Source organism: Capra hircus, chromosome 19 (assembly GCF_001704415.2).
Source record: "Capra hircus breed San Clemente chromosome 19, ASM170441v1, whole genome shotgun sequence".
NCBI lineage: Eukaryota > Metazoa > Chordata > Mammalia > Artiodactyla > Bovidae > Capra > Capra hircus.
In genome coordinates this window covers 17,876,134-17,948,222 of record NC_030826.1, presented here as the reverse complement: position 1 = coordinate 17,948,222, position 72,089 = coordinate 17,876,134, and the positions used below count along the sequence as shown (strand labels likewise).

The following is a 72,089-nucleotide window of genomic DNA, read 5'->3' as shown; positions in this document are numbered from 1 at the left end:
TCAGTCATAATTATATATTTATCAGTCATATTTATCAGGCTTCCCTGGTGGCTCAGCTGGTAAAGAATCTGCCTGCTATGAGGAAGACCTAGTTCGATCCCTGGGTTGGGAAGATACCCTGGAGAAGGGAACTGCTACCCACTCCAGTAATCTGGCCTGGAGAATTCCATGGACTATATAGTCCATGGTATCACAAAGAGTTGGACATGACTGAGCAACTTTCACTCACTAATATATATGTCCCTGGAGAAGAGAATGGCTACCCACTTCAGTATTCTTGCCTGGAGAATTCCATAGACAGAGGAACTATATCCCCTCCCTCTAGAGCCTCCCTCCGACTTACTCCACCCCAGTCCTCAATGGGAAACCTTTATAATGAACATTTTAAAATCAGTCTTCATATCATGCCTTTTTGATCCAAAATGGCATTTCCCAGTTTGATACCCCAACAAATTGCTTTCAACAAAGAGAATGTGGTATTTGACCAAGCATGGCTTTGAGCTCAGACAGATCTGAGCTTGAATCCTGGCCCTGTGACTACTATTCTATACTCTGGGCAGGCCTTTCATCAGGAAAGGGAGACTCATATCCTTATTTCTCAGCTTTGCTTTAATAAAACATTTTTAAATTGATTTTTAAGGCTTCCAAAACTGCTAGTGGCTTTCCTGATGCCTCAGAGGTAAAGGATATGCCCGCCAGTGCCGGAGACTTGCAGGAGACACGGGTTCCATCCTTGGATCGGGAAGATCCCTTGGAGTAGGAAATGGCTAATTTCTCCAGTATTCTTGCCTGGGAAACCCCATGAACAGAGGATCCTGGCGAGCTACATCCAGTCCGCCACCACCAAGTCGCATCAGTTGTGTCCGACTCTGTGCGACCCCATAGATGGCCGCCCACCAGGCTCCCCCATCCCTGGGATTCTCCAGGCAGGAACACTGGAGTGGGTTGCCATCTCCTTCTCCAATGCAACGGCTAGCAATTTCTAAAAAATCACATTCAAAGGACAAAAAGTGGCCATAGCTTAGGAAGCCCAAAATAATTTCTGGGGAAGTCCCAAAAATGAGTTCTAAAAACCGCCTTGATAGCAATTGCCCTTCTAGATATACAGGCCAAAGAATTGAAAGTAGAGATTCAAACATGTATTTGTACACCCATGTACTCATACAGCAGCATTATTCACAATAGCTGGAAGGTAGAAACAACCCCAAAGTTCACTGACAGATGAATGGATAAAGAAAAGGTGGCATATTCATGCTATGGAATATTATTCAGGCTTTGAAAAAAAAAAAGGAAATTCCAATACACACTGTAACACAGGTGAGCCTTGAAGACATCATGCTAACTGAAATAAGCCAGATACAAAAGGATACATACTGTTTGATTCCACTTCTATGAAGTACCTGGAATAGTCAAGTTCATAAGGACCAAAAGTAGAATGGAGGTTACCAAGGGCTGGAGGGAGGAGGGAATGGGGAGTTAGTATTTAATGAGTACTGAGCTTCAGTTTGGATGATGAAAAAGTTTTGGAAATGGATGGTGGTGATGGTTGCGCGATAGTGCGAATGTACTTAATGTCACTGAATTGAACACTTAAAAATGTTTCAATGGTAAATTTTATGTTTTGTAGATTTTACCACAATAAAAAAAGAATTTTTAAAACCATGTTAAACTTCCCTGGTGGAACAGTGGATAGGAACCTGTTTGCTCATGCAGAAGACACGGGTTCAATCCCTGGTCTGGGAAGATTTCACTTGCCGCAGAGCAACTAAGCCCATGTACCGCAACTACTGAGCCTACCAGCCGCAACTGCTGGAGCCCACACACCCTAGAGTCTGTGCTCTGCAGCAAGAGAAGTCACCACAATGAGAAGCCCACGCACCACACGGCAGGGTAGCCCTCGCTCCCTGCGACTAAAGAAAGCCCGAGCACAGCAACAAAGACCCAGCACAGCTAAAAATAAACGAATTTTAAAATAATGAAATAAAATAACTACAACCCACCCCCAAAAAAACCTCTTTTGTTGATGCAGTGTTACTACTTACAGGAAGCAAAGCTAAGCTGCCCGCAGGAGTTTCTCACATAGAAAAGCAACACACGCTTTCTGCAATTCATTGTCTTTTTCATCACTTTTAATTATAAACATAAGAAAACCACATCACAGAAATATTTGAAAGTAAAGAAAAAATTCATAATCCCCTTTCTTTTCTTCTTTACAGGAATTTTTTTTTTAGACCTGGTTGTAATCATAGTGTTTGGACAAGTCCCAAAAGTGACTTCCGGAAATCGCCTTGGCCCAGAGCAAGATAATCACTATGATTTCTCTTGGGACACTTAGCCGTGCTTCCACCAGAGTAGGAAGCATCCATTCTCTGGTGGATGTGGAGGGCTGAGAGGTGGTGAGAGAGGGGAAGGAGAGTAGGAAGAGAGAAGGCTGATGGCCCTCTATGACCCCTTTACACTGGCACCAGGTCATTGGCACACATGTGCGTGTATGGGTACAAGAACACGCATGCACGTGGGTTCTCTCCAGGATGAGGGTCTATAACATCACCCAAGGCTCTGTTTTGGGTTAAAATCCAAAAGGAATGTTGAGGTAGCCCCAGACCCTGAATACAAGGACAATCTAGCTGATGGCTGAGACCCTCTGCAAGGAGCCCAGGACAGCATACCCTGGGGAAAATGAAGTGGAACTATGGCCTCCTATTCGGTTTGATTCACACCGGGACAGCAGAATATTAGTCTAGGACTGGACACGCCCAGGTTCAAGTCTCAGTTCAGTTCAGTTCAGTCACTCAGTCATGTCCGACTCTTTGAGACCCAGTGAATCGCAGCACGCCAGGCCTCCCTGTCCATCACCAACTCCCAGAGTTCACTCAGACTCACGTGCATCGAGTCGGTGATGCCATCCAGCCATCTCATCCTCTGTCGTCCCCTTCTCCCCCTGCCCCCAGTCCCTCCCAGCATCAGAGTCTTTTCCCATGAGTCAACTCTTCGCATGAGGTGGCCAAAGTACTGGAGTTTCAGCTTTAGCATCATTCCTTCCAAAGAAATCCCAGGGCTGATCTCCTTCAGAATGGACTGGTTGGATCTCCTTGCATTCCAAGGGACTCTCAAGAGTCTCCTCCAACACCGCAGTTCAAAAGCATCAATTCTTCGGCACTCAGCCTTCTTCACAGTCCAACTCTCACATCCATACATGACCACAGGAAAAACCATAGCCTTGACTAGACGGACCTTTGTTGGCAAAGTAATGTCTCTGCTTTTGAATATGCTATCTAGGTTGGTCATAACTTTTCTTCAAACGAGTAAGCGTCTTTTAATTTCATGGCTGCAGTCACCATCTGCAGTGATTTTGGAGCCCCAAAAAATAAAGTCTGACTCTGTTTCCACTGTTTCCCCATCTATTTCCCATGAAGTGATGGGACTGGATGTCATGATCTTCGTTTTCTGAATGTTGAGCTTTAAGCCAACTTTTTCACTCTCCTCTTCCACTTTCAAGAGGCTTTTTAGTTCCTCTTCACTTTCTGCCATAAGGGTGGTGTCATATATCTGTCATATAACCTACATATCTGAGGTTATTGATATTTCTCCCGGCAATCTTGATTCCGGCTTGTGTTTCTTCCAGTCCAGCGTTTCTCATGATGTACTCTGCATAAAAGTTAAATTAGCAGAGTGACAATATACAGCCTTGATGTACTCCTTTTCCTATTTGGAACCAGTCTGTTGTTCCATGTCCAGTTCTAACTGTTGCTTCCTGACCTGCATACAGATTTCTCAAGAGGCAGATCATGTGGTCTGGTATTCCCATCTCTTTCAGAATTTTCCATAGTTTATTGTGATCCACACAGTCAAAGCCTTTGGCATAGTCAATAAAGCAGAAATAGATGTTTTTCTGGAACTCTCTTGCTTTTTCCATGATCCAGCTGATGTTGGCAATTTGATCTCTGGTTCCTCTGCCTTTTCTAAATCCAGCTTGAACATCAGGAAGTTCACGGTTCACGTATTGCTGAAGCCTGGCTTGGAGAATTTTGAGCATTACTTTACTAGCATGTGAGATGAGTGCAATTGTGTGGTAGTTTGAGCATTCTTTGGCATTGCCTTTCTTTGGGATTGGAATGAAAACTGACCTTTTCCAGTCCTGTGGCCGCTGCTGAGTTTTCCAAGTTTGCTGGCATATTGAGTGCAGCACTTTCACAGCATCATCTTTCAGGATTTGAAATAGCTCAACTGGAATTCCATCACCTCCCCTAGCTTTGTTCGTAGTGATGCTTTCTAAGGCCCACTTGACTTCACATTCCAGGATGTCTGGCTCTCGGTGAGAGATCACACCATCGTGATTATCTGGGTCCTGAAGATCTTTTTTGTACAGTTCTTCTGTGTATTCTTGCCACCTCTTCTTAATATCTTCTGTCTCAGTACAGCCTTAAGGATGTGATTTGCTTTCATCCGAGCCTCAGTTTCCTTAGCTTTAAAATAGGAGTCATATTTCCTACCTCCTGATGGTATTATGAGGCCTGAAAGAGAAACCATGCAAAGTGCTTGGGAGGGAGCCCTTGCTAAGTGGAGGCTGTATCAGATACAGCCCTCCTAAAGCCCCAGAAGCAACTTCACTGACCCAACAAACAACTGAAAACGTTTCCACTAGGGACATTGTTGTGAACTCAAGTGAAGAACTCACCAAAATTATTTTAACATCGTAAAGAAACACTGGAAAAACATAATAAAAGGTTTACTTAAGTATTTTCAGAAATACATGGAACACTTAGGAAATTTAATTATATTCAGATCTTAACAAATTTCAAACATTTGGCTTCCTGTCACTTTTTCTAATGGTATAATTAAATTTGAAATCAATTACAAAACTGGGGGGAAATGTGTCTGGAAATTAAGGAGCACATTTTCAAAAGTCATGGGTTAAATAATAAATCAGTGGAAGGACCTCCCTGGTGGTCCAGTGGCTAAGACTCTACACTCCCAATGCAGCAGACTCAGGTTCAATCCCTGGTCAGGGAAACTAGATCCCACATTCCACAACTAAGAGTTCTCAGGACGCAACTAAAGACCCAGTACAGCCAAGTAGATAAATAATTTTTTAAATAAAATAAACCAAGAATTTTAAAAATACTTAGAACTCTACAATAACAATAGTACTACATGTTAAAACTTTTTTTTTAACCTAAAGCATTATGGTGGTAGTAGAAATGTACAGTGGCACCCCACTCCAGTCCTCTTGCCTGGAAAATCCCATGGATGGAGGAGCCTGGTGGGCTGCAGTCCATGGAGTCGCTGGGAGTCGGATACAACTGAATGTCTTCACTTTGACTTTTCGCTTTCATGCACTGGAGAGGGAAATAGCAACCCACTTGGTGTTCTTGCCTGGAGAATCCCAGGGACAGGGGAGCCTTGTGGGCTGCTGTCTATAGGGTCGCACAGAGTTGGACACGACTGAAGTGACTTAACAGCAGCAGCAGCAGCAGAAATGTACACTTTTATGTTTTTATTGCATAATAAGTTTTTTTAAAAAGATTGAAAAACTAATAGTAGAACAAACCCAAAGAAAGTTGTAAGAAAGGGAATAATACAAATAAGAACACAGAATGATGAAAAATAAACATATACAGAAGAATCAACAAAACAAAAATTATGCTGTTTTAGAAGATTAATAACACTAACAAACCTCTGGCAACATGAATCAAGAGAAAAATAACAGAAGGCATAATATTAGGAAAGAAAAATAGTGTATAACTGCAGGTGCCACATAGATTGAAACGATGGAGAATATTATGCACAATTTTATGCTAATAAGTTTGAAAACTTAAAAGCACATGGACAAATTCCTAGAAAAATGAGCTGACTCAAGAAGAAATTTAAAATCTGATTAACCCTATGACCATTGAAGAAATCATATCAGTAGATTCAAATCTCACCACAAGAAAAACATCAGGTCCAGATGGTTTTACTACTATCATTCAAGGGTCAAATAACTCCAATATATAAACTCCAATAATAATCCTTTAAATTATAGTATATGAAGAAACACTTCCCGATTTTTTTTTTTTCTTGGTGTTATAATTCATACCAGGGTTTCCCTGGTGGCTCAGTGTTAGTGAATCCACCTACCAGTGCAGGAGACACAGGTTCGATCCCTGACCCGGGAAGATCCCACATGCCGAGGAGCAACTAAGCCCTATGTCCCAACTGTTGAGCCCGTGCTCTAGAGCCAGGGGAGCCACAAACTGCTAAAGCCTGCACACGCTGGAGCCTGTGCTCCACAGCAAGAGGAGCCACCGCAATGACAGGCTCGTGCCCCGCAACTAGAGAGTAGTCCCACTCACTGCAGCTAAGTAAAGCCTGTGCAGCATCGAAGACCCAGCACAGCGAAAACTAAATAAAAATTATAGCAAAATTAATACCCAAACTGATACGAACACTGCACAAAACGTACAAGACAATTTCACAGGTGAACACAGACACAAAACTCTTCTTTAAAAGTTAGCAAGCTAGTTCCAGCAATGTATAAAACAAGCTTGACCAAGTTTGTTTTTGTGGGACTCCAAGACTATTTAATGTTAAAAGGCCAGTTCATATAATTCAAAGATTTAAAGGAAAAAAATATGATCATCTCAGTAAATGGAAAGTTTTGATAAGTTTAAATATTCACTCATGATTTTAAAAATATATTTAAAGACCTTAGAAAGCTAGTAGAATTTCCTCAACCTCCTAAAGTATATTTATGGAAAATTGACAACAAAAATCCTATTTACTGACTATTTACACTGAATGTTTTCTCTTTGAAGCCAAAAAGAGAATACCTGCTAATATCTGAATTCAACATTACATTGGAGTAAGAGAAGAGAACTAAAAGTATAAGGACTGGAAAAAATGAATCAAACATTTATTATTCTTACATATTGTTGCTATGTGGAAAACACAAACATCTATAGAGAAATTATTAGTTGTAGTAAAAGTTTAGCAATGTGGCTGAATAAAAGTTAATATACAGAAGTCAGTGACTTTCTACAGGCAGTAACAAATGAAAAGGTAATTAGTAACAAAATAATCATGCCAAAAATATTAGCTGAAATGAATAAATGCAACAAAAGCTATGTAAATGTTTTACTGAGAAAATAATGACATGTTTGGAAAACATTAAAGAGCTAAATAACAGGGGGTTGTGGATACTTTTTCATTTTAATTTATTTTTCTTCGAAATGTTCAAAATCAATTATTGGGAAACATATATTAAAACAATTTTAATTTTTAAATATTTTATTATATTCACTGAAACATCTCTGGCCAACCTACAGAGCATCCAGACAGAAACAATTCTAGTTAAATTCAGTCACATTTACTGTTTTGCTAATTTCAATAATAATAATTACATCTTTGTCCATGTATTTTTTATACATATGTATGCATATCTACTTTTTGACCTTGCCATTCAGTTCAGTTCAGTTCAGTCGCTCAGTCATATCCGACTTTGCGACCCCATGAATCGCAGCACGCCAGGCCTCCCTGTTCATCACCATCTCCTGGAGTTCACCCAGACTCACGTCCATTGAGTCCGTGATGCCATCCAGCCATCTCATCCTCGGTCGTCCCCTTCTCCTCCTGCCCCTAATCCCTCCCAGCATCAGAGTCTTTTCCAATGAGTCAACTCTTCGCATGAGGTGAGGATGCATTTGTCAGGGTAGGAGGAGGACGGAATACATTTAGCACTTTGTTAGCCTGATTCACAACTTTTCAATATTTGGACAGAGGGTATTTGGGCCTCCTTTTTTCTTCGTGTCATGGAATCCTCTAACTTTAGGGGCAGGCCTGAAGGCATTGCAGAGGGCCTGGCTGTGGGCAAGGAACACATTTCTGGCTTCTATAGACTCCCTCAGCAGGCGCCAACCCAGGTGAGTCAGGACATCTGAACTTGGAAACATCAATCAAGCCCCAGGAAGTTGGTTCCTGGGAAGAAGCTATTGCACCTTCAGGGCAAACCTACTCAAGCTGCCAAGAAGGAAACTTAAGCATTTCAAAGCTTCCCAGTCTGGGGCCACGTTGAGTCAGGGCTGGAAGATGGGCATGTGTTGTAAGAAGTTCTTGACAGGAAGCTGGGGATCACAAGAGGAGAAAGAAAAGCCATTGCGCCTTTCTGTCTGTGCATGAGCAAAGCTGCAATTTATTCAACAAACATTTCCAGAGTGCTAGTCACGGTCCCCACCATCAAAATAGCTAACATTTATTAAACACTTATGTCCCGGGACCTGGGACAAATGGTATTTTACATAAAATCGTGCACAATACATGTCATATAGGATAGTCAGTTGAACTAGATATAATACTATTATTTTCTCAATTTTATGGCTGAGGAAACAGAGGCTGGAGCTTAAACGACTCATCCAGGGTCATAGAATTTGGACGTGACAGAGCCAGGATTTGAATCTAGAGAAACTTGGATGTGTGTCTGGGTCTACATATTGGGCCATGAGCCAGTGAAGAAACTATAGAAATGAGTCATGGTCTCAGTTCAGTTCAGTTCAGTCGCTCAGTTGTGTCCGACTCTTTGCGACCCCATGAATCGCAGCATGCCAGGCCTCCCTGTCCATCACCAACTCCCAGAGTTCACTCAGACTCATGTCCATCGAGTCGGTGATGCCATCCAGCCATCTCATCCTCTGTCGTCCCCTTCTCCTCCTGCCCCCAATCCCTCCCAGCATCAGAGTCTTTTCCAATGAATCAACTCTTCCCATGAGGTGGCCAAAGTACTGAAGCTTCAGCTTCAGCATCATTCCTTCCAAAGAAATCCCAGGGCTGATCTCCTTCAGAATGGACTGGTTGGATCTCCTTGCAGTCCAAGGGACTCTCAAGAGTCTCCTCCAACACCACAGTTCAAACGCATCAATTCTTCAGCACTCAGCCTTCTTCACAGTCCAGCTCTCACATCCATACATGACCACTGGCAAAACCATAGCCTTGACTAGACGGACCTTAGTCGGCAAAGTAATGTCTCTGCTTTTGAACATGCTGTCTAGGATAGTCATAACTTTTCTTCCAAGGAGTAAGCGTCTTTTAATTTCATGGCTGCAGTCACCATCTGCAGTGATTTTGGAGCCCCCCAAAAAAGTCTGACACTGTTTCCACTGTTTCCCCATCTATTTCCCATGAAGTGATGGGAGCAGATGCTATGATCTTCGTTTTCTGAATGTTGAGCTTTAAGCCAACTTTTTCACTCTCCTCTTCCACTTTCATCAAGAGGCTTTTTAGTTCCTCTTCACTTTCTGCCATAAGGGTGGTGTCATCTGCATATCTGAGGTTATTGATATTTCTCCCGGCAATCTTGATTCCAGCTTGTGCTTCTTCCAGCCCAGCGTTTCTCATGATGTACTCTGCATAGAAGTTAAATAAGCAGGGTGACAATATACAGCCTTGACGTACTCCTTTTCCTATTTGGAACCAGTCCGTTGTTCCATGTCCAGTTCTAACTGTTGCTTCCTGACCTGCATACAGGTTTCTCAAGATACAGATGTGGCAGTCAAATGTGCACACAGAAGTGTTCTGATAACCCAACTTGGATAAAACTAGATGATCAGGAGGGACGTCTAGGAACTTCCCTCATGGCAGTGGTTAAGGGCCTGTCTGCCAGTGCAAGGGACGCAGGTTTGATCCCTGGTCCAGGAAGATCCCACATGTCACTGAGTAACTAACCTGTGCACCAGAACTACTGAGCCCACACTCTAGAGCCCACTAGAGCCCATGAGCAGCAACTAATGAAGTCTAACAGCTCTAGGGCTCACGCTCCACAACAAGAGAAGCCATCACAACAAGAGGCCCCCAGACCAAAATGAAGAGTAGGCCCCACTTGCCCACACCCAGCAACAAAGACCCAGCACAGCCAAAAATAAAAAATAAATTAAATTTAAAAAGGACATCTAAATGAAGCAAAGTTAATGAACTGGGAGTGACAGAACATGCTAGAAGTACAGTGAGGGACAGATCAGATTCTAGGGGGAAAAAAAAAACCAACACAAAAACAGCATGAATAAGTAGCAACCAGGTTAGCTTAATATTGGATTGTGGGTAGGGCTTGCAGTTGTTTAGCTAGCCAAGGGAAACTATTTAAGATAAAGACCAGGAATAATAAGAAGGTACTATCAGGAATGAGACATAATCTTGAAAAATGAGTTATGAACACTACATAGCAATAAAGAAATGCTTGTAAGGATAAGTGAAAAGACCAGAGTTTTAAAATTCACATGTACACAAGAATTCAAATCTCTCTTTAAAGCCCCCCCCCAAAATATACCCAAACAAACTAAGTGAATTAGCCTATCCCAAATCCTATTTTTAGTTCATTAATGCTATGAAATGAACTGTGTACCCACCCCACCACTGGACTTCCCTGATGGCTCAGCAGGTAAAGAATCTACCTGCAATGCAGGAAGTACAGGAGATGCAGGTTTGACCCCTGGGTTGGGAAGATCCTCTGGAGGAGGGCATGGCAACCCACTCCGGTATTCTTGCCTGGAGAACCCCATGGAAAGAGAAGCCTGGGGGACTACAGTCCAAAGGGTCACAAAGGATCAGACACAACTTAGCAACTAAGCACAAACAAAAACAAATGCCTACCTAAGATTTGTAGGTTGAAGCCCTAACCCCCAGTGTAGCTATATTTGGAGACAGGGCCTTTAAGGAGGTAAATACAATTAAGGTTAGATAAAGTTAGAAGGGTGGGGCCCTGATCCGATAGGACTGCTGAGCTTGCAAGAAGAGGAAAAACACCAGAGTCCTCTCTGTGCACGCAAAGTAAAGGCCATGTGCGCACAGAGCAGGAAATCACCATCTACAGATTAAGGAGAGAGACCGCACCAGAAACTAACACCGCCAGCTCCTTGATCTTGGACTTCCACCTCCAAAGCTCTGAGGAGATAGGTATGCATTGTTAAAGCCACCAAGTCTGTAGTATTTTGTTATGACATCCCAAGCAGACTAACATAGTTAACCAGCCAGCCACCAAGTCCTGTCCACTCTTTCTTTGCAATATTCACTTAAAAAAAAAAAAAAAAACAAAAACCTGCTACTGGATTTTAAAATAATACTTTTTATTTTATTAATTTTATTTATTTATTTTTATTTTGGCTGCACTGGGTCTTCACTGTGGCACATGCAGGCTTTTCTTGCTGCGGAGCACACGGGCTCTAAAATGTCCAAGCTCTCTAGTTGCTAGGCAACACGTGAGATCTTAGCTCCCTGCGCCCTCTGCACTGGAAGGCAGATTCTTAACCACTGGACCCCCAGGGAGGTCCCTGCAAGTCATGCGTCCTTCCTCACTGTGTCTACTGTCGGCATAGCTCAAGATCATCTTATGCCCAGATGAACGCAATCAACTCTGTTATCTTCTCTGGCTTTGTATTTTCTGACTTGCTTCTTTTTTTTCCCCCACATTCACCCTTTGGTCCTAGTTTAATCCACTTTTTCCTCAGAAGTTGACAAGCATCCCTATTGTTCATCACAGTTACTCAAGAACTTTTAAAACAGTTGCAGTTGCTTTCTTGAGCTCTCCTTTTCTAAATCCATGCATGCTCAATCACTAAGTCATGTCTGACTCTTTTGAGACCCCATGGACTGTAGCCTAGCAGTCTCCTCTGTCCATGGGATCTCCCAGGCAAGAATACCAGAGTGGGCTGCTGTTTCCTTCTCCAGGGCATCTTCCCGAACCAGGAACTGAATCCAAGTCTCCTGCATTGGTAAATTCATTCTTTACCAGCAGGGACACTGACTTTCAAACAGATGGATTTGCTCACATCTCTCACAAGCCCTGAGTGTGAATAAAGGGTGACCCTTGAGGGTCCAACTGACCCGTACTTCATTAATCCAAGAGAGTGGAGAAGTGGATGGATCAGAATCATGGGGAAAGGAAGCTCTTCTGGGGTACCCACCTGATCAGGATAGACCTTCTGTGCTTGTCCCCTCTGACCCAGTGGGACAAGAGGCCCTTGATGCCAGCTGGGAACACAAGGCCAGTGGGCAGGGAGGTGAGAGCAGAGGTTCTGGGGAAAAAGGGGCCCAGCATAGACTGGTACCCACAGGGCCTGAGACACGGCAGCACCAGGGTGCCTCCACCGTCCCATCCCAAAGACAGGTATGTATTAGCAACAACCACTGAGGGACTGGCTCCAAAAGACGAAGACAACCAGATCATGTTTATATAATTTTTCTTCCAGATTAGATTGTTCACATTAGTATTTTCCTAAATAGCCTCAATCATATCAGTTATTTTACATCTAAAGCATTTTGAATCTCTTTAATGATCCAATCTGTTCTCCTTTTTATTAATACGTGCTTTGGATTGGCAAAGACCATCTTAAATTACAGCAGTTACAAATCAGTGATTCTCTGAGTATGGCTTTACGAGTACAGATAGAGTTTACATAAGACTTCTCTCCATCTATGTCTTGTTTTAAAATATGACAACATCCTTGCTTCCAATCACAAATGGTTAGACTCTAATACTCTTCTAAAGTTATGACCAATCTAGATAGCATATTCAAAAGCAGAGACATTACTTTGCCAACAAAGGTCCGTCTAGTAAAGGCTATGGTTTTGCCAGTGGTCATGTATGGATGTGAGAGTTGGACTGTGAAGAAGGCTGAGCACCAAAGAATTGATGCTTTTGAACTGTGGTGTTGGAGAAGACTCTTGAGAGTCCCTCGGACTGCAAGGAGATCCAACCAGTCCATTCTAAAGGAGATCAGTCCTGGGATTTCTTTGGAAGGAATGATGCTAAAGCTGAAACTCCAGTACTTTGGCCACCTCATGCGAAGAGTTGACTCATGGGAAAAGACTCTGATGCTGGGAGGGATTGGGGGCAGGAGGAGAAGGGGACGACAGAGGATGAGATGGCTGGATGGCATCACCGACTCGATGGATGTGAGTCTGAGTGAACTCCGGGAGTTGGTGATGAACAGGGAGGCCTAGCATGCTGCGATTCATGGGGTCGCAAAGAGTCGGACATGACTGAGCGACTGAACTGACTGAACTGAATACTCTTCTACATCCATTTTTATTTATTTCAAAGACCTTTTCCTCATCTATGGCCCCTTTTTTGATTTGTTTATGTTCTTTACAGTAAGTTCTTGTTGGTTATCTATTTTAAATAAAGCAGTGTGTACATGGCAATCCCAAACTCCTAATCTACTCCTCTCTCTCACCCTTCCCCCCTGGTAACTATAAATTCATTGCCTAAGTCTCTGAGTCTGCTTCTGTTTCACAAATAAGCTCATTTATCTCATTTTTTTAGATTCCACATATAAGTGACATCATATGATATTTGTCTGACTTCACTTAGTAGAATAATCTCCAGGTCCATCCATGTTGCTGCTAATGGCATCATTTCACTCTTTTTAACGGCTGAATAACATTCCATTGTGTGTATATACAACATCAATACAATGACTTGCTTATCATATTCCCAGCCACCAATCCCTACCTTGCCTATCATTTCAAACATTTGAAATGTTTCAGTCTGACCCCTAGTATTTTCCTTGAGTACCAACATTTGGCCTCCCTGCACTCACTTCTCAGGGGCAAGTTCTCTGGCCTCTCCAGATGAACTAGAGTTTTTGCTTTTTTTTTCGCCACACCACGTGGCATGCAGGGATCTTAGTTCCTGAACAGAGATCAATCCCATGCCCCAGGCAGTGAAAGTGCAGAGTATAACCACTGGACCACCAGGGAGTTTTTGGATTTTAAGTGCCCTACATGCACATGTGTCAGTAATATCAGGAGGATCTGTTCCTAGCAATGACATTTTGCTAGGGCAACTGATGTTCTTTCAAATGTACACTTTAAATTTTGATAGACACCAGATTGCCTTCTACAGGACTTGTACCAAATTAAACTCTATCCAATAACATATAAAAGAGCCTGTTTCCCCATAACCATCACCAGCACAGTCTTTCCCATGTCTTTGATCTCTGACAAACCAAAAGGTAAAAATAGTATTCTGCTTTTGTTTCGATATAAATCTGTCTGATGACAAAGGCTGAGTCATCCAGTTCGGGCAAGCACTCAAATAGCTGGCATGAAGACAGTCTCTTTCCACCTTTCCTGCCTCATCTCTGTGGGTCTTTCCTTCATTCCACATTCCCAGACTTCTATTTCAGACAGAATTTTCCACATGGAAGGAAAGAGGACCACCAGCAGCCGTAACCCTAAATCATCCCAACTTATACAGCAAACTTCATAGGAAAGAGAAGTGTCTTTCTTGCACCATCCATAGGTCAAATTCCAGGAAGGGCTGTGACTGGTGTTTCTTGGGTCAAGGGTCTGTTCCTGAATCTGGACAAGAAGAAAGGAGATTTCTCTAGGCCAGAGCTAGGTCTTGACACTATTGTTTGCAAGAGCAAGAGAAGCCCCTACTACCAGAAGAGGAAAGAGATATTGAGCAGATAAAAACAAATGTCTACTCCATGCTATATTTAAAATGGATAACCAGTAAGGACCTACTGTATAGCACAGGAACTCTGCTTCATGTTATGCGGCAGCCTGGATGCCAGGGGACTTTGGGGGAGAATGCTGTGCTAAGTTGCTTCAGTGTCCAACTCTGTGTGACCCCATGGACTGTAGCCTGCCAGCCTCCTCTGTCCATGGGATTTCCAGGCAAGAATACTGGAGTGGGTTGCCATTCCCTTCTCCAGGGGATCTTCCCAATCCAGGGATCCAACCCATGTCTCTTATGTCTCCTGCATTGACAGGCAGGTTCTTTACCACTAGCACCACCTGGAAGCCTCTAAGGGAGAATGGATACCTGTATATGTATGGCTGAGGCCCTTCGCTGTTCACTTGAAAGTATGATCACATTGTTTGTTAAATGGCTATACCCCAATACAAAATTAAAAGTTAAAAAAAAATGTTTACCCAGCCAGGTGACACCTGAGCTGATGCAACCCAGCACAGAGGGCACCTTTCCCAGGGTCATGCTTACTGACTTTGCCACATCCCAGCAGAAATGAATCAGACGGCACCCACACCCGCCACACAGAGCCTGGCATCCTGTGCTGGCCCACACCTTTGGGGCCATAGGTAACCTATTCTGATGGCTAATCCAGGAGAGAAGCATTTGAGCGCTGCTTGGAACAATAGGAATGTTTTTCTTCTACAGTGATTCACACAAATTTGGCCTTAGGGTTTTACAGAGAAAGGAAAATACACATTGGCATCTCTGATGCAGAACTGTGAGTCCTCCCAGAACAAGATTGAGCCTCAGTTGGATGGGAAGGATCAGGGGTGTGATGCAAAGGAGGAAAGTCTGTTGGTTTTAAAGGTTAGGTTAACATTGGCATAGAGCACAAAGTCAGTCTGCAGAAGCTGCATCCTGGGGGGTCCCTTTAAATACAGTGAGCCAAGGCTGGCAATGGAAAAGTGAACTGGGCACATGTGTATGTTGTTGGTGGGTTGTAAGCTAGTATAAGCCTCTCCAAGAGCAGTTTGGCAATCCTGTCTCTAAAATGCCAGTGCCCCCGGATCCACAAATTTCGTTTCTGAGAAGCCACTCCAAGAAAACAATACAAAGTGCTGAATATGTTTTACACCAAAAAATATGTTCACTATGCTTATTATTATAACAGTGAAACTTTATAGACAACATAAAGGAACAGTAAGATACATTATGGTGAATCCTCCCCATGGGATATTTTTCAGTAACTAGAAAAGAAGTCTAGGGCTTCCCTGGTGGCCCAGTGGTTAAGAATCCACCTTAAAATACAAAAGACACCAGTTCCATCCCTGGGCCAGGAAGATCCCATATGCCGCGGGACAGCTAAACCCATAAGCACCAGCTAATGAAGCCCTCAATCCTAGAGCCTATGCTTTGCAACAAGAGAAGCCACCCTAATAAGAAGCCTAAGCACCTTCTTATTAGAAGACAGGAGCCCCTCCTCGCCACAACTAGACAAAGCCCGTGCACAGCAACACTCCAGCACAGTCAAATATAAAACACCTAATTTAAAAAAAAAGCAAAGTCTAGTCAGTTGACAGAGAACACAGTATAAGTGGCTTTGAAAGGTTAGTCTTTCTCGTAAGAAAATTTTGTATTAAAAATGGAATACTATTTTTACCTTTCAGTTTGTCAAAGGTCAAAAACATTGTGGACACTGTGCTGGTAATAGTATGGAGAAACAGGAAATTTTATATCTTGTTGGGTAAAGTTTAATTCAGTACAAACCCTGTAGAAGGCAATCTGACGGTGTCTATCAAAATTTAATGGTGCACATGTTAAAATACATCAGATGCCCTAGGAAAATTTCTCTTCTACAAATTCATCCTACAGACGCTACTGACACATGTGCATGAAGGGCAGCAGTATTGCTTGAAACACTGTATATAGGAACAAAAGAAAGGAGTAGTCTTCAGTAGGAGACTAGATAATACACTATGGTACATCCACGCAATATATTTTATCAGCCGTTAAAAAGATCATGTCAAGATCATATGTGCTTTTGTGAGATGATTTCCAAGATATGTTAAGTGAAACAGACAAGAAAGTGGGTGCAAACCAACATAACTGGTATTCTACTTTTTGTGTTGAAAAGACTGTTTATATTTAAATAGGCATAGAATTTCTCTGGATATACAAGAAAATTGTGACAATGGTTCCTCTGGAAAGAATACTTGAGGTCAAGGGTGGGAAAGAAATTTTTCATTGTGCACCCTGCAATATTTAAAATGTTTTAAATCCTAAGTATGTATTTCCATTTCAAAATAAAAGACAATAAAAACAATAAAATACATAAGCTATAAAAAAGGATGTCTAAATATATTTAGTTATATAAATATCTATATTGTAACAAGCAAAAAATAAATTTAAATTATTCATATAGTATATTCAATTATGTGAAAAGAGAAAAATGGTCAGAAAAAAATTAGAAGAATATAATACCCTAAAATGTTACCCTTGAAACTAAGAGTGACTGACTCATCTTTCAACTTTTTCTGTAGCTTCCAAAATGTATTTAATAATCACATTTTACTCTTACAATAGAAAAAAAATAAACTTAAAAAAAAACTATGTTAAATTAAAATATAGTATCCATCCATCTTTATAGTCCAAATACAGCAGGTGAAATCAGGTGAGACAAGAAGTATTAACTTTTCAGTTCCATGATTCTGCATTAAAGAAGTTTGTTGTGGTTTCTTAACTCCTTTTCACTTTTCTGGCTTGGCAACTGCTACCAATAAAGACAAGACCTAGTTCATAAATCAATCATGAGCAAACTGTATTTCTAACACCCAGTATCAATGGATATGGAGATGGATGAGTTTTATCAGACATTGCTGCTGCTGCTGCTGCTAAGTCGCTTCAGTTGTGGCCGACTCTGTGCGACCCCATAGACGGCAGCCCACCAGGCTCCCCTATCCCTGGGATTCCCCAGGCAAGAACACTGGAGTGGGTTGCCATTTCCCTCTCCAATGCATGAAAGCAAAAAGTGAAAGTGAAGTCGCTCAGTCGCGTCCGACTCCCAGCAACCCCATGGATTGCAGCCCACCAGGCTCCTCCGTCCATGGGATTTTCCAGGCAAAGAGTGCTGGAGTGGGTTGCCATTGCCTGCTCCTTATCAGACATTAACTGCAGGCAAATTGATACCACCTCTCTTTTTTTTACTGTAGGCAAATTTATACCACACCAAAACAACTTGGCTATATGCATCTGAAGCTATAAAAAGTGTTTAGGCCCCATGATCTAGTAATTTGACTTCCGGAATCTTAAGGAAAAAAAAAAAAAAACCTGAAATACTGGAGAAGTTTACACATAAAGGTCTTAATTAAGAGTGGTATGCAATCATAAGAAATTACAATTATGAATAACATGTAGCAACATGGGGGGAAAATTATGATACAGTATTGAGTAAAGGAAAAGTACACAGAAAAGTGTATATCCTACAATTTACAACCACTCCATAAAATGCACATGGAAAAATCCCAGAAGAGCTTTACACCAACATGCTCACAGTGCTTGTGTTCAGGTGGTGAAATCCTGGGGGAATTCTTGATATTTTTCTCCTTTTCTCTTTTCCAAAATGTTTATAGTATATTTTTAAATAATATATATTTATAAATACTTAAAAATTTGAAGTCTTGGCTGTTCCACAGGAAATAATTACCAAATCACCATGTCTCTAGTTCCCTTAACTAGAAATAAAATGCCTTCATCTCACATAGTAGGAACAGTCGCTGATATTTATTAAGCAACAGCTTTCTGCCAAGCTCTTTATATTTTCGGTTCCATGAATCCAATGAAGAAATTCTTATTACCATGCTGCAGATGTGGAAAACTGAGGCTCAGACTGGCTAGATGGCACAAGCAAGAGGTGACAGCACCAGGATTCAAACCCAGGTTCTTCTAGCCTCCAATCCAGTCCTTTCTACCACGTCACAATAAAGACCCGAAACAGTTCTCAGCTTCCAGGGTGTGGGCAAGGGAGGGTTTTAGTGCTTTACACACATTCTTTCATTTAATAACCTTGCAGATGTAGGTGGTGTCCTCATTTTATTAAATGAGGAGATAGTGGCTGGGGGAGGTTAAGTCATCTGTACAGCTGGTAAGAGATAGATACGGGATTATTATTCTTTTTTTTTTTTTAATTTATTTTGGGGTAGCTCTGCAGGGCATGTGGGATCTTAGTTCCCCGACCAGGAATCGAACCTGTGCCCCCTGCAGTGGAAGCTTGGAGTCTTAACCACTGGACCGTCAGAGATGGCCCAGAACCCATGTTGGGAACCACGATGCTGTGTGGTGCCTTCCCACGACAAGGAAAAACCCAGAGCCTCTGAGCCTGGGGCGCAAGGCATCATCATCTCTGGTGCAGCCACTATCAAAAAGGAAGCACCTGGCAGGAAGGTGGGAGATAGCAGGAGGAGGTGGACTGCCCAGCTCTCCGGCCTGGACGGAGCCGGCTCTGGGCTTGCCGCACACCTGAGGCCCGGGCCGGCTCAGCTGGTGCTGCACAGACATCCACGTGGCCTGGCCCGCGGCCAGCACAGATGTTGCGTCCTCCTGCCAGCGCTGACAGTGCTGGTGCTAATCTGCCAAAAGGCCTCCAGTAAAGCCCGTAAAGCTCTCTGTAAGGATTCCTGGTTCTGGGAGGCGTGGGGAGACAACGCACTGCCTCTTCCACGGTGGAAAATTCCAGTGCCACCTGTCTCGGCAAGAGAAAACAATGTCTAACCTCCTTGACCGCCGGAGCCAGAGGGCCCTGCGGGGTCCAGGGTCCAGGACAAGGCTGAAGCCCTGTGCCTCGACCCACAGGCTGAGCCAACAACAGGAGCCAGGGCTCCAACTCTCTGGGAAACAGGAAGCTCAGGTCAGCCTGGGGGGCAGCGGGGGAACCAGATCAGAAGAGCTCAGGCCAGAGGCCAAACGAGGCCTGAGTAAGGCCAAGGGGACTCTGAGACATGGAGACAGCTAAGTGGACAGACCAGCACCAAAGAGCGCTCTGCAGTCATGGAGCGCTAGGAACACTCATAGCCTGCTGGTGGAAGGTTAGTGGACTCCAGCACTTGGGAGATAGTTTGGCGTGGTCCAGTCCACACTCTACGACCCGGTCATTCTACTCGTCACAGTGCTCCTAGAGAAATTCTTTCACCACGTGGGCCCCAGCATGTTCACAGCAACAGTGCTCATAAGTCCAAATAGCCCAGACCCCTGTGGACGTGAGAATGGGTTAAAAATATATATATATTCTCTCTTCAAAAATAGACTGCGGTTGCCAAGGGGGAGCGGGGTACGGGAGAGATGGACTGGGAGTGTGGGGTTAATAGATGCAAACTATTACCTCTAGAATGGCTAAACAACAAGGTCCTACTGTAGAGCACAGGGAACTAACTTCAATATCGTGGGATAAACCATAATGGGAAGGAATATAAAAAACAATGTACATTTGTGTGTGACTGAGTCACTCAACTAGACAGCAGGAGTTAACAGAACCCTGTAAACCAAGTACACTTCAATTTAAAAAATTAAAATTAAAAAATATTTATTCATACAAGGGGATACTATATAGTCTTGAAAATAAATATGCTACAACTTCATGAGTGAATCCCATCAGCACGATGTTAATCACATAGGTAAATTAGAATATAATATATACAATGTGATTTCATTTAACAGAAGTCCAAAAAACTCTCCAGACTAAACAATTTATTGATCAGGGACACACGCCTATGTGGTGTAACTGTACAAGCAAGACAAAGACAAACAAAAAATTCAGGTTGGTGATTATCTGCCACGGGTAAGGGTAGGATTTGAGGAGAGCATAATGGATGGGGAGGGGTTGGGGCGGGAGTAGGAAGTACTGGAAACATTAATAAATTAGGGGCTAGGTATGTGGGTATTTATTTTTATTATTTGCTAAGCTGGCCCTATTCATTTTTACACTCGTGGACATATTTGTTATTGTTGTTTAGCCACTAAGTCAACTCCAACTCTTTTGCAACCCTCTGGACTGTAACCCACCAGGTTCCTCTGTCTATGAGATTTCCCAGGCAAAAATACTGGAGTGGGTTGCTATTTCCTTCTCCAAGGGGGATCTTCCTGACCAAGGGATTGAACCTGTGTCTCCTGCATTGGCAGGCGAATTCTTTACCACCGAGCCACCAGGGAAGCCTGATGTGTCAATATTGCTTTATTAGTTATAAGAAATGCATCATACTAACATAAGAGGTCAATAATGGGGGAAACTAGGTGTATAGGACCTCTCTGTGCCATCGTCTTAATTTTTCTGAAAGCCTAGAAATAAAGTCTATTAATTAAAATTATATATAAATAAATTTATGTATGCAAATATAGTTATATATAAAAATTATAAAATATACAGATATATAAAACAAAGGATAAAAGGGACCAAGGGAAGGAGGAGAGGAGGAGAAGGGTTGTTGGCCAGACCCTAAGCCTCTGTCTTCAGGACCTTCTTTTCAGCAGCGGGTGGCGGGCTTGTCCGGGGGTGCCCAAGTCCCCGGCACCAGGGCAGATCCTACCCGTAGACTCACCATTTCCTTACTATTGTCCCCACCACCCACCTAGCAACCATGACATTATCCTGTGTGCAACGTGGCTTCCCTACACCCCCTTCCTACCCTCTTTGGGGAATTGATAAATTGCTTTTTATTTCATAATTCTCACCATTGACATTTCACATTTGTCATCTCCTCTTCCAAATCAGACCCAGAGCATGGCAAATCACTGTGAGCACACAGAAAGTCCCCCTGAACTGGGAGCTTGCTACCCTCACAGTCAGGGGCTCCCATCAAAATAGAGATGGTCTCTCAGTTAACATGGAATCACAGAATCTCTGAGGCCACCCACCCTCAAGCCCTCATGTTATCAGATAAGCTGAGGCCCAGAGGGTCTATGTGATCTTGTGTAAAATCATAGCTAGTTTGAAGGCAGGGCTAGAATTGGGACCATGGACTCCTGAACCCCAGTCTCTTCTCTGACAGTACGCTATCTCTCTATGGCTGATGTTGAATGGACTTCTGATTCTGGCTGACTAGACCCTCCAAACTCCTTCCTACTGAAGTATTCAAAAGGCTAGATAAAATATTGTCAATCTTTGAAAGTCACCAAGTGAACTTGCAAAGAGGGTTAGGAATAATCAGAGGCCAAAGAGGAAAGGAAAGCAGGAACCCAGAGAGGATGCAGAAGCTGGCTTTCTCCCTGAGCCAAGCCAAGCCCAAGTTAGCATTCATTTTCAAGGCCTTATGGAGTCCATGCACAAGGAGATAAACCTGGCTCAGTGCAGGTGAAGAATTAAATGGAGAGCTTCTCATAAGGTGGGGTCCCATCTCCAGTCAAGAGTAGGCTAGAAATGTACTTAAGTTCCCCAGAGGGGAGCAAGGAAAATTATCCATGTTAAACACTGGAAGTAGGTGGGAAAGAAAAAAGAAAAAACTTTTACCCTGAGAATTCTTTAACCACAAGCCAGCTCTTATATTTCAATTCATAGATGGTGGGCGAAAATCCTCAAGCCAATTGAGCAAGGCTGTAGTGGGGGGGGGGGCAAGAAAGTTATTTCTAAGACTCTCTGGGACAGAACACTCCAGGCAGGTGGAGGTGATCACCAACTCAAAGGCCCTAAGGCAGAGTCATGCCAGGCTTGTTCCAGGAACATGAGAAGGCCCAAGGGGCTGGGGTGGAGAGAGCCAAAGAGAAGTGGAGGAGATGAAGTCACATAATAGGAGATCCGGTTGGACAAGTCCTGATGTGCTGTTCTAAGACCCTGGATTCTGCCTAAGACCTTGGACTCCTCCTCCAGAGTGTGGGGTCCATTAGAGGACTTTGAGCAGAGGAATGGGATGGTCTACCTTATATGTTACAAGGATCACCCTGTGGTGAATGTGCTTAATACCACTGAACCGCACATGTTAAACTGGTAAATTTTGTGTTATGCACATTTCACCACAATTGACATTCCAGGAATCTAAGTAAGAAATGATGGCTCTAGCAAGGATGGCAACAGAGTAAGGAATGAGACCATATTCTGGATGTGTCAGAAGTAAGGCAACAAAAAAGGGAAGGTCATGGTAACTGCAAGGTTTCTGGCCTGAGCATCTGGAAGGATAAAGTTGCCATCAACAGAAGAAGGGTCAGGTTTATAGGAGAACAAAAGAGTAAAGTTTGGGACTTGCTGATTTGGGGGTGTCTACTAAACTTTCAGGTGGAAACATCACGTGTTAGTGAAGATGTGGAGCAAGTGAAACTTTCACACACTGCTGAGGGAGTGAAAAATTGAAACACTGTTGGAAAACCCTTTGGCAGGAAAGCTAAAAACTTGCATAATCTATGACAGTGATTCTAGCCCTAGATATATGGTAGTGGTGGCTTAGCTGCTAAGTGATGTCCAACTCTTTGCAGTCCCATGGACTGTAGCCCACCAGGTTCCTCTGTCCATGGGATTTCCCAGGCAACAATACTGGAGTGAGTTGCTATTTCCTTCTCCGCCCTAGGTATATATCCAACAGCAAATCTGTCCATGTGTTCACCAAAAGATAGGAACAAAAATGTTTATAGTATCATTCTTCATAATATCCCAGAACTGGACATGACCCATCAAAAATAGATTAGATAAATGATGATATAGTCACATAATGACATTTTATCGAGCAATGCAAATGAGTGAGCTACTGCTATGCAATAATGTGGATGAACCTCTCATTAGAGAATATAATCTTCACAAAGTATGAAGTCAGACAGAAAATGAATCTGATCCCCCAGTCCCACTCCTGGGCATATATCTGGGCATATATCTCCTCTGTCCGTGGGATTTTTCAGCCAAGAATACTGGAGTGGGCTGCCACTGCCTCCTCCAAGGGATCTTCCTGATGCAGGAATCGAACCCCCGTCTCCTGTGTATCCTGCATTGCAGGTGGATTCTTTAACACTGAGCCACTGGGGAAGCCCCAACAATTAAAAAAAAAAAAAAAGAATGAAATAATGTCATTTTCAGCTAAGTGAAGTAAGTCAGATAGAAAAGATAAATATCATATGATATCACTTATATGTGGAATCTAAAAAATGATACAAATGAACTGATTTACAAAACAGAAATAGACTCACAGGCATAGAAAACAAATGGTTACCAAAGGGGGAGAGGAAAGGAAGGGACAAATTAGGAGTTTAGTGTTAATAGATACACACTATTATATATAAAATAGATAACAACAAGGACCCACTGGATAGCATGGGGAACTACAGTCAATATCCTATAAAAACCTATAATTGAAAGAATCTGAAAAAGACTATATATATGTAAAATCATTTTTCTATACACCTGAAACATTGCAAATAAACTATACTTCAATTTACAATAACTGATTCTTTTTTTAAAAAAAGCATATGTATCATGTGACCAATTTAAAAGTTTGAAAACAGATAAAAGTGGTACTCAAACAAAAATCTGTGCATGAATGTTCATAACAGCACTATTCAAGATGGCAGAAAGGTGGAAACAACCCATACATCCATCACCTGATGGATGGATAAAGAAATATGGTGTAGAAATACAATGGAATGCGATTCAGCCGTAAAAAAGGAATAAACCACTTGCACATGCTACAACACGGGTGAACCAGGAAAACAGTTTGCTAAGTGGGAGACACCAGACACAAAAAGCCGTGAATCATGTGATTCCACTTACACGCACTGTCTAGAACAGGCAAGCCCATGGAGACGTTAAGCACCTCAGTGGTTGCCGAGGGCTCAGGAGAATGGGGGTTGGAGAGCACTAATGCGTGTGGGGTTTCCTTCTGAAATCATGAAAAGGTCCTGAAACTAGGTCATGGTGGTGGCTGCACAACATCGTGAGCGTACTCAATGCTACTGAATTGCATTCTTTGAAAAGTTTAAGACGGGACATTTTATAAATATTTGACTGCAATCAAATTAAAAAATGATAAAACTCATCTGCGGTGGTGTTAAGTGTGGATAGTGGTTATCCTGGGGTGTAGGGAGGGGTAAGTGATTGGGAGGAGGACAGGGCTTCCGGGGGTACTGATAACAGTCCTTCTTTTAAAAAACCCAGGTGGTAATTACACGAGTGTGTTCGTTTTGTTCAGATTCATCGAGCAAAAGAGACAAGTACAGACAATCCTTGCAAGGTGTTTTGCTGCAGACTGGGGCTGAGAAAGTGGGCAGGAGCTAGATGCAGAAGCAGGATTAAGGGAGGGTTGTTTTCAGATGGGAGAAATGATAGCGGTTTCTGTGCACACTCTAAGCAGAATGATCTGGTAAGGAAAGAGAAACAGACGATGCAAGAAAGGCAGGAGAGAATTGCTTAAGCGGTTCTCAGTAAGGGAGAGGCGACCTCACGCAGGCGCATGCGCGATGAGTTCAGCCGCAAGCCCATGAGCGGAAACTGTAAGAAGCCAGAAGCTGATCACAGTATTGCCAGCGCTGGGTTGAGGGGGCGGGGGAGGCAGGGAGGTCAGTGGTGAGTCTGTGGAAGTTCACTCCTAGCTTATTACCAGGTTTCTGGTGAATAAACTGAGACACAGGGAGCAGCGGAGATGGCTCACCGTCACACCGCTGGGGCCGGGAGTGGATGCCCACGCGCCTCCAGTCCATCTCTCCACCATGGAAAGGAGCTGCTTTCTGTGTTTGCCCTGAAACAACTTCCCAAACTTTCAGAAAGAGCACCCAAGGACTCCAGGATTTGAGGAATAAATCTGTTCTGCCTTGTGGCTATGCCTTATGTACAAAAGACTGTAGTTCCATCTCCTCCTCAGCCTCCATCTTTCCCGGCAGGAGAAGTCTGGCTGTGGAGCTTGCCCAAATGGTAAAAGCCATGCATTGCTCCATTGTCTGGCCCTTTTCCAGTTCTGTTACGTCTTTCTTGGAATGCAGAGGGCATAACAACAGAAACCACAGTGGCTTCCATTTTGAAGAGCTTTTTACAGGGACAAGGGCCCTATTTATGCATTCAAGCCCATGGTCAGCGAGCCTGTGGTCTGCCCAAGGTCACACACAGTGTCAACAATAGAGCCCAGAGGAGAATTCCAACTGCTGCAATCTCTGCCCTACATCCCACTGCCCGCATGCAGGACTCCAAATGGACACATTTGTCAGCCAGGGCACATTGAGCAGCAAGAGAAGGCGGGAGAGTCACGTCATGTTGGCTGAAAGCAGAAAGGAGGACTTACTGAATTACATAACCGGAAGTCCTGAAGCAGGCAGGCTTCCGGGTTGGTCCACAGGGGCTCCATGATGTCACCTTGGTCCCAGTTTCATTGTCTGGCCACCCACAGAGGCTGTAGTGGGTTAAATGGCAGTCTCCTAAAAGATATGTCTCCATCCTAGCCCCTGGACTTGGGAAAGTGACCTTATTTGGGAAAAGGGTGTTTGTAGATGCAATTAAGGATCTTGTGATGAGGTCATCCTGGATAACCCAAGTGGGCCCTAAATCTGATGACAAGTATCCTTATGAGAGACAGAAGAGGAGAAGACAGGCACGGATGGAGAAGTAAGGCAGTGCCTGGGGTGAGTAGCTACGAGCCGAGGATGCCGGTCGCCAGCGTGAGGTGAAGGAGTCAAGGAACAGCGTCTCTGCTAGAGCCTCTGGAGGGGCTCCAGCCCTAGCGATAACTTGATTTTGAACTTCTGGGCTCCAAAACTACAAGAAAATTCATTTCTGTTGTCTTACGCCACCAAGGTCATGGTTATTTGTTAAGCAGGCATAGGAGACGAATACAGAAGACAGGAAACACAGATCAACTTAGGCCTGATCCCCACCCCTAAGAAAGGTGTGGTCATCAAGAAGAGGGCCACAGATGTTAAGCGAGGCATCCAGAGTGTCCACCCCACACACCACGTGCAAGAATGGGGCCATCTCTGAACATCGGCTCTCTGAGCACAGGAAGGACAGAGGGTGCCCTTGACGTGTGACCTTCACAGGCGAAGTTCAAGGTGGAGGGCTACACAGCTCCCCCTACCCCCCGGGGAGTTCTCCAAACCCTGAGAGCAAAGTTGAACATCTGGAACAAGGAGCACCTTCCTCTTGAAACAGTGGATGTGAAGGGTCTTACGAATCTACAGGTCATTCAGTCTAGAGACCATTCCATCCATCCGGTTCCCCAAACCAGGATGGCCCTCGAGGTCAGCCCAGACTCTTTCCTCTCCCTCCCTGTACCCTCACAGGTGATCTGTCCCCCTTAAATATATAGTCCCTACCTGTTCCTCCCCATCCGTCTCTAGAGCCATCACCCTAGTTTAGGTCCCCATCCTCTCTTGCTAGATTACAGCTCCAAGACTGGCCTTCCTGGCTTGGGTCTCAGCCTCCTCCCACCAAGAACTAGGAGGTTCTTTTGAAAACGAAAATCTGCCCATCACACATTCATGTTAAGAACGCTTTAAGCTTCTTGGCATATCTTTCAAAGACTCTTGCTTAACCTGACTTCATCCCTCACCATGTCCCCAAGTACGTGAGACTTTCTCACACCTGGAGGCTTCTCTACACACAGCTCCCTCTGCCTGGCTGATCCTCCACCCACTTCATGGCCAAGTCCTCTAGCACTCGGCTTCTAGGTTGTCTCCTTTTAGGGGTCTCCTTGACCTGTCTCTCCTTCTTCAGGGTTCCCACCATACCCTGGGCCTACATAGTTCTCCCGTGGTGAGAAGGGTCCATATTTGTGCCAGGCTCCCTAAAAGCCATTCCATCCCGAGTAGACAGTACATAGCAGGTGTTCAGGAATAAATTGATGAATAAAGGTAGAGTCTACTTGGGATTCTCCTGCTTTTTCTCAAACAAAATTCATCCTGCATGCTAAGTCGATTCAGTCGTGTCCAGTTCTTTGCGAACTATGGACTATAGCCTGCCAGGCTCCTGTGTCCATAGGATTCCCCAGGCAAGAATACTGGAGTGGGTTGCCATGCCCTCCTCCGGGGGGTCTCCCCAAACCAGAGATTGAACCAGTATCTCTCATATCTCCTGCATTGGCAGGCAGGTTCTTTACCACTAGCGCCCCCTGGAAAGCCTAGAAAATGAAAGTCGCTCAGTCGTGTCCGACTCTTTGCGACCCCATGGGCTATACAGTCTGTGGAATTCTCCAGGCCAGAATACTGGAGTGGGTAGCCTTTCCCTTCTCCCAGGGCATCTTCCCAACCCAGGGACTGAACCCAGTTCTGCATTGGCAGGCGGATTCTTTACCACTAGCACCACCTGAGAAGCCTAGGCTGTTGCTAAATCTAGATGTTTCCCATCCCAGTAGAGTGAGCATACTAGAACGAAAACTTGGGAGTCAGATGACTTGCATCACCATCTCTCCTCTTTGTGACTTTTGGCCAATTCTCTTACCTCCCTGAGCCTCAGTGTCTCTTTCTGTAAAACGAGAATTATAAGCTTTGTAAGAAAAACCACCGAAGGTGTCATCTGGCAGAGGGATGTAGCACGATGCATTTGACTTTCCTGCGTGCATACGCACACTTTGGTTGAAGTCAGCAAGCATATATTAAGTGCTTACTATGTGCCAGGCTCTGGGATGGGTGTTGGGGTGGGGGGGGGGGGCATGGGTGGTGTCCCCACTATAAACACAGCACCAGGGACTTCCCTTTGCCTTCCAATGCAGGGGCTGTGGGTTCGACCCCCAGTTGGGGAGCTAAGATACCACGTGCCTCCCAGCCGGAAAACCAAACCAAAACATAAAAAAGCAGAATCAATATTGTCAATGTGTAAATATTGAAAATGTACATAAAACACGAACAGCAGAAGCAATAGTGTAAATGTTGTAAATGACTCTTACCCTAAATTTCACAATAATCTTTTCTGAGAAAACTCCTCTATCAAATCAGGAGTAAATCCTGCCCTTGAACTCACAGGTGAGACTGCTAATCAGCAGGAAGCCCACTAACAGGAAGGTAACCCTGAGCCCGCTGAGCAGCTCCTCCAGGGCCCCTCGCCCTCCCCGCGGTCACACAGCACACAGCGCGTGGTGGGTCTGTACTGCCACCTGCTGGAGGAATGGGGTAAGGCTACAGGCGGCAGGCAGCAGAGATTCAGGCGCCTGCCTTGAGTTGCCGAACACATGGCTCTAAGGTCTATCTGCCACATTTGTTCAACAGCTCACGAGAAGCTGTCAGAGGAAATGGCTTTTGAAATCACAATCACCTCACCGGAAAAGGGGGCGGGGGGGAAGAAAAGGAAAGCCAACTGTACCTTGCAATGGCAGAAAGTGGGAGTATGCCTCCTGGGGAAACTTCTCTCTTTCACTCAAAGCGGGAGGACCGGAGAACCCTGTAAGATGGAGAGAAATGCCTTCTCCTGAAACTGTGGCTTACTCCCCAGGCCCTGAGTGAGGACACATCCTGGTGGGACCCTCTCAACCTTGGTGCCCTGGGACCCAGTTGAACTCTCCTCCTGCTCATCAACACCTGCAAGATCTAGCTGAGTCCTGGAACCAGCTCCACAGAAACTGCCGGAAGCTGGGAGGCCGTGCTTTTCCAAAGGCCTTGGCTTTGCAGCCAGACCCGCTAAGTCAACACAGAGGGAGCCAGCCGTGCAGCTTGCCTTCCTGTTACACCCTCCCACTTCTCCTGGGCCTGCCACGCTCACGCACATGTGTGCACATACACACAAGGAGTCCTCCAGGTCCAGCAGTCTGTTATTTGGGTGGGGAATCTGCTCTGGGAGAACTGGCAGGCAGAATCCACATGGGCTACAGCCAGGGTATTGGGCTGTTGTGGGTTGTTTTGTTTTTTCTCTTTCTCCATATTCCAACCATCCTGGGAAAGTTGGGTCCAGGAATGTGAACTCCGGAAAACCAAGGGCAGTGCAGCGCCAAGGTATTTACTAAGCCAATGAGCATGCTTCCTTCTCCCTGGAAGGCGATCTTGGCTTTCCTCAGGGCACTGCAGCCTTGCAGAGTCCAGCCAGTTGCTCCTATACATAAAGACAGTGTGGCCTTTGCAGCCTTCACAGTCAACCCAACAAGCACCAAGCACCAGAGAAAAAGCTGCAGGACGCACCATCCCCCATCCCCCCCAGGGTCTCATGATGAACATGCTGTCCCCACTATAAACACAGCACCAGGGACTTCCCTTTGCCTTCCAATGCAGGGGCTGTGGGTTCGACCCCCAGTTGGGGAGCTAAGATACCACGTGCCTCCCAGCCGGAAAACCAAACCAAAACATAAAAAAGCAGAATCAATATTGTCAATGTGTAAATATTGAAAATGTACATAAAACACGAACAGCAGAAGCAATAGTGTAAATGTTGTAAATTTGAATATTGTAAATAATTCAATAAAGACTTTTAAAAAACAAACACTGCACCAAACTAATTGAGGGGTGAGGCAAAAGAGTACATTCCTCCAGACCTTCCAAAAGGAAAGAAAGCCGTAACTTACAGAAACATGCCAGAGCCAAACAAAAATACACAGCATGGCTTACACACACTGTGAATGGCACAGTTCTTTTTCTTCTGCCACAATACAAAAACGGGGAGTTTTTCATCCAGAGAGAAAATAAAAATGAAGCATAAATTATCAGCGCTCTGATATGAATCAGCCCATGATGATACTTTCAATACACCGTCATACCTACCTGATGATCTGGCCCCCCTGCCCCCAGCAGTAATTCGTTCTCATCTTGGCTTCTGTTAATTCTACGTTTCAGGGATTCAAGAAGCAAAACAGTCGTCTCTTTGACCATCCCAGTTTCCGACTCTGAGCTTCCACGTGTACCTTTTGGGGTTCACACTTTCTCAAGCACCTCAAGCAGTGCAAGACATCATCCGATATCCATCTTCACAGGTCTTTTCTGTCCCATGGCCCCTCTGGGTCCCTCCAGTCCTCTGCATGCTCAAGACCTGGGCATCTTTTGGGAGATGGTCCTGACTGCCTAGAAACAGCAACATCTATCATTCTGGGGACTTAACCCCCCGTCTCCAGAGTGCTCTCTTTGTTCTCTCCATCTTCGTTCTCATAGACGAGGGGACTTTTTTTTTTGGCCTGGGAAAAATTCTTTCTTCCCAAATTTCTACAAGATTCATAGTTTGTTGGCCCCAGACTCCTTTGCCTGCTTACCAAATATATACACATTTCTTTTTTAATTTAAAAATCCTTTTTGTAAAACCAAAGCTAAAAAAAACACACAAAAAACGTCTTGGCTGTTTTCAACTCTGTCATGTGCCTGCATGAAGGCAAGGAGCCTGCTTGCGTGGAGACAGGGCAGGAGAGAAAACAGGGTGCTTCAGAAATGTCATCCGGACACACAAGAAACACATTTTTCCTCTCCTTTCCGTCACCCAAGTTTTCAAAGTGGTCAGCTGTGGTTTCTTTCCTGGTTAATGTGATTGTTTGAAAGAAACGCCAGAATTAGAGTTTCCCTTCTGTCTCCGCTAACAGTCCCTTCCTGCCTCCATTTCTCCAGCAGCCTCTTCCCACGTCTGCCCCTCTCGCTGGCCACTCCTTTTCTCTCCCATCACTGCCTCTTCCCGGCCTGGTTGCACATTCTGAGAGAAGCTGGCCGGAAGTCACCACTGCCCCCAGTCCAGCCCGAGAGAAACAGCAGCACCAAAAGCTCGGGTGCATCCCTCAGAATGCGTTAGCCCGTGATGCCCCATCCCCACCCCTGCACCCACTCCAAGTCAATACGTTCTCAGAGCGCTTTCTGATTCCCACACCCGCAACACCCTCTTCGGCCTGCATCTTACTTGGCCTCCAGAAGAGACGGCCACTCCCTCTTCCTTTAAAGTCTCTCCTCCTTAGATATCACTTGGGGGGCGCCCACACTCACCTGGGTTTTCCTCCTCCTGGGTCACAGCCTGCCCTCAGGATCCGATCCTTCTGTCTACCCGGTAATCACTAATGCTCCCCAGGGTTCTGTCCTTGGTCTTCTTCCATTCCACATGCCCTCGTTGAACAAGTTCAACCTCTCCCAACACTGCAATGCCTGCCAAACCCGCAAAACATTCCCTTCCCCACTCCCCCCCTCACCCGCTCCTCCCTTCCCCCCTCTACCTTCTTCTCCCCCAATCTCTCGATTTCAGACACGTTTGCAAGTCCCTGGAAAAGGAAACGCTGGAGAGAGGATACAAGTGCTCATTTCCTATAATGGAGAAAACATGAGGACCACAGTGCAGACCAGGGCCACCGGATGGCTAGATTCCAGCTCCATACCAGAGAGAATTTTCCAGCAACTAACACTAACCAGCAATGGACGGGCTCCTTCTGAGGTAATGAGCTCCCCGTGGCCAGAAGAAAGCAGAGATGATTCCTCCACACACGAGCAGACCAAGCTAAGCAACATCCACGTTCTCTCCCTATTCTGAGATTGTAAGTCTCAGCTCAGAAATCAGAGATTCAGATATATAGTAGCTTTTTGGCCTTGGGTTTTACGTTTTGTATTTTTTGAGTGCCAAAAATGGAAGTTCTTCACTACAGGATGCTGGTTAGAAGTCACTGTGACGTTTCCTCTTGATTCAATTATTTCTTATATAACCATGATTTGTTGTTTATCTGATAATCTGTATTACAAACTCATTTGTCATTACACACTCTATAGTGTTTGGAGAACAAAGTTTACATGGTCATTGACTGAAGGCTTTCAGAGTAAAGGATGGTTACAAATCTGACCACTGCTGGACGTTTTTCTCTGTCCTATTCCTATACACTGTCTTAAAGAAACAGGGAGGCTGAGGAGTCAGACACGGTCCTGCCTTCAGAGAGCTCTCACTCTGAGGAAGGAGGTGGACCCAAATGCCAGCGACTACAGCAGAGGGGGGCAGGTGCTGTGACACTTGTCAGAGAGAACGGGGACGACAAGGCAGAGGAGGCATCTTGTTTTAGGAGAATGATGTGTCTTTACATACCTCACTGCAAAATCTATATTAAAAAAACGAAAATACCAAAGCAAATTGCCAACACCTCCACTGTCTGATCAAACTGTCTCCATTTGTCCATGTTAATCCTTATCCCTTGCATATGCCATCTTTTCAGGTTTCCAATAATATCAGAGTGGTTCTAGTCTGTATTTTCCCTTATTATATCATCAGTATTTTTCCAAGTCCCTACTTCTTTCTTACTCGCACTTCACCCCCTTGCGATAACCAGGGTTCACAGCCTGGGGAGTCACCCACCTGTCAATACCCTTCTGTGTTTGATCCACCCTAGAAGAGGGCATCAGAATGAGACCTAAATCAGAACAATTGACTAGCCCCTCCCCTCTTTTCCAGTTCTCCTGACATACCCAACTTTCAACGGTAAAAACCATTCTAATGTCGTTAAGAGAATATTGCTGGGAGGACCCATGAAGAATGGCAAAGAGAAACTTTTTTAAAGCAGCAAGAATCCAAATGCACCACCATTCCCTGGACCACGCAGCTTGTCGATTTTCTTTGCTCAGCCACTCACGCACATGTGCTTCTTTTCTTCCTTCCCTCCGACATACATGGAATCCCCCCACCTCGTGACTTCTGTCTCTACTCAGTTTCAGCTGCCTCGTAACTGCACATGCACCCACATGACCTGCCCATACCACCAGTTTTCTTTTTGGCGACTCTGCCATGGTCCCCAAGCCCTCAGTGTTTCTTGGCTCAATTTCTCAAGGTCCTCTTTTCCCATCAGACATACTCATGGTCTCACCAGCTGTGATGCTGGGAGTACAGCAAGAGTGGTGTGGGGCTGTGGGCTACAACTCTCTCTCCAGGAAGGACAGCGGGAGGGACCGTTTCTCTCTCCCTAGGACAGCCGTGGCCATGAGGGCTCCTCCCAGCCAAAGCCACTGCCCTCCCTCATACGGTGCTGCCTTATTCACACATTTTATGCACGCATCTTTCGTTGCTCAGGCGTGTTCAACTCTTTGTGACCCCATGGACTGTAGCCCGCCAGGCTCTTCTGTCCATGGGATTCCAGGCAAGAATACTGGAGTGGGTTGCCATGCCCTCCTCCAGGGGATCTTCCCGACCCAGGGATCAAACCCACTTCTCTTTCATCTAACCTACATTGGCAGGCAGGTTCTTTACCACTAGCACCACCTGGGAAGCCCAACACACTTTTTATGGGGCCTCCAAAAAATTGCTTAAATGGTTCATTGTTCATTTAACTGCTGTGAAGTTGACTTAGGCTTTCAAGTCTGAAATTTTTCTTGATGCAGTTTCATTAAGGGGGCAGGGAGGTTAAGACGCAATTCCTCAGCCTGCCAAAGGGGCAAGTGTGACTGACTCGGTCTGGGGCATCACAAACCTGCTGAGGTGTGGCCCACCAGGTCCCTCCTCCAGACTCACACATGCACGTACACACACACACACACACACACACACGAGGGCAACCACAGGAAGACTTCAGAGTCATGTATCGGATCAAGTCACAGTTCTGCCGTCTCCCAGCCATATGATCTGGGAGAGGTCAAAACATTTTGAGCCTTATTTTCTTTTTCTTTTTTTTTTTTTGAGCCTTATTTTCCTCCTCTTTAAAATGAGGTTAAAAAAAATTTTTTTAAGTGACTTATGTAAGTAATTGTTAAGGATTAGAAGATTAAATGGAAAACAGAGTGTAAAATCCTTTCAGGCCAATTGAGGGTTATACAATTGCTGCTTTAATTAATTTGCCATTTCATCTTCCAGCCTGCAGAAAGTCCTTGCTAACTAAGTAAATGGTCAATTTTCCAGAACAGGAATAGAAGTCAGCCGTGAAGTCACCAGCGTCTCAGCTTCTGGTCAGTAGGACCAGATCCATAGGCCAAACTAAAACATGGTCTTCTTTCAGAGTCGTTTAATCTTTCGTCTCAACATGCATCCATCCTGAAAATGGACTGAAGGGCTTCAAATGAAGGAGAGGAAGCTTTGCTCAGAATTATCTAATGAAAAAGGGGGAGGAAGTAGGCAAAAGCACACTGACTTTTTTCTTCTTTTATTTATAAAGAACACGGTTCCTCCCCCCAACACAGACATAAACACGCACACGTTCCAAGGAGGAGCTTATAAAAACAACAACACAACCAGGGCACTCAGGACCTTACTTAACACCAGTCCGTTCGCCCGACTGGGGGATCACTGGGAATGTTTCCTCAGGTGTGACCTCTCACACCTCAAAGAAAGGAGACCTTGACCTGAGGGGCCCCTCTGCCCACCCAGCAGGCAAAAGTGACACCCTCAGTCTTCTGCATCATCAAACTGTCCCGTTTCAAAGACCATCTTGGAATAATGGGGTATCAGTGGAGGCGGATGGTGCCAACTGGGGTCATAGATCATGTCTCCTTGCGGGGCACAGCACACCCAGGGTCTGACCTCTTGAGAAAGGCAACCTTGGATGTCGTCAGCATCTGCAGGCAGTTTTAAAAGACAGATTAAAAGGAGGGAGGGAGTGTGACAAGACAGACCCAGAAATACCTAGGGGACAGACACTTGCACGTCTTTGCTTAAACATATGCACAGGCGGGCACACACGTATGCACACAGTCTTCCGTTGCTGGACAATCCCAAGCACCTTCACTCTGAGGCCACCCACAGGCCCGCTCCTCTGACACAGGTTTTCAGCAGTGCAGAGAAAGCAACTGAGAGCACTTCTGCCTACGGCTGCTCCATTCATACAAAGATATTTGGAGAGAGTAACGCTGTTTCAACATTCAAACAGACCCATACTGTTATAAGATAAAATGCAAAACTGGCACTTCCCCCCACCAACCCCCACCTCCAATATGAAAGAGGAGCCATCACAGAAATTTCAGACCATGAGGCAAAGCTAATAGATGTGGCTCCCTCTTCCAAACTGTTTAGGGGTTAACCTGGTAGGAGGGTCTCAGGAGCCTGGCCTGTGTGACCCCATGGACTATATGTAGCCTGCCAGGATCCTCTGGCCACGAGACTTTCCTGGCAAGAACACTGGAGTGGGTTGCCATCTCCTATTCCAGGGGATCTTCCCAACCCAGGGATCAAACCCTCATCTCTTGCATTTCCCACACTGGCAGGCAGATTCTTTCCGACTGCACTAGAGCCTGGCCTAGGACCCCAGAAACCCTGCACCTACCATACGGATTCCCCTGATCTGCTTTCAACTCTAGGTCCCAGTCCTCGTGAAAAAGATCACCAGCCTGTTCCTTGGGTAGACAGCCAGACATTCCTTCTGACAGCTCCCAGGGACTCGGTTCCCCATCAGAATCCTCGTCATCTTCAGCAAAGCCTTCCTCTTCACAATGGGTGCCCTCACCGTGGGCAGGACTATCGTGAGGGATGCTCTGTGCTCCGTTGGCTAAGAAATCGACAAAAGGAAGAACATTTTAAAACAACCTGGTCGTGTTCTGCTAGGAAAATGTTCCGCAAACTTACTAAGAGGCAACAGTAACAAGCGTGTGGAGCCCCTTAGCCACCAGAGCACTTATTTAAAAACTGTTGCTCTGTTCCCAGTTTTAGAAGTAGGGTTGATCATTTATTTTCAATAAGATGTTCTGTCTTAAACAAGGCCATTCATTACCAAGTCTTTTCATTCACATGAGGAAATCGGGCAGTGTGTATTTTCAGGTGGTTTAAATGACATGGAGGGAAAGGTCTTCTGGCAACGATAAGCTCTCACAGTACAGACTTCCTTGGTCTCTCCCAAGAGCCACCCCCGCCTCTGTCGCCTACTTACCTAGCCGATCTGTGGCGTTCTCAGGCGCTCTCTCCTGATTGGAGTGGTCAGCCTGCGGGAAGAAGAAACAAGGACCCAGGACTTGGATATCTCGGGAGTGGCCAGTATTTCAGCCCCATATCCACCCTTTCAGACCCTCCTTTGTGAGGCTGGGGTGGGAGCCTGTAACCCACATTTCTACTGTGCCCTGTTACATTGGGACTTGCTGCTTCCCATTCCTGTGGGCATCACTCCTGCCGGCAGGATCACCTGCCTTCACAGAGTGCCTACTGAATCCAGTGTACAGGCTGCCAGCACATACAGAGCCAGTCTCCTCGCTGGGCCCTATCTTTTTTTTTTTTTTTTAAATATGTATTTGGCTGCACCACCTCTTAAGCTGCAGCACTTGAGATCTTTAATTTTGGCATGTGGGATCTAGTTCCCTGACCAGGGATTGAACCCAGACTGCCTGCATTGAAGCGTGGAGTCTTAGCCACTGGGCCACCAAGGAAGTCCCTCACTAGGCCCTCTCTTGAGAGGTCTGGTCTCCTCCTCCAAGCTCAGAGACTCCAAACTAGCCAGGACAGCACCCCGTCCTCAGAGGCTGGAATTTCAGCTCCCTGAAATTCTCCTCTGAGCTTGCACATTTTAGTCATTCCAATCTCACCCCTTTGTTCCCTCAGCCCTCGGGCCGGTTGCTATTTCCCTGCAGTGGATACCTCCATGTTCATTTTTACCTTAACTTTTTATCTAGCTAATAGCTCTTTTATCAGATTTCATCTCCTGACCGACATAGGAGGACTAAAGAGCTTTAGCTGTTCAAGGGAAATCAGCAGTTGACGGGAAATCGTCTTCCTTCATAGCCATCGCTAGGTTTCTCTGCTCCCATCGCGCAAAAGTTCTGAAATCCTGTGACTTCCCTGGCAATCCAGTGGCTAAGACTCCACGCTTCCAATGCAGGGGGCATGGATTCAATCCCTGATCGGGGAACTAAGATCCCATATCTGGGCAGTACGGTCAAAAACAAAAAAAGAGAGAGTTCCTGAAATCCTATCACCTGTGAAGACGTCTTTCTAAGTGAGGCGAGAAATGTTCACAGCCTGCATGAGAAGGTGTGACTTCAATCCCATTCACTCAGAGTATACCTGAGACACATCACTTCAGCCACCATGCCTGGGTTTCTGTCTCTGGAAATTGGGGACAACTGTTCTAACCCAGCAGGAGGTTTATAATGAGATAACACTGATGAAGACACCTAGCACACAGCAGGAATATAACATTTATTGAGCTGAAACCCACCTTCTTTGCCCCTATATTTAAACTGTACTTGGCACCTGCTCCAGTTAGCTCACAACCTAGTCCTACCTGGATTTAATGAGCTAATTCTATCTCCAGTAGTCGGTGACAACTCCCGGTCACCCCTGCTGACCAACAGTGGGACTTCTCACCTCTTCTATTGCAAGAGCTCCCTAACTGCCTTCCCACTCACCCACGTTTTCTTTTTTTTAATTTGGCTGCACAAGGTATAGGTTACAGCATATGAGAGCCCCCACCAGGGTCCCCTGCATTGGGAACACAGAGTCTTAGCCACTGGACCACCAGGGTCCCACACTCACCCATCTGGCCGCAGCCTCACACTGGAAATCATCACTCTGCCCAGAAACCTCAACAGGCCTCCACTGCTAGAGTACAAAATTCGCCATGGCATCCACATTGTCCCTTCAGGCTCCATCAACTTGTGCAGCACAGTTCTCTCTCCAAGCTCCCAACCATCTGCCCTGCACATCCTCATCTCCACGCCTCTGCCACGACCACTATCCTCTCATCTTGGAGAGGAAGTGCAGGAACCTTCCTGCTGTGGCCTGCCAAAATCAGTCTCATCCTACCTGCCCGCTAAAGTAATTTTCTTTATAAGCCTACCACTACATTTTTCCTATCTTATTTTGGTTAGGATGTCTCTGATGCTTAGATAAGCATTCCTCTTCCATCCAGTTAATAAATATGCGTGTGTGAAATGCCAGGCACTACGCTACGCACCGGGTTTACAGCACTAAATAGAGCGTTCCTACCCTCAAGGAGCTCACCGTCTAAAAGGGATTATTGAACAAGGGCAGGACATGACTGTAATAGCAGTCTTTGAGAAACCGGGAGCTGTCTGGCGCGCAAAAGAAAACAAGTTTCTAGAAACCCTGCGTCAAACGCGGCCTTTTGGTTTCAGTGAAAGGAGAGCGCGCAGGAGCCATCATCCGGTGCTCCGGCTTAGCTGAGCATCCCCACCATGGGACACGGATCCTTCAGGGAAAGTAGCTCTCCTCGCAGCCCTCACCTCGCCCCAGCCCAGGCCCCCGAGCAGCAGCCCCAGCTCTCGGTCAGCAGCATCACCTCCCATTTAGCAAGGACGCAAAGGCGCCCTGGAGCCAACAGCCAGCTCTCCCAGCCCGGCGCGCCCACCCACGTCCTCGAGGTTGCCCCGCCCCACAGTCCCGCGGCCCGGCTGTTTCCAGCTCGGGCGCGCGCCCAAACGGCCGGGCTGCCCGAGGAGGGCCGGGAGCGCTTCCCCGGTTCCGTGGCCCACGCCCCGCGAGCCCCCGCAACTTCCCGCCGCCGACCGCAGGTGGTGGACGCGCCCAGGCCCCGCGCCGCGCTCACCCCCGGACTCGGGGGCGCCTCCCGCCCGCTCGGCAGCTGCAGACCCCGCGGCTGCTCCGCGGCCCCCAGCGCCTGGGCCCCGGCGGTCGGAGGGTCCATGCCTGTCTGCCCGCGGCTCGGCGCCCAGGTCGCCGCTCGGCCACGTGACGCGCCGGCCTGGCTGCCGGCCCGAGGATACGCCGTTGAGGGCCAATCAGCCTGGGGTGCTCTCGGCCGGGGGGCGGGGCGCGGGGGGTCAAGAGGGAGCCAGGGGCGGGGCAACGGACGGGGCGGAGTAAGGGGCGGGGAGTGCCCGCCTCCGAAAGCCCCGTCCACCCAACCGTCCCGAATCTTAATTTTTGTAGCCACTGGCGATGCAGGTCCCAGGGCTAGACGACTAGCTGGGTCTGGAACGCCTGAGTGTTACCCCTACCCAATCACAACTGACATGCTTTCCTTCAAAACCCGTTCAGTTCAGTTCAGTCGCTCAGTCGTGTCCAACTCTTTGCAACCCCATGAAAAGCAGCAGGCCAGGCCTCCCTGTCCATCACCAACTCCCAGAGTTCACTCAAACTCAACTCCATCCAGTCGGTGATGCCATCCAGCCATCTCATCCTTTGTCGTCCCCTTCTCCTCCTGCCCCCAATCCCTCCCAGCATCAGAGTCTTTTCCAATGAGTCAACTCTTCCGATGAGGTGGCCAAAGTATTGGAGTTTCAGCTTCAGCATCAGTCCTTCCAAAGAACACCCAGGACTGATCTCCTTTAGGATGGACTGGTTGGATCTCCTTGCATTCCAAGGGACTCTCAAGAGTCTCCTCCAACACCACAGTTCAAAAGCATCAATTCTTCGGCTCTCAGCCTTCTTCACAGTTCAACTCTCACATCCATACATGACCACTGGAAAAACCATAGCCTTGACTAGACGGACTTTTGTTGGCAAAGTAATGTCTCTGCTTTTGAATATGCTGTTCAGGTTGGTCATAACTTTCCTTCCAAGGAGTAAGCGTCTTTTAATTTCATGGCTGCAATCACCATCTGCAGTGATTTTGGAGCCCAAAAATATAAAGTCTGACACTGTTTCCCCATCTATTTCCCATGAAGTGATGGGACCAGATGCCATGATCTTCGTTTTCTGAATGTTGAGCTTTAAGCCAACTTTTTCACTCTCCTCTTTCACTTTCATCAGGAGGCTTTTTAGTTCCTCTTCACTTTCTGCCATAAGGGTGGTGTCACCTGCATATCTGAGGTCATTGGTATTTCTCCCGGCAATCTTGATTCCAGCTTGTGCTTCTTCCAGCCCAGTGTTTCTCATGATGTACTCTGCATATAAGTTAAATAAGCAGGGTGACAATATACAGCCTTGACGTACTCCTTTTCCTATTTGGAACCAGTCTGTTGTTCCATGTCCAGTTCTAAACTGTTGCTTCCTGACCTGCATACAGGTTTCTCAAGAGGCAGGTCAGGTGGTCTGGTATTCCCATCTCTTTCAGAATTTTCCAGTTTATTGGAAGTCAAAACCTGTTAGAATAGTCAATTGACCTGCGTCTACCTAATAGTGCATAAGTGTTTAAAACCTTTTTATGCAATTGTAGCTCTAATCCCATTTTACTCTTCTCTATAAACAGGTTTTTCTAGAACTTGGGCTGGAATCAGGCTACAACTCTCCCACAAATGGATGAGACAACTCAGGAGCCCAGTGACTCTCCCCCCTGAACTAACCAGGTCTTAGCGTTAACCCATTAGAAACCAAGCCAGACTGATCAAAACTCTTAACATTTCATACACCCTCATAGGCCCCAACCAGTAACGTTGAAGAAGCTAAACGGTTCTATGAAGATCTACAAGACCTTTTAGAACTAACACCCCAAAAAGCTGTCCTTTTCATTATAGGGGACTGGAATGCAAAAGTAGAAAGTCAAGAAACACCTGGAGTAACAGGCAAATTTGGTCTTGGAGTATGGAATGAAGCAGGGCAAAGGTTATTCGAGTTTTGCCAAGAGAACGTACTGGTGATAGCAAACACCCTCTTCCAACGACACAAGGGAAGACTCTACACGTGGACATCACCAGATGGTCAACACCAAAATCAGATTGATTATATTCTTTGCAGCCAAAGATGGAGAAGCACTATACAGTCAGAAAAAACAAGACCGGGAGCTGACTGTGGCTCAGATCATGAATTCCTTATTGCCAAATTCGGGAAAACCACTAGACGATTCACGTATGACCTAAATCAAATCTCTGATTATACAGTAGAAGTGAGAAATAGATTTAAGGGACGAGATCTGATAGAGTGTCTGATGAACTATGGACAGAGGTTCATGACATTGTACAGGAGACAGGGATCAAGACCATCCCCATGGAAAAGAAATACAAAAAAGCAAAATGGCTGTCTGGGGAGGCCTTACAAATAGCTGTGAAGAGAAGTGAAAAGCAAAGCAAAGGAAAGATATAAGCATCTGAATGCAGAGTTCCAAAGAAAAGCAAGGAGAGATAAGAAAGCCTTCCTCAGTGATCAATGTAAAGAAACAGAGGAAAACAACAGAATGGGAAAGACTAGAGATCTCTTCAAGAAAATTAGAGATACCAAGAGAACATTTCATGCAGAGGGGCTTGATAAAGGACAGAAATGGTATGGACCTAACAGAAGCAGAAGATATTAAGAAGAGGTGGAAAGAATACACAGAAGAACTGTACAAAAAAGATCTTCATGACCCAGATAATCACGATGGTGTGATCACTCACCTAGAGCCAGACATTCTGGAATGTGAAGTCAAGTGGGCCTTAGAAAGCATCACTACAAACAAAGCTAGAATTCCAGTTGAGCTATTTCAAATCCTGAAAGATGATGCTGTGAAAGTGCTGCACTCAATATGCCAGCAAATTTGGAAAACTCAGCAGTGGCCACAGGACTGGAAAAGGTCAGTTTTCATTCCAATCCCAAAGATTGCTCAAACTACCGCACAATTGCACTCATCTCACACGCTAGTCAAGTAATGCTCAAAACTCTCCAAGCCAGGCTTCAGCAATACGTGAACCATGAACTTCCAGATGTTCAAGCTGATTTTAAAAAAGGGAGAGGAACCAGAGATCGAATTGCCAACATCTGCTGGATCATCGAAAAAGCAAGAGTTCCAGAAAAACATCTATTTCTGCTTTATTGACTATGCCAAAGCCTTTGTGTGGATCACAATAAACTGGAAAATTCTGAAAGAGATGGGAATACCAGACCACCTGACCTGCCTCTTGAGAAACCTATGCACAGGTCAGGAAGCAACATTAGAACTGGACATGGAACAACAGACTGGTTCCAAATAGGAAAAGGAGTACGTCAAGGCTGTATATTGTCACCCTGCTTATTTAACTTATATACAGGGTACATCATGAGAAACGCTGGGCTGGAAGAAGCACAAGCTGTAATCAAGATTGCCAGGAGAAATGTCAATAACCTCAGATATGGCAGAAAGTGAAGAGGAACTAAAAAGCCTCCTGATGAAAGAGGAGAGTGAAAAAGTTGGCTTAAAGCTCAACATTCAGAAAACGAAGATCATGGCATCTGGTCCCATCACTTCATGGGAAATAGATGGGGAAACAGTGTCAGACTTTATATTTTTGGGCTCCAAAATCACTGCAGATGGTGATTGCAGCCATGAAATTAAAAGACGCTTACTCCTTGGAAGGAAAGTTATGACCAACCTGAACAGCATATTCAAAAGCAGAGACATTACTTTGCCAACAAAAGTCCGTCTAGTCAAGGCTATGGTTTTTCCAGTGGTCATGTATGGATGTGAGAGTTGAACTGTGAAGAAGGCTGAGAGCCGAAGAATTGATGCTTTTGAACTGTGGTGTTGAAGGAGACTCTTGGGAGTCCCTTGGAATGCAAGGAGATCCAACCAGTCCATCCTAAAGGAGATCAGTCCTGGGTGTTCTTTGGAAGGACTGATGCTGAAGCTGAAACTCCAATACTTTGGCCACCTCATGGGAAAAGTTGACTCAATGGAAAAGCCTCTGATGCTGGGAGGGACTGGGGGCAGAAGGGGACAACAGAGGATGTGATGGCTGGATGGCATCACCGACTCGACGGAGTTGAGTTTGAGTGAACTCTGGGAGTTGGTGATGGACAGGGCGGGCTGGCGTGCTGCGATTCATGGGGTCGCAGAGTTGGACACAACAGTGACTGAACTATAAGCTATGACACTCGGTCACAGTAACCCTAAACATCCTGCACTGTGCCCATAGTCTCACCTAGGCGCCTATCTTGCAGTGCTCCAAGTCTGGCCCTCTACAGCCAAGGGCAGCAGAAGTTAGGCAGCACCTGAACTGGGGAACAGCAAATTCTAAAGACAGCCCTTGCTGCCTTTCCCTCTCTGGGCTGCCTGAACCTCTGTAACAAATCTGCTCAAGGTGTGATAATCACCTTAACCTGTAAAAGTAGCAGAAAAGCTGGAAGCTGGAATTCTTTGTTCATCAGGCCATTTTATGACAATCTGAGATTACACTATTCCTTCAAATCTCTCAAAGAATGTTGTTTATACATTACATAAGCCACTTGAAAAATATTTAGCCTAACACAGTTGATAGGTAACATTTTCTTCTCTATGCAGGCTTTCCTACAAGAGAGTGTGACCATTTGTCTTCTTTTCTGATGCATGAGTCAGTTTCCCCAGATCTAACTGGATCTAGGTGAAGTGTCTAGCAGAACCTTATTTGATGGGTGGAAACAAAAGTTTTGTTATCTGTGCTGTTCAGGAAACCATGGGGCTGGGTGAGCACTTGAAAATGTGTCCAGTGTAAATGAATTATCTAATTTCAATACATTTAAGTCCCCACATGTGGCTGGAAGCCACCATATCAGCAGAGCTCAGGGTGAACTGGCTACATGCCTTTTCATTATCTGCAATGGTGAGAACCAGGTACAGGATGTGATGACCCCAGGGTGACCCATCTTCATAGCCATGCTGGAAGGACAACCACCATCCTTTTTACTCTCATCTCTTATGTGCTCTTTCCTAAAATAAAAAAAGCCCATTAAGGATTTAAATGTTGAACTTCCCAAGACTTAGTGGAGAAGACAGAGATGTTTCTTATTTTAGAATAAATGACACACAACCAACCATTTAAGGTACAAAAGCTCATAATAAAGGTGCCCTAAAACAGACTAATAGTCATAGAAATATATAATAAAGGTAAAATTAAAAAAGAAAAATGGCCACAAATGGTGTTGTAGAAAATTTAGTTAACTGCTTGGCGTAAACAGAGTTGTCTTCAGCAGGAGATGGAGTTTTCAACAATTGAAATCATACACGCACACATACAAAACCTTTGAACACCAAAAAACACTACACACAAACACAAAAAAAGCTGGGAGCAAATATCTGTTAGAAAACACAAGCTGAAGATTACTATTCTTAGTACATAAGAAACTTACAAATTAGTAAAAAAAAAAGTTAAAAAAGTAGTCAAACGTGAAGAGAGAACTAGGAAAAACAGCACAGTCTAACACGTTAACATACAGTAACATCAAAGAAATGCACATTAAAACAAGGATATATCATTTTTCACCTATTAAAATGGTAAAAAATATATAAAATACCCATAATGCTTTAAAGTATTTTCATACATTGCAAATTGGCAATACTTATCAATACTCTTTAAAATAATTATATCCTCATGTATACTATCATGTAAGAACTGAATCAACAGTCTATATCTGACGCAGGATACGGCATGCTTGGGGCTGGTGCACGGGGATGACCCAGAGAGATGTTATGGAGAGGGATGTGGGAGGGGGGTTTATGTTTGGGAACGCATGTACACCCGTGGTGGATTCATGCCAATGTATGGCAAAACCAATACAGTATTGTAAAGTAAAATAAAGTAAAAATAAAAATTTTCTTAAAAAATAAATAAATAAATAAAAAAGAAGAAGAAAATAGATGAGTGTTTCCCAGCAACTTAGGAGAGAGGGGAAAAAAAAAAAATCCTTTAACACAGAATTTCTACTGTCAGATGTCAGTCTTCCAAAGAAATAACCAGGGATGTGAACAAGATTTTTAAGAATCTTCACCAACAGCACTTACAAGAAAAAATGGCACACGGTCCAACCACAAGCGATTAGTAAAAATAAGTCATGACTCATCTATTCAATGGAATGCTGTGGATTTATTTCACGTTTTCAAGGCTACTTATAACATGGACATAACATGGAAAACAACATAATATTAAGTGAAACACTGTAAGTAAAACTGTACTGAACGCTTTTCCCAGTAACATCATGTTACGCTAAAGGATATACAACTCAAACAACCGCTTCTTCTTCTCCAGGAATGCCCGTCTCTGCTGTAAGCTACCCTCCATCCTTGCCTCTGAAGCCCTTCTCTTTCTAAGCTACTCCCTACCCCTGCCTTTCCTTGTTACTGGGTCTCTCCAGTGCAAACATTTCTCTCCAGATCAGTCCCAGAGACAAAAACACTTTTGTAATTTCTTAAAATCTTCTTAAAGGATAACTTTCCCCCTAATACCTAGCATCCTATTCTGCTGCTTCAACCAACTCAGGACATCAGCTCTACACCTTTAACCCCCACTTCCATCCCAAAAGCTTGTCTTCTTTCTTGCCCATGACAGGGACTCAATGAATGAATGATCTAACAGTATAAATCCAATTCTAACAAAGGAAATCATACCAGTGAGTTTAAGTCCAGATGACAAGACTGCAAAATTACTCTGTCCCCTCCATACTTTCACACTAAATGCACACCACATATACTTTTATAAGGAGAAAATAAACAGAACTGTATTTTCGTCTCCATTTTAACTGAACCTGAGGTCTAGATTAGAGCTACTCACGCCTGACAAGGTGTAGTAAAACAAGATCAGTTACATCGTTTCCATGTATTCTGAAAAACATTTAGGATCTACACAGGTCTGGCCTCAACAACTGGCTTCTGGCCATTAAGCAGCACTTCTCTTTTCTGGAATTCAAGATTAACACGTCAACAAAATTAAAGCAGGCCTCAAAATGAGACACCATCTCAGCAAACTGCAGATGACTGCATAAAATAAATATGCCCAAAAGCTTGTCTTCTTTCTTGCCCATGACAGGGACTCAATGAATGAATGATCTAACAGTGTAAATCCAATTCTAACAAAGGAAATCATACCAGTGAGTTTAAGTCCAGATGACAAGACTGCAAAATTACTCTGTCCCCTCCATACTTTCACACAAAATGCACACCACATATACTTTTATAAGGAGAAAACAAACAGAACTGTATTTTCGTCTCCATTTTAACTGAACCTGAGGTCTAGATTAGAGCTACTCAAGCCTGACAAGGTGTAGTAAAACAAGATCAGTTACATCGTTTCCATGTATTCTGAAAAACATTTAGGATCTACACAGGTCTGGCCTCAACAACTGGCTTCTGGCCATTAAGCAGCACTTCTCTTTTCTGGAATTCAAGATTAACACGTCAACAAAATTAAAGCAGGCCTCAAAATGAGACACCATCTCAGCAAACTGCAGATGACTGCATAAAACAAATCTGCCTGGAGGGCTTACAGCACTATTTGACAAAGGTGACTGTGCTCTTCCTCTTTTCACAAACGGCCGGCCTGATGCAGAGCATGTTTAGCCATAAACTGCTCTACTGCCTCTCCCTGCAACATTTTCATGGCTCGCCAGTAGAGCTGTCCGCAGTTCTCAGGTCTACCAAGCGGGTGGTTCAATTCTTCTTTGATGTAATCCATCCAGAGATCTTTAAAGGGAATCCAAACATACAATGAGATAACTGACAAGGCTTTATTAGGTCAACTTAATTATTTAACATCAACTCAATGCAAGATTTCTAAGAAACAACTCTGTGCAGTTATTTTCCTAGAAAACTATGCAAAATAATACCTCTCTCAGCTTCTTACTTTAGAAGTGGCTTCTAGGTAAAATAATATCTCTCCCCCTTCTTTCTTTGGAAGGGAACGCCTACCCACTCCAGCATTCTGGCCTGGAAAATCCCATAGACTATTCTATGGGATCGAAAAGAGTAGGACACGACTGAGCAACTTTCACTCTCAGCTTCTTTAGTATGGTACATCAAAACCTTTTGTTTTTAAGTAGAAAACTTCACTTTAATCATGACAATCTATTTATCTCGTAAACTCAAAAATGCTAAATATATTTTCGAGGGAGGATTTTGCTGAGTCTCTTTTTACCTCAATGACTTTACTGGAACCTTGTCAACATGCTTAATAAAACGTGCTTAATGTTAGTAAAAATGCTGTTTTCATTCATTTCACCAGAAAGTATGCTAAAACCTTGTAAAACCTAATGTATGATTTAAAATCTGAGTTTAACATCTGTAAGTGTAATTTTTTGAGTTCCTAAATCAACAGACTTTACATGACATACCTATACCCAGAGGTACGTTTTACAAGTCCTTTAAGTTAAGACAATGTGGCAATAGCCCATGACAACCTTTGTCAATTAGTTATCACCACTCCCCTGACATAATACCCACTCCATTTTGTTCTGACCTACCTTAATCTTTTCCTTACAAATATCACATTTTTTAAAAGAACCAAACCAAGCAAATCTCCCTCTAATCCAGAGCTCTTCTTAATAGAAGACCCATGGGCTTCGTTCTGGGCTTGTAAACTTGAAATCAGCAGTAAAATTATATCTGCAACTATTTACATACAAAGTAAGGGAGGAAGCAAAGGAAGGATGCTAAGTTTTATTCTCAAGGAGGGCCATGACCCAAAAATAGTTAACTGAAGTTTACTTACCAGAATCATCAGTTCCAAATTCTCTCAAAGCCCTCTCATAATACTCTCTTAAGTTCTCCATCTTACAGGATTCCTATAAATAATCAGACAATCTTGCCTCAAAAGTCTAATCTGTAATGTCACAAATTCATTCCACACATATTGCTACTACTGTCTATTAGGTATCTAAAGGAGAGGAAAGATGGGTTTAAATAAACACAGCCTGACTCTGAACTTATCCAGAGAAAAGTCAAATGTACTATGTGGCAGAGTGAAGTAAAGTTAAACAGTGACAAAAGCACTTTGCTCTGGTGGCTTGCAAAAAGCCTCATCAATTCTCACTTAAGGGAACAAGGACAGCTCCACAGGAAGATATATGTGAAACCCTGCAGGACTTGACTTAATAAATGGGGAAGGTTCTACTCCCTATGGTGAGGGATTTCTTCCTTTAATATATGGGCTCTAGCACCCCACTCCAGTACTCTTGCCTGGAAAATCCCATGGACGGAGGAGCCTGGTAGGCTGCAGTCCACGGGGTCGCTAAGAGTCGGGCACGACTTCACTTTGACTTTTCACTTTCATGCACTGGAGAAGGAAATGGCAACCCACTCCAGTGTTCTTGCCTGGAGAATCCCAGAGACAGTGGGGCCCCGTCTATGGGGTTGCAGAGAGTCGGACACGACTGAAGCGACACTTAGCAGCAGCAGCAGCACAAACTAGCTATGCTCACCTTAAAAAATTGTTTATATCAAGGCACTACATAAACACTAGTTACATGAACTTTAGCAAGTTTTTTGAACCCTCTGACCTTCAAGTTTCCTCACCCATAAAATGAGGATAACAGTAACATTATTTCTTAGAGCAATTTGTAAGGATTCAATTAAACTACTAATGAATTATTCACCAAGCAGAGTAGCCACTACCTTGTGGGGGTGGGGGGTGGGCAGTGCAGGACCACTCAGCTTATGGGATTTCAGTTCCCTGAGGATTCCCTGACCAGGGACTGAACCTGAGCCACAGCATTAAAAGCTGAGTCCCAAACACTAGACCAGCAGGGAACTTCCTGCCAGTACTACCTTTACAACAACAAATGTTAATTCTTCACCTCTACTTTAAATGTTTTCTCTGTTTAATTTTCAAAGCAGATAAACATCTTCAGTTTAAAAATCTTTTTATGTAGTCAAATAACTATGTCCTCGTTTCAATTTCTCTTTGCTGAGACTGTACTATCTTACAGAAAGCCAGTTTACTTCGTGTCTTACACATGGATGAAAGACAGAAATCACACTTTACGAAGGGCTCACAGTAAATGTGTAACTATGCAAAGTCCTTTCCATCCAGTCTTCCATCTGGCCCTGTATATCCCCTCCAAAACAGGTATTACGACCTCCTTTACAGGTTGAGTATGTCACAGGTTAAAATTAAGTGACTTGTCCAAGGTACATGACCACTGTGTTACTAACCCAAAGTCAGGCTATGAATTATTATGTTAGATTATCTCCTATACAACAAAAACAAATCACTGACCCACACAGGGGTCAAAACCTTGAAAATAAGAATTCAACCTCATTATCAATTTCTCAAAATTCAAAGAAAAATAATAAACACAAATCAAAATGCCAAAGAAGAGAAAACAAAATTGAACACATGGAAAAGATATGGAGAAAACAGGTATAATGATATATGTATGCAGCGATTATCACCATAATTTTTAGAAAACTATCTGGCAATATAGAACCATAAAAAAAGCCAGTATTCTCCAATCCTAGAGATTTATCTCAAGAAAGTAATTCAAACAGGGAAAAAAAACTGTATACAAATAAAATGCTTGCAGCACTGTTTTCAATACCAAAATTCTGGAAATATCCTATACATAATGGGATGGTTAAGAAAACTTACAGGTTTAGTAAGACAATCATTGAAAATGATACCATGTGAAAACATAGGAATATGTTTACAAAATAATGTTAAGAAAAAAAGAAAAACTCCATGTATCGTCAGAAATAAAACAGTACAAAACATAGGTAAATAAAGGATTAAAAAAACAACAAAAATAAAAATAATATGGTTGGGTGAGTCACTGGTGATGAGATTACAGATATATCTGGACTTTTACGTTGTGTTTTCTAACTGACATTTTCCTGTTTTTCCTCATTCACAAGTTCAGTTAGAAACACCGGACACAGTTATGTGTGCCTTCTCTCTACCTCACAGCCCAAAACAAGAGACAACCAGGGCACTGTGGAGGCAGGGCGCAGCTTCCTATATGAGACAACGTCTGAGTTGTCTAGTTTCAAGACAGGTTACTTTTCTTCTCTGCTTGGCTACCATTCCTAAAATCACATCTATGGAAAAGGGGCTGGAAGAAGGGACCAGAAATTATACTGTATTATGATGAGAGCGTCTTAAACAACATAATGCTGCCATAGATGAGTACGTGCTAATCCATTTTCCCAACGAGAAATGCACAGACAGGACACTTACTTGCTCCTTCTCAAACTGGATCATCTTCCTGAAAAAATCAACTGAAAATGGACGGTTTTCCTGTAAACTAAAGAGGAAGTGGGGAACTGTTATCTTGCACAGAGACAGAAAGCCTCTTACAAATCGTGAATATAAATACTGTGCCAGGGCCCCCGCCACACGTGGTCTGATAAAGTTCTGGCTGCAATTCAGTGCAGGGACTGGACCTGACCACCAGCTACTCACCATTTCCAGTCTCCAATGCCTGAACTCTTCACCACCACCAAACGCCTACCTAGTTTTCTTTCTGTTTTCTCACTTTTAGGGTTTTAAGTTCCCTCTCCTTCATCTCAAGGTCTTTTTGAAGGACACCAATAAGCCCATTTCTAAGAATATATTCTGAGAAAATAATTTCCAATATGGACAAAGAATATTTGTGCAGCAGGGTTCATCAAAGCAGTTACTGTGGCCAAATAAATTATGGCATATCCGTAAGTTATTTTTAATAAATGTTAAAGAATTGTTACTGATAGGAAAAAGGCCAGTCTAAGGCTCATCAATAAAAAGTGGTACACCACATGTGATTGTAGTATAGTCTCAGATATGCGAAAAACAGATTTAAAAGAAGAATTTTTTGGTATCATTTACTTGGCTGCACCAGGCCTTAGCTGCGTCATGTGGGGTCTTTCATTATGCATGTGGACTCTAGCTGTGGCGCAAGGGCTCAGCAGTTGCAATGGGCAGGCTTAGCTGCTCTGCATGTTTTTCCCCAACCAGGGATCGAACCCATATTCCCTGCCTTGCAACAGACTACCAGAGAAGTCCCTTTAATTTTTATTGGGGTGAAAGACAAATTTTAAAAAGATTAAAGATGCTTTTTCTCTTAATGATGGGATTATAATGAATTGTTTGCTACCTACCTCCTTCTCTTTTTAAAAAAATTTGTCACAGTGGGCATGAACCAAAAGGCTCTTGGATTTATTCCTCACATATAATATGGGTGCAAGGGGCTGAGTATGGGGTGGAGAGACAAGTAACAGCTGCACATGTCTGTAAGTACCTTTTAAACACATCTCTAGCCTTTTTGTAACCACCACTTCGATAAGCCCAATTCAGATACTTTTCCTTCACAGGGACTGAGTCAGCTCCTGAGAGACGGAAGATAGCTCTCTAAAATAGAAAAGAAAAAAAGAAACAAGCTACATAAGGGGACATGTAGGTATCAAGACAAATTTCCTAAAACCATCCCAGCACACTGAATGAACAATGCTTTAGGAAAAAACCCTTTGAAAGCTAGCCAACTAGAATTATTTGCTCATTACCCACATGAGACTTATGACAGGGGGCCTGTACCTTATAGATTCCTTCAGTTTCTTCTTGCTTTCCGGCATCTTCACTCCACTGGGCCCAAGTAAGCCACAACGGAAGACACATCTGCTCACCATAAAACAGAAAATGACAGCTTAGTGCCAAGCTCTGAAAACTAGTCACTATAAAAATATGTCCCCCTTGAAATAAAATGTGAAATACAGAGTCATTCCCAGTCTGTCCTCATGGAACTCTTGGTGCCTGGCAGGAATGGTACGCCAAAACAGAGAGCCTGTGGACTCAGTCACCCAAAGTAACACTATTCTGTTAATTCTACTTCCCCTCTCCTGGGGACTACTGCCTGAAGTTATTATTATCAATCATCTGTTAGTTAAGCATGTAACAGCCCACAATTACACCCAAGCTGTCCGTAAGGTCACTATATACGATCTGTAGTCTGCTGTGGAGGATTACAACACAAGTGCTAACTCATCTAGGCTGAACTGCCTGGACTTCACTCATGTCCCAGCAGCTCACACAGATAAGCAATAAAATAATTATGATTTCTCCCCACTTTAACCTCTAGAATGGTTTTTTCCTACTAGTATAAAAGATTCACCATGAAGCTTTAAAGCTTATTCTTTTAAATTTTTTTTTCAATTTTAAAATAAACTTTAGAGTTTAGAAATATATGTGTTTAAAATGGGACTTAAGGTCAGCTTTGGAAGCACATGAAAATAATATTCTATTAACAGTTTTCACTTATCAGATATATAAATAGAAGTAGAGAAGTTTACATAATTTAGTCTATTTTCAAATAAAGATGTAGAAACATGCTAGTAAATGTAAGTTATTCTTCCACCTGTGATCCTGATTCAACCATCACCATGAATGCACTTTGAGGCGAGCTCTCCTCTGACAACTCTACTCCAAACACACTTTGGCTGAAGTCTTAAAAGGTCCCAAATAGAACAAAATGCAAAAGACCCAACTCACAGACCTGAGGTTTCAGGTACGCAAAGGCTTGGTCAAAACCCTTGGCCATCTCGTGGCTCTCTGACGAAATCAGGGCCTCCAGCTTCACCTGCCACATCTCCACTGATTTCCTGAACAATTTCACCCCAGCGTCTGCCACCTCCAGGGATTCCTTTAACAACTGGCGATGCAGCAACAACGTGCTCTGCAGAAGACAAAGGGCCATCCAAAAGTCACTGCTGAGATCTAAGTTATCTAACTGGAATTTCACCTTCACTCCTGTTCCTATTCCCAAAGACTATCGAAAAAACAGGGAAGAGCTAAAAAGCAAAGGCCCTGAATAATTTAGATTGAAAGCGAAATTGTTAATAACATAGTTCACTGCAACAAAATCCACACCCACCGAACAGAATATAAAAATCAGTAAAGATAAAACTACTATCTGTGTGGTGGTAAAGAAAGAAACTCATTCAATCAAACAAGAGCCTGGCATACTATAAACTGGTACCATTTCTCTGAAGAGTCATGAGCATGTTCATACATAAACTTGGGGAGTTTTACTTTAACAGGTATGACCCAAGAAATAAACAGGAGGAAATATTACCTGTTCAAAAATGCTTGTGTCCATGCTACTGTAATAGGGACAGAAAAATCTAAAACCAATCCATTATTATAAAATTGTGAAGTAGTAAGTAAATGGCCATATGTAATCCATTTATTCAGCAAGCATGTTAACTGCACACTGTGTATTATCATTACTGAATCTTCAATAATGAGAAGGTCAAGTGTGTTCCCAAACACCCACAGCGCCTCCAGTCTAGCACCAGAGACAATGTGATATGTATGATCACAGGAAAAGAATCATATGCTATAGGAGTACAAAGCACTGTCTTCAGCAGTGATCAGAAAGGGCTCCCCAAATGGAAGCCCCATCTGTGCCAAGACTTCAGAAAGATCAGGCATTATTCAGGTGTAAGCAGAGTTCACCAGGAAAAGGAAGACTCTCCCACCAACATGGGCAAGAGGCTAAAGATGACAGAAACTTTGGATCCAAAAGGAAATCGAAGCACAGAATGACTGGAGGGCTGGGATATAAACTGGAGAGACTGGAAATTCCTTGGGGGCCAAATTAAGGAGACTGAGCAGCTTTATCCAAAGGACAATGGGAAGCCACAGAATAACCTGATAATAGATTTTAAACGATCGTTCTGTGGAGAATAATCTGGAGAAAGGATGGGTGTAGAATCAACCAAGCATTTGAAGTTAAGAGGTAGTGCAGTGAAGGACTCCCACGAAAGGCAAGGTCACCAAATCAGTGACACACAGGGAGGCCTGGAAGGGTTACGGCCAGAATTGTAAAGAAGAGAAGATGTCTGAAAAGGCCAGAGCAGGCCTGCCCTGGTGGTCCAGTGGTTAAGACTCCATGCCCAATGCAGGGGATGCAGGGTCAATCCCTGGTTGGGGAAGTAAGATCCCACATGAAACACAGTGCAGCCAAAACTTAAAAATAAATAAATATATATAAATAAAAATGAAATGGTCAGAGTTATGACTGGCAAAAGAAACCAATAATGGAACTTGAATATGACTACCAAGGCACTCCAAGATGCACCCAGCTGAACAAACATACAGGGTGGGACTATCTCACCAGTATTCAATTAACAGCTCAAACATGGCATCTGAACTCATCCAAAATAGGGGACTTTTCACAACTAAGATGCTCTAATGAACGAAGGGCACCCCAGTCGTGGTATAACATGATACACTACTGACATGTTGCTTATGTAGATCCATGTAAGAAGTACAGACAAAATATTAACGCAAAAACAGCAGAACACAAAATAGCAAAACATTAATGGCAGTTATGTAAAAACTATGTACACTATATAAATAAAAAGAATTGTATAAGTAAAAGGTACTCAATAAATACAGATTTTTGTCCTTTCTTCCCCTATAAAAGTATTTAAATACATTAACATTCACAATCTCATGTAATGCTCCGAACAGTTTTTTATGAGGTGGCAAAAACAAGGATCACTATCACTCTAAAATTAAGTGAACAGTCTCAGAAGGGTTAAGCAGTTTGCCTATTTTGTGGCAAAATCCAGTCTAGACCTGTGTATTCCTACACTACTATTAATAATAATCCCACTATTATCCTGGTCTCTATATAATCTTTACCCACTTCAGAACATAAGGATGGGTTAATGTGCTTCTTACTAAAATGTCAACTTTAAAACACTGGAACACATCTGTCTTTATTGTACCAACGGTTACTCTGAGCCAAGCACAGGTTCAGGAAAACACGAACAGACAGACAGAATACACCCAAGTATGACTCTTCAGTGTTTTCCACTACGTACTTAAAAACATTCCTCCCTCTACTGGTACAGATTTACCAAATACTGACAACCAAATAATAAACTCTCTACATCTACCATGCCAATCTTCCAAATGTGCTTACTTATAAAACCATATATATTTAAACACACTATACGAGCATGAACCAACCAGAACGAAATACATGTAATCAGCATGAATGTGTCCTTACCAGCTGCCTGTACTGGAGTTCTGGTAAAAGTTTGAGCTCATGTGCCTTCCGGAATGCAGCCATGGTTCTTTCCAGCCTCTGAAATAAAAAAAAATCTTTTCAGTTCATTACAAAGATCCTAGCAGGGGCCTTTGGCCTTTGACAGGAACAGAAGCAGTTTTACTTCTGAGAATTCAGAGAAGGGGCTGAGGTGGTTTCACTTACGACTAAAGGATTTGGGCAGCTGCACCAAGCGCAGCCCAGGGAGAGTGCATCCCCTCCAATATGTGGCCAGAACTAGATCAAAGCAGCTGACTCAGGCCTTTCAAGTCAGGAAAAGGTGCTTATTCATGACCTTCTTGGAAACTCCCAGACCCCAAGGAGCTGTGCCCATGTTCTTCTTTCAGAAAACACTTTCTGGAACTTCGCTGGTGGTCCAGTGGTTAAGACTCTATGCTTCCAATGCAGGAAGCATGGGTAAGATCCCTAGTTGGGGAACTAAGATCCCCACATGCCATGCAGCCCTTCACATCTCACCAAAAACGACGACAAAAAAAATGTGTGTGTGTGTGTGTGTGTGTGTGTATGTATGAAAGAAAGAAGACATTGTCTAGTCAGCCATTTTCACCACTTAAAAGTCAATACCTTCTTTCTGAGGAGGCGACTGCTTGTCTTCTTAGTAAACCTCTCCATGCAGAAGTTCATGTAACACTTCCACATAGCCTCTGAAAAAGTCAAAGCTTATGTTAATCAGACCACCAGCACTTTTTTTAGTCTAACAGTCCTCACATCATCTCAGGAAAAACTCCTCTGAGGAAGAGTTTGAAGTGGAAAAAAAAATAAATTGTGATTACAGTCTATCAAATATCTCAAATATTGAGGGCAAAACAACTGAGAAGTGACAGAAATATAAACATTAAAAGCCTTAAAAAAAACAAAAGCCTATCCATGTCAGGTACCCACTACTTTTCCCAATACTGCAAAATTGTGAAGTAAATCTGTAACAGGAAATAATCAAGGAATGATGATCAAGCAATCTTCTAAAATATCATTTCCTCAGTATAATTTGGGCTTCCCTGATAGCTCAGTTGGTAAAGCATCTACAATGCAGGAGATCCTGGTTCGATTCCTGGGTCGGGAAGATTCGCTGGAAAAGGGATAGGGTACCCACTCGACTATTCTTGGGCTTCCCTTGTGGCTCGGCTGGTAAAGAATCCACCTGCAATACGGGAGACCTGAGTTCGATCCCTGGGTTGGGAAGATCCCCTGGAGAAGAGAAGATACCCACTCCGGTATTCTGGCCTGGAGAATTCCACGGACTATATAGTCCATGCGGTCGCTAAAGCCTTTGACCGTGTGGATCACAATGAACTGTGGGTAATTCTTCAAGAGATGGGAATACCAGACCACCTGACCTGCCTCCTGAGCAATCTGTAGGCAGGTCAAGAAGCAACAGTTAGAGCTAGACATGGAACAATATGGTTCCAAATCGGGAGCACGTCAAGGCTGTATACTGTTACGTATCATGCAAAATGTCCAGCTGGATGAAGCACATGCTAGACTCAAGATTGCAAGGAGAAATATCAACAACCTCAGATAAACAGGGGAAAACAACAGAATGGAAAAACTAGAGATCTCTTCAAGAAAATCAGAGATACCAAGAGAACATTTCATGCAAAGATGGGCACAATAAAGGACAGAAACAGTATGGACCTAACAGCAGCAAAAGATATTAACAAGAAGATATTAAGGTGGCAATGGAATACACTAAAAAACTATACAAAAAAAGATCTTCAGGACCCAGATAACCACGATGGTGTGATCACTCACCTAGAACCAGACATCCTGGAATGCAAAGTCAAGTGGGCCTTAGGAAGCATCACTATGAACAAAGCTAGTGGAGGTGATGGAATTCCAGTTGAGCTATTTCAAATCCTAAAAGATGATGCTGTGCAAGTGCTGCACTCAATATGCCAGCAAATTTGGAAAACTCAGCAGTGGCCACAGGACTGGAAAAGGTTAGTTTTCATTCCAATCCCAAAGTAAGGCAATGCCAAAGAATGCTCAAACTACTGCACATTTGCACTCATCTCACATGCTAGCAAAGTAATGCTCAGAATTCTATAAGCCATGCTTCAGCAATATGTGAACCGTAAACTTCCAGATGTTCAAGCTGGATTTAGAAAAGGCAGAGAAACCAGAGATCAAATTGCCAACTCGCTCACCAAAAAGCAAGTGAGTATGAGAAAAACATCTACTTCTGCTTTATTTACTACGCCAAAGCTTTTGACTGTGGATTACAAAGAACTGTGGAAAATTCTTCAAAAGATGGGAATACGAGACCATCTGACCTACCTCCTGAGAAATTTGTATGAAGGTCAAGCAACAGAACCAGACATGGAACAACAGACTGGTTCCAAGTGAGGAAAGGCGTAGATCAAGGTTGTATATGTCACCCTGCTTATTTAACTTATATGCAGAGTACATCATGAGAAACGCTGGGCTGGATGAAGCACAAGCTGGAATCGAGACTGCCAGGAGAAATATCAACAACCGCAGGTATGCAGATGACACCATACTTATGTTAGGAAGTGAAAAACAACTCAAGAGCCTCTTGATGAAAGTGAAAGAGGAAAGAGAAAAAGTTGGCTTAAAACTCAACATTCAGAAAACTAAGAGCATGGCATCTGATCCCATCACTTCATGGCAAATAGATGGGGAAACAGTGGAAACAGTGACAGACTATTTTCTGGAGCTCCAAAATCACTGCAGATGGTGACTGTAGCCATGAAATTAAAAGACACATGCTCCTTGGAAGAAAATCTATGACCAACCTAGATAGGCTATTAAGAAGCAGAGATATTACTTTGCTAGTCAAAGCTATGGTTTTTCCAGCAGTCATGTAGATGTGAGAATTAGATTAAGAAAGCTGAGCACCGAAGTGATGCTTCCGAACTGTGGTGTTGGAGAAGACTCTTCTGAGTCCCTTGGACAGCTAGGAGATCCAACCAGTCCACTCTAAAGGAAATCAGTCCTCAATATTCATTGGAAGGACTGATGCTAAAGCTGAAAATCTGATGCTTTCGCCACTTGATGTGAAGAACCAACTCACTGGAAAAGACCCTGATGCTGGGAAAGATTGAAGGCGGGAGGAGACGGGACAACAGAGGATGAGATGGTTGGATGGCATCACCGAGTTGATAGACATGAGTTTGAGCAAGCTCCGGGAGTTGGTGATGGACAGGGAAGCCTGGCGAGCTGCAGTCCATGGGGTCGCAGAGAGTCGGACACGACAGACCAACTGAAGTATAATTTATTTCCCCAAATAAATGAACAAATGACACAGCTCTCGGGGAAGGTCATGAAAGAGAAAGAAGTGGAAAGCCAGCCAGGCACACTGTAAGCTACCACACAGAGGTTCCAGAACTGATTCTGCTACTGAGAATGAAGCTCCAGGTTCCCACTCAGGAACACCATCGCTCCTAGGCACACAGGGCCTGGGGAAGCTCACCTGTGGGCACAGTTTTTACCGCCTCCTCATACACAGCACAGCACCTCTCCTCCCGGCGGCCCACCTCCTTCGCTTTGGCTTGTTTGGTTGCAGGCAGCTCTTCTCCTGGCTGTGACTGAATCACCAATTCTTGCCGGGCTACATAGTCCCAAGTGAGGGGGTCGTCTGTGTGCAGAGCCTTAAGGCTAAAAAATACTGATTGTCAAGCTAGGACATGTAACTGATGCAGACTATCAGAACAGAGAGTCCCAATGCTCTGAAAACGTACTGAGAACACCTCTTTATCAATTCCCTCATCACAAGAGTCCTTTCCCAACCGGCTCTCCAGATGTCTTCACCCTCACTATATAAGTATCAATGGATGAGAACGGTCCATCCATTAAGAAGCATCCACACTTGTTAACTGCAGACTGTCTCATTCATAAATATTAACTTACAAATTAGATGCCAAAGGCAGGTATGTGTGACAAGATTCCTGGTTCTCGAGCCCAGGCTCTGGGTTTTCTCTAATAGGAGTCTAATCCTCTGCCAAAAACCTAAAGGTATCCACAGAGCAAACAGATCCAAGTTCTATCTTATCTCCTATGAATGTAAGTCTTCCCAAGGGTGAAGGACCCAGAAGGTAGGCTGCAAATAATTCTTCAACCATACAACCAGACATTAAAACAACAATGTCTGATTACCCGTAGCACTGAACTATAAACATTCACTCACTCTCATCTTAAGGACAAAAAACACATCAGGAAGGCCGGAATATAGATTTTTACTTAAGCTGTAGCACAGATTTCTTACTGAACAGAAAGCCAGTGAGTGAATCAAAACAACTTCTCCAAACATACATTTTCAGGGACTACCCTGACAGTCCAGTGGTTAAGACTCCATGCTCCTAATGCAGGTCTGGGTTCGATCTTTGGTCAGGGAACTAGATCCCACATGCCACAACTAATGCCTGGTACAGCCATAAATATTTTTTAAAAATACATTTATGTACTGTGATGTAATAGTCCAAAAACAGCTTTCTCTCCAAGGATTTTATATGGTATCTTCCTTCCCCTTCTCTAAATATCCAACTTAAATCATTACCCCAAGATCAAAACAGACCTAGTCACCTTTCCACTACTTTACTTACTCATTGTAAATTTCTCTTTGCAGATCTTTGGCAAAGTCGAACAGCTGTGCAACTGAAAGCAGTGACACATGAAATTTTGCACCTAAAATTTTAAAAGCAGGGGAGTGGAGTAAGACTCTAAAGGAGCACTTTCTCGAAGTACTAGCATTAGTTTTGTTTTATAAAATGCGAAGAAAGAGAAAATGGGGAAGAAAATAACAGTCCCACAATACAAAGTCTTTGTTAATATCTGAGTATCCAGTAAGTACTTTTAACTTTTATTCTAAGTGTCTTAGGGCAAAAGGAACTTAATTAAATCATGATTTAGGTACTCAAAAACTTAGACACGGTTATAATCCAAGGGGAAATCTGCATTTTCTTAAAGAAATAGGACACTATTTCCCACAATCATGAGTTTTACACATTCCAACAGAAATTCTCAAAACAGGCTAAAGGTCTTCCTCATTATAAATAGAATGGTTCATTTTCCCACCATAAATAAGTTTTCAAAAGATACCTACTTTTAATTACACTTATAGCATTCTTATAGATGATCCGCGCCAACTCGCCCGTAAGGACTTCTTCAGCATGCTCGAGACTCCCCTAAAGAGTGGGATGTTAAACAACTGAACAGATGGTGCTGGCAAGAAGAAAAAGCACTAGGGCAAAAATTAACAATCCTAGACTAACTGTGCCACATGACAGCAATCACGCATGACACAAATCACACCCTCTGGCAAATCACACCTCTCTCTAGGCCAGTTTCCCTCAGTTGTCAAATGTGCAACATGAACAAGATCTTTGATCTTACAACTGTGTCCCCAGGCTCCTGGAGTGATGGCAAGATCACACGGCTTAAGGTCCTAGTCTCCATCTAGCCCTGAATAGGTCAGGTTTTACGTGCTTTGTTGACTCTTCTGTGTAAAATTTTAGCTAGTTAAAAAGTTCAGAGCTAGGACAGATGACAGCGAAGTTCCTTTTTCAGCTCTAACATTCTCAAACTTATTTCTTTAAACTCACTCTGCCAGGTAAAAAATTACATGAATAGGTAAAGAAAGGCAGCTAGGGATCATACATTTCACCACCTTTCTTGAGCTCCTTAGAACCATTAACATATCACTGAATGAGATCATAAAGAATAGTTTTTGGCCATTCCATCAGTAATAATTTCAAGGGCCACGCCCATGAGTCCAAATGTTTGTTTTAAAAGCACAAAATTCCACTTTTATTACTAGGCCCATTTTAATTAAGTCAATGCAGGACATTATGTTTCCAAACATTAAGCTGGAATGAAAAATACATTCTGGGACTTCCTCGATAGTCCAGTGGTTAAGAATCTGCATGCCAATGCAGAGGACATGGGTTCGATTCCTGGTCCAGAAAGATTCCACATGCCTTGGAGAACTGAGCCCACATGCTACAACTACTAAAGCCTGTACACTCTAGGATGCATATACAACTAGAGTAGCTCCCGCTCACCACAACTATAGAGAAAGCCCCCACGAAGCAACAAAGGCCCAGTGCAGCCAACAATAAATAAATTTTAAAAAAGAAAAAAAAAAAAAAAACACCACTCTAAAGATTTTCTTTTTATCTCACTTTGTCTCCAAGACCTTAAACCGAGGGCCTCCAGGCCAGGCAGTCAGTCACATGGTGCTGGAGCTGCTATGGCACCGGAATGGAACCCGCCAGCCACAGGCAGACCAGCAGGTCACGAACAGTGCTCCCAAAGACTTTCTTTTACTCCTAAGCAAACTCAAAACACTCTATCTTATCAACAAGTTACAGTATATTAGGATCTTACCACATCCATGTTGGCTTTTTCAAACTCTTGCTTTTCCTTCCTCAATTTTTCAGCATGCATCAGCTCCATCCTAAAGTACTGCACAGAAAGGAAATAACAAACTAATCATCTTTGGAGATAATTTTTCAGTTAGAAATATGTAAGATGACACTTCTTACTCGTTAAGTATCAGATCTGAGGAAGCGTGGAGAGACTATATTTTCTCTTGTTATGAAACTAGCTGACACTGACAAGGTATGCTGTTTTGCTCTTTTGATTTTGGCCATGCCAGGTTTTACAGAAAAAAGAGCAAAAGCAGCAGGAAGGGAGAGGAGGGGAGGAAGAAGTGGAGGGGAAGAGACAATAGGAGGGGAGAGTCAATGAACAAATGCATATATACATATGTACAAAAGTATAAAAATGAACCTTAAGCCTCAACTAAAGAAAAGTAAGGTTCAGCTCCCTATCCCTCCCACCATAATGGGAAGGTAGGAGTCTCCATCTCTCACTAAAGATCTGGAAGATGAACAAGGTAAATACCTAATACTGGCCAAGAAATACTCTTCTGGCCCCTTTTCCCCAGCAGCTCCCCTACTTATCCCGAGCCTCCATAAGTCAAAGCCTTAACTTAATGAAGCATACATGTTTTCTCCAGAGGACCAAACAGAGCCATTACTCTCATCTTATGTGCACACTCACTTCTTCATAAAGTTTTGGGCAACGTGGGTGAAAGCGCAGAGCCCGAAGAAATAACTGTCTTGCACTTTCTGAAGACAAGCAGTCTTCCAGTTCCCATTTGGCCGCCAAAATCCACAAACCTGTAAGTGGAAGACATTCAACCTCATTTCAATAAAATAATCAAGTCAGGTTTTGATACCCAACTTTTTTTAAACTTGACAATCAAGAAGGGGATGGAGATAGGGAGTTTCTAACAGTTATCTATAAAGCACTGTTGCTTTATCTAAAACAAAAAGTGTTCTGAACCAAACTAGTAAATGTTAACATCTGTGGGTATTTATGGAGAAGGCAATGGCACCCCACTCCAGTACTCGTGCCTGGAAAATCCCATGGACGGAGGAGCCTGGTAGGCTGCAGTCCATGGGGTCACTAAGAGTCGGACACGACTGAGCAGCTTTCTTTGACTTTTCACTTTCATGCATGCATTGGAGAAGGAAATGGCACCCCACTCCAATATTCTTGCCTAGACAATCCCAGGGATGGGGGAGCCCAGTGGGCTGCCATCTATAGGGTTGCAGAGTTGGACACGACTGAAGCGACTTAGCAGTAGCAGTAGCAGTGGGTACTTATGTGCCCATTACTTTATTTCATCAGATCCAAGGTCAATCATCTCATTTTTAAGTCACATACAAATTTTAAGTGTTAAGGCTGGGAAAAATTGTGCATCTTAGAGATAATGAAATAAATTATTTTGCTCTTTTCTCTGTATTTAAATGATTTTTCATTTAAAGGAAAAATTATTTAAATATTAATGATTTCTTTCAAATGACTCAATCAAAAATTTTTCTACTGTACCTACTGGAAATAAAGACTTTAAAAGAAAAACACCTTTGCCCTTCTATATGAGAAATTAACCTTAACATTCTAGCTCTTTCCCAGAGACTTCATAGAATCAGCTATTACCAGAGAAGACTGCTTTTGGTAAAAATGGCCCATGGTTGGTAACTGTATCTGTACTAGAACTCTGAATGGTATAGAGCCACTGCTTTGCACTTTCTTGAGCATGTGACTCTTGAAACTGAGCACAATTCATATATATAATACCTGGAAGCTACATCCCTCCAGGGGTCTTCTCTCCTCTGCCCACTCATGTGTTCTCATGCCCTCACATCTGAGACAAACCTCCAGGCTGCTGAGAGTACTACTGGATCCTTCTGAATTAACTGGTGCCAAATGCAGCCAATTCTGAGTCTTGTGTAGTGTAAACCTAATACTAGAGAACAGACACTTAAGCACCTCCACTATAAAATACGGGTGTTCACAAGAGGTTTTCTTCTTGAGTACCTACCTTGTGCCAGTGCCACTGCTGCTGCTTAGTCCCTAAGTCATATCCAACTCGTTGGAATCCCATGGACTGTAACCTGCCAGGCTCCTCTGCCCATGGAATTTTCCAGGCAAGAATACTGGAGTGGGCTGCCATTTCCTTCTTCGGGGGGATCTTCCCAACCCAGGGATCGAACCCAAATCACCTGCTCGGCAGGTGGTTTCTTTACCACTGAGCTATCCAGGAATAACCCTAGTAAAAATCTGTATTCATATTTTCCCCTTTAAGTTTCTGAAATCCTCAGATTTGAGTGCCTCCAAACAGAATACCCCTCAAAGCACTGAGGAGTTCCACCATCAGCTAAAAAGAACTGCAGTCCTTCTTGCCCACAGACACAGTACCTAGCATGGTTACTAGTATACAGCAGGCAGTGATGAACTAAAAAGGCAGCTAATTCAGGAATAAAAATTGCTGAGGCCAAGATCCTATGCTCAGGTCCTGAAAATAATTCTTTCAGGTCTATAAAGCAAAATAAATTCCAAAATGGCTTTAGTCCACAAAAAAAGGTAGACAAAGAACTAAGGAGGATATCACCTACCTGGCTTGTTTGAATGAATGGCCAACAAGGAAGAAAATATCTTGCTAAGGTGAACCTTGGCAGCCTATTAAAAGAAAAAGAAAAATTCTATTTCCTGCACAGCAAAGGCATTGATATGAACCTCTAAGTGATCTGTACTGTACTGTAATCCCCTGTAAAACCCAATGAGGCAAGATCTGTTATTGCTAGGGAGATATAAACAAAGATTCACTCACAGCTTTCTTCTACCTAAACAACTACAGATAAACATTTTACATTATCTAAAAAATGATTTCAACTTTAATGAACAAATACACATAAAGATCATTTTCCTTTCAACTAATATAGAAGCCATCTATATAGTCATTCAGACATGCAAATGTTACACTGAAATTCCACATTCTTGAGTTCTCTTCCTGTTTGTTAACCCTGCCTACGTCATTGGAGAAAACGTAAAAGTTCAGGAGTCAAGTAGGAGGTTTAACATGCAGGCTAACCAAAAGGAAAAAGGGAGCGAGACAGAGCTGCCCAATACTCACCCACTTCCTACAAAAGGCTATAAAAGACAGCCAAAGTTGAACATCATCCTGCAAGAAAAGCAATGTAGTAAGCTACCTGCATTTGAAATTTTATATACAATACACCTTTGCATTCATCAATTTTGTTTGCAACAGAGGAAGATGTTGGAATCTTCAATGTGTTATATACCACATCCCTCAGCCTATTAGGCTGTCACACACCCAGGCTTTAGATCTCTTAACCATGATAACTGTCTCCCCCTAACCCCGCCTCCCACGCACTAAGACAAAAATCTATCCAATTTGTTTGATGCCCTCTTGAGGGATTTGCCTGGCACTCCAGTGGTTAAGACTCCATGCTTGCAATCCAAGAGGCACAGGTTTAATCGCTGGCTGGGGAACTAAGACCCCACATGCCATGCATCACAGCCAAGAAAATATCTTTTAAAAAATGCACTTCTGAAATGGTCTCAATCAGGGATTACAAACTAAAATTTATCATTCCTAACAATCCAGAATACTTCCCAGATAATATATCCTGGTCCCAGAACCAAACTTGAAGAGAAACCAAGTTACTGAGCTAATGCCCCTACTCTCAAGATCAAACCAGTCCATCCTAAAGGAAATCAACCCTGAATATTCCTTGAAGGACTGATGCTGAAGCTGGAACTCCAATACTTTGGCCACCTGATGCAAAGAGCATACACACTGGAAAAGACCCTGATGCTGGCAAAGACTGAGGGCAGGAGGAGAAGGGGGCAACAGGATGAGATGGTTCAATGGCATCATCGAATCAATGGACAAACTCTGGGAGATAGTGAAGGAGAGGTAAGCCTGGCGTGGGGTTGCAAAGCCAGACACCACCTAGCAACTGAACAACACTCTCACCTTTTCTTCCACCTCAAGTCTTCATTGTATTTTACTTAGAGACATAACCAAACACATCTCAGATAATTTTATGATCCTTAAATATGTATGATATCCACTGTTTTCAGCATCATCCTCAAAAAATAACTAAGGTAATGCAATCAATTTTCTTAATGGTTGGTATATGGTTTCAAGTAATGATACTATCACTAGAATAAGTATCAAGATACCCATGATAAGAATCCACAACTACACATTTGCACATCCAAGTCATAATACATACAATACATATCCTCACATCTCTTACAGTTAAGGACACACTGAACACTTACTTTCCACTTAATTGATGCACGTCGGAAGACACTCTGTATCCGATGTATTATAGGATCCTCAATCTCATCCTTCTTAAATGTATATCCAACGCGCTGAAAAAGGACATTAAAAAAAAAAAGCCTCAGCTTAATCCCACTTATCCAAACCCCACTTGATCTTTAAACAGTACTGACAGAGAAAGCAAATAGTTAAAAACATCATTATGAGCATACCACCACACAATTATCAATGCCAATTGCTTCCCAAACCCATGTTCTAGAGTCATATTAATTAATAATGTATTTTTTCCAACTTTCAGAAAATCTACTTACAGTTCTCCGTTTCTCGATCAGCTCCAAAAGATGAATTTCATACTGTGAAAGAAAAACACACATAAAAAAGAAAACAAGAAATATTATAACCTTTTATGTAGAGGCAATGCACTTGGTTAAAACTATAAAGTAAATAAAAATCAAGAGCCTAAAACAGAAGAGAACTTTCTATCAAGAAACCTGATTTACAATAAGTATCTAGCATTCCCTGAAAATGCACCTTACATCTACAAAACTCACATATACGTATATTAGCATACAAACATCTTAGATAAAAGAATGCACGTTACTAAAGCTGTTAAGACTTACGATTTACTTTATCAATCTAACCTAGTCTACAACAGTGTGTGCCAACTTTCAGTAAATCAACCATTTAAATATTTTAGCTGATGTACAAGCAAATAAAGCAGATACAGGGTTGTACTAGTTGAAACACAGTCCCTAATTGGCTCTCCCTACCCTCACCTCTAAAGGACCCCTGAGAACCTCTAAGACTCTCCAAAAATAATTCCTCTCTAAGCTTGAAAACTACCGGCGGGGGCGGGGCGGGGGGTGGAATACTAGAAAGAGAAAGCACAGAACCTTACAAGATCTCATGCTTCATTTTAAAACAAAATATTTCAAACATACAGACATACACTCATGCAGCTACCACAGTTACATCAAAGCCTACATTTTACTCTATTTGCTTCAAAATATTTTTAGAAATAAAACATTTCAAATAAAGGCAAAGCCCCCTATGAACCATGTCTGATTCTACTCTTCTTCTTCACCAGAGGAAATGACTATCTTGACTCAGTTGTTTATCATTCAAAAGCATGACTTCAAACTCTATTGTAATATGGTCTTAAATGCTTTTAAACTTTATGCAAATAGTATCATACCGAACCCATCACTCCATTATTTTACTCAACATTGTGACTTTAGATATAGCCTTGTTGTCACAAGGAATTCAGGTCCATTCATTGTAACTGCTGTATAATATTTCATTATAGAAATGAGCAATTTACCTATCCTTTCTCCTGTGATAGTATTTGTTTCAAATTTTTCTATTACAAAAAGTTGAAATAAATATTCTTGAACAGGTCTTCTTATAGATACATCCAGGAACTTTGCTACTAACATGTAAGCTCCTAAAGGCAATGATTTTTGTCTGCCTAATTTACTTTTGTACCCCCAATGGACTGGATAGTGCCATGTACTTAACATGCCCTCAATATACACTGTATGAATGAATGAAACCCCGGGTCACAGAATTCATGCATCTCCGACTTTATGAAACAGTGCCAAATTGCTCTTCAAAGTGGTGGGACAAACCATATACTAATAATGTCAGTCTTCAAGATGTCTGTAAATATGATGCTATAAAGCAGTAGTGCCCCCTGATTCTAATCAATATTTACCTGATTACTAAAAAGGTGAACATCTTTTCCTAAGTTTACCAATGACTGATGCTTCCCCTTTATGAACTGCTTGTTCCTAGCTCTCCTGTTTTCATTTTCTTTCTACTCGTCATTTCTTCTTGATTTTTAGTTCTTTACTTATTCTAGATTCTCACTATACGTACTACAAATACCTCATTTTGTGGCTTGTCTTTTTACAATATGTATCTTTCCCTTTTTGCACAGAAATTTTTACCTTTAACACAAACAAACTGGTCTTCTCTTTCATGGTTTGCGCACACAACTCACTCATAAAAAAAGAATGAAATAAGGCCATCTGCAGCAAAATGGACAGACCTAGAGACTATTATACTAAGTGAAATAAGTCAGAAAGACAAACACCATATGGTATCACTTATATGTGGACTCTAACATACAACACAAATGAACTCATTAATAAAACAGACTCAGAGACAGAAAACAAACGTAGTTTGCTGCTGCTGCTAAGTCGCATCAGTCGTGTCCGACTCTGTGCGACCCCATAGACGGCAGCCCACCAGGCTCCCCCATCCCTGGGATTCTCCAGGCAAGAACACTGGAGTGGGTTGCCATTGCCTTCTCCAATGCATGAAAGTGAAAAGTGAAAGTGAGGTCGCTCAGTCATGTCTGACTCTTAGCGACCCCATGGACTGCAGCCCACCAGGCTCCTCCATCCATGGGATTTTCTAGGCAAGAGTACTGGAGTGGGGTGCCTTCTCCGAGATACACACTACTATATATAAAATATATAAGCAACAAGGTCCTACAGCACAGGGAACTATAATCAATATCATGTGATAACCCATAATGGAAGAGAATATGAAAATGATTACATATGTATATACACACACACACATTATGTATGAATAGTCAAATAACTTTGCTATCCACCAGAAATAAACACAGCATAGTAAATCAACTACACTTCAATTTAAATAAGAAACCTTTCCCGAGAAGGAGAAATATCATACATCCCTTATATGTGGAATCTAAAAAAAAAAAAAAAAAGACACGAATGAACTCACCAAACAGAGACTCAGAACAGACTCATGGTTGCCAGAGGGTAGGAACAGTTAAGGACTTTGGGAAGGTCACGTACACACTACTACATTTAAAATGGATAATCAACAAAAACCTATTGTATAGCACATGGAACTCCGCTCAATGTTATGTGCCTGCCTGGGGGAGAATGAATACATATATATACATGTATGGCTGAGTCCTTTTCCTGTTCACCTGAAATTATCACAACACTGCTAATCAGCTATACTGCAATACAAGATGTTTCTGGTGTTTAAAAGAAATAATAAAAACAAAATTTTACAAAACAAAAAGAAAAAAGAAACTCTTCCGAACCTAAAGTCATTCATTATTTTTAGAAGATTTAAAGTTTTCCCAGCACATTTAGCTATTCAATTCAACAGGAAGGGATCTAATTTCTGCTGAATCCAGCCCAGCATTTAGCATGATGTACTCTGCATGTAAGTTAAATAAGCAGGATGACAATATACAACCTTGACAAATTCCTATCCCAATTTGGAACCAGTCCATTGTTCCATGTCCGGCTCTAACTGTTGCTTCTTGACCTGAATACAGGTTTCTCAAGAGGCAGGTAAGGTGGTCTGGTATTCCCATCTCTTTCAGAATTTTCCAGTAGGTTGTGATACACACAAAGGCTTTAGCATAGTCAATGAAGCAGAGGTAGATGTCTTTCTGAAATTCCCTTGCTTTTTCTATCATCCAGCGGACTAGCAATTTGATCTCTGGTTCCTCTGCCTTTTCTAAAACCAGCTTGAACATCTGCAAGTTCTTGGTTCATGTACTGCTAAAGCCTAGCTTAAAGGGTTTTGAGCATTACTTTGCTAGCTTGTGAGATGAGTGCAACTGTGCGGTAGTTTGAACATTCTTTGGCATTGCCTTTCTTTGGGTTGAAAATGAAAACTAACTTTTTCCAGTCCTATGGCCACTGCCGAGTTTTGCTGGCATATTGAGTGCAGCACTGTAACAGCACCATCTTTTAGGGTTTGAAATAGCTCAGCTGGGATTCCATCACCTCCACTAGCTTTGTTTGTAGTGATGCTTCCTAAGGCCCACTTGACTTCACACTATCGGATGTCTGGTTCTAGGTGAGTGATCACACCATCGTGGTCATCTGGGTCATGAAAATCTTTTTTGTATAGTTCTGTGTTTTCTTGTCACCTCTTCTTTATATCTTCTGCTTCTGTTAGGTCCATACCATTTCTGTCCTTTATTGTGCTCATCTTTGCATGAAATGTTCCCTTGGTATCTCTAATTTTCTTGAAGAGATCTCTAGTCTTTCCCGTTCTATTGTTTTCCTCTACTTCTTTGCACTGATCACTTAGGAAGGCTTTCTTATCTCTCCTTGCTATTCTATTAAACCTTAGGACCTTTCAAATACAAGATTCTTAGCCAGGTATCATTCTTAGTCATATTTCATTCACTAGGATTTTTTTTAATCTAAGCTTTAGACCCTTTATTCTTATAATGTTTATCAGTGTTAAAATTTAAGACTTACATCATCTCGTTATTGGGTTCTTTCTGAATCCTGAATTTGTCCTCCAACAGATTATTCTCACCAAACTGAAAAATGATCTAGCATATACATTTTATCTTCACTCAATTCTTCCATTCATTCTCAGGACTGAAGAATTTTGTAGCAAACCTAACCTCTCTCTAAATCAACACACTACAAGCACCTAATATTAACTTTCTAACCACCTGCTAGCATCAAACTCACGCTCCTTTCTTTTTCCCCACAAGACATTATCAATCAAATCTCTTGCTGAAATCCTAACACATTGGTTTTTTGGAGTCTCTGATGTACTAACCCTACAGAATAAGAGAAAGTTGTTTTCCAAGGACCAAACCCTTAGCAGAGCAAAATCACCTCTATTCCTGTTCAAAAACTGCCTTTCTACTCATCATCAGTTCCAGAAGTTCAAAGGAAACTGACAGCAAGCTAACTATTCTACAACTGATTTTAAATTTGTGAGGGAATTCAGAAATAATAAAATTACTCACCTGAACGTATCTGATAAAGTCATCCTTTAAAAGACTTCTTCGCTGTATCCTGTATTCTAGTTCTAAAGCCTTCCTAATGATTGCCCTGAGGAGAAAGCCACTTAAAATGTAACACTTGAGATATGCAGAAATAAAAGACTTTCGAATTTTAAGTCTATTTCCAATATATTTAAGAACATATAATTCCCAAATAATTATCTTTCATTAAGTAAATATTCTCTTATACAATCACTTCTGTATTCTTTATTATTATTATTAAGGCATAGTTGATTTACAATATTTATTAGTTTCAGGACTTATGCAGTCTCAAGAGAATGAAGATGTACTTTAAAACTTTCATGAAAATCACCGCAATAGTCCCACCAGAAAAGATTTCTTTTCCTCCAAATTCAGGTCACTTCAGTTTAAATAATAAACAAATTTCTTTCCTAAATTCCTCGTTTCTGAATTCTCAACAAGCAGTTAAGGGGGGAAAAAAAAAACACAACCTGTCTCTACCGGTTTCATAACTACAAAGGGCTTATTCATGAAGACTCGCTGTATTTAAGAAATGAACATGGGTATATTAGAATTTAAGCCAAGATGTGCAAGACCAAAAATCGTCTCTAACGATAGTAATAACGTTTACTAAACAGTTACTAAAGAATTAACAATATGTTGTGTTTCATTAACAAATGTTAAAGGTTCCCACAGTCATAGTACTACATTTGCAGTCACTGTAAAATGAAAAAAGTCACAGAAAGCTATTAAAAACTATTAAACTAAATTTTAACAAACTAATGAATAACTACATGCTGGTCGTGGTTCGCTAAACCCTAAGGTAAAACGTGAAACTGAATTAAATGATCCCCAAAGTCCAGTCTTCTTAGAAAACATTATCACTCGTGGGCTCCCACGGTCCAGTGGTAAAGAGACGCAAGAGACGGGGGTTCAATCCCTGGGTCGGGAATATGCCTTGAAGTAGGAAATGGCGACCCACTTCAGTATTCTTGCCTGTAAAATTCTATGAACTGAGGAACCTAGCGGGTCGCAGTGAGACGCGACGGAGCACTCACACATACCCCTAGGCACACAGCACTCTGTCGGCATCTTTAGGCCGTACACTCGGCTACAACCAACTTACACCACACTGTACCGTGAAAAAAAGGTTTCTCTTGTCTGACTCCCCCTCCGCCCCCCGCGACTGCGTCAGGGCTGCTACTAGCTGTTGACCGGTAGGGGTCCTGGTTTTATCACCTTTATGGCCTCAAAACTCGGCTCTACGAAGAAACATACTGTTTGCGGGGTAAAAGGACGGATCCCCTAGCAATGAATGAGAAATTAATTCTAGATAACATCAAAATCTGTAAACGGCCTTCCGCCATATTAGAAAAACAACCACCCAACTGCCCCTATATCCGCCCCCTACACACACACGCCATTGCCTCCCCTCTGCCCGCCCCAGCCCTTCCTCTTTCCTCCGCTCTCACCTAATCTCCATTTGACTGAAGAGTCCAGTGCGCTCTAGCTGCTGTAATTCGGGAAGTCGATCCTCTACACGTTCCTGAATTATTTCCGCCATGATAGCCGAACTTCACAACCCACCACAGCTCCTCTCACCGACGACACGCGAAGGAAATGGCCACCCTCTAATCCCGAGAACCGGCCAAAACGTTCGCGCGTGCTGACGTCACCAGCGCCCTAAGTCCCGCCTTTTCCGCTTCCGCCGCCTCCACCATTGGACAGGTCTTCCCGGCTCTTGAGGCCGCTGTCTCCTCCTGGTGGCTGACTGTGAGGTTGCTTGCGAGTACCTGCTCAACTCTAGTGCTTGAGGTCTGGAGTTGAGGCGCGGGGCTAAAATGGGGGCGGCGCTAAGTTCGCGCACGGATAGACCTGGGCG

The 72,089-nt window shown here is 43.2% G+C and overlaps 2 protein-coding genes and 1 non-coding gene across 3 annotated transcripts; all 3 read right to left on the bottom strand.

Moving 5' to 3' along the window:
• Positions 34,228-38,903, bottom strand: COPRS (coordinator of PRMT5 and differentiation stimulator). Its single transcript, XM_018064264.1, has 4 exons — positions 38,725-38,903; positions 36,097-36,148; positions 35,497-35,718; positions 34,228-34,792 (listed from the first exon to the last, which is right to left on the bottom strand). Exons 1-4 carry the CDS (start codon positions 38,821-38,823, stop codon positions 34,623-34,625), a joined length of 543 nt encoding a protein of 180 aa, XP_017919753.1. The 5' UTR covers positions 38,824-38,903; the 3' UTR covers positions 34,228-34,622.
• On the bottom strand, positions 44,840-71,874 carry UTP6 (UTP6, small subunit processome component). Its single transcript, XM_005693233.3, has 19 exons — positions 71,680-71,874; positions 70,211-70,295; positions 65,748-65,789; positions 65,436-65,528; positions 64,258-64,305; positions 63,740-63,803; positions 61,839-61,957; positions 61,161-61,238; positions 59,878-59,959; positions 59,378-59,459; positions 58,249-58,433; positions 55,383-55,462; positions 54,759-54,836; positions 52,233-52,412; positions 51,278-51,358; positions 50,985-51,094; positions 49,946-50,012; positions 47,483-47,555; positions 44,840-46,458 (listed from the first exon to the last, which is right to left on the bottom strand). Exons 1-19 carry the CDS (start codon positions 71,769-71,771, stop codon positions 46,301-46,303), a joined length of 1,797 nt encoding a protein of 598 aa, XP_005693290.2. The 5' UTR covers positions 71,772-71,874; the 3' UTR covers positions 44,840-46,300.
• MIR2332 (microRNA 2332) lies at positions 60,953-61,026 on the bottom strand. The gene has a single exon (NR_129669.1). It is a non-coding gene; the product is annotated as a microRNA 2332 (primary transcript).

Excerpts from the sequence above, each read along its gene's own strand:
- UTP6 (XM_005693233.3), bottom strand. The coding sequence starts at position 71,771 with ATGGCGGAAATAATTCAGGAACGTGTAGAGGATCGACTTCCCGAATTA. Across the intron at positions 55,463-58,248 it reads GGTAAAAACTGTGCCCACAG|AGGCTATGTGGAAGTGTTAC; the intron begins GTGAGCTTCCCC and ends TGACTTTTTCAG. Across the intron at positions 50,013-50,984 it reads GCTAGAGATGTGTTTAAAAG|TTTACAGGAAAACCGTCCAT; the intron begins GTACTTACAGAC and ends CTTCCTCTTTAG.
- COPRS (XM_018064264.1), bottom strand. The coding sequence starts at position 38,823 with ATGGACCCTCCGACCGCCGGGGCCCAGGCGCTGGGGGCCGCGGAGCAG. Across the intron at positions 35,719-36,096 it reads GAACGCCACAGATCGGCTAG|CCAACGGAGCACAGAGCATC; the intron begins GTAAGTAGGCGA and ends TCGATTTCTTAG. Across the intron at positions 34,793-35,496 it reads AGATCAGGGGAATCCGTATG|ATGCTGACGACATCCAAGGT; the intron begins GTAGGTGCAGGG and ends AACTGCCTGCAG.